At 36.1% G+C, this 72,089-nt stretch overlaps 3 protein-coding genes across 4 annotated transcripts; 1 reads left to right on the forward strand and 2 right to left on the reverse strand.

Annotated features, from left to right (window-relative positions):
* Positions 1-3,320: 3,320 nt before the first annotated feature.
* LOC121988381 (pentatricopeptide repeat-containing protein At2g41080-like) lies at positions 3,321-3,973 on the reverse strand. Of its 2 annotated transcripts, none has more exons than XM_042541807.1 (3): positions 3,566-3,973; positions 3,439-3,488; positions 3,321-3,359 (listed from the first exon to the last, which is right to left on the reverse strand). In XM_042541807.1, the coding sequence occupies exons 1-2, from the start codon at positions 3,965-3,967 to the stop codon at positions 3,453-3,455; spliced, it is 438 nt and encodes a 145-aa protein (XP_042397741.1). In that variant the 5' UTR covers positions 3,968-3,973; the 3' UTR covers positions 3,321-3,359; positions 3,439-3,452. The 2 variants fall into 2 exon arrangements, with proteins under 2 accessions (XP_042397741.1, XP_042397821.1); XM_042541887.1 differs by having other exon boundaries at positions 3,322-3,359; positions 3,575-3,973.
* A 33,999-nt stretch (positions 3,974-37,972) lies between these two features.
* Positions 37,973-38,872, forward strand: LOC121972896 (probable calcium-binding protein CML32). The gene has a single exon (XM_042524516.1). It carries the CDS (start codon positions 38,059-38,061, stop codon positions 38,728-38,730), a length of 672 nt encoding a protein of 223 aa, XP_042380450.1. The 5' UTR covers positions 37,973-38,058; the 3' UTR covers positions 38,731-38,872.
* Positions 38,873-45,114: 6,242 nt separating this feature from the next.
* LOC121972905 (probable indole-3-pyruvate monooxygenase YUCCA10) lies at positions 45,115-47,090 on the reverse strand. Its single transcript, XM_042524524.1, has 4 exons — positions 46,365-47,090; positions 45,718-45,951; positions 45,507-45,629; positions 45,115-45,420 (listed from the first exon to the last, which is right to left on the reverse strand). The coding sequence occupies exons 1-4, from the start codon at positions 47,016-47,018 to the stop codon at positions 45,241-45,243; spliced, it is 1,191 nt and encodes a 396-aa protein (XP_042380458.1). The 5' UTR covers positions 47,019-47,090; the 3' UTR covers positions 45,115-45,240.
* Between the last annotated feature and the right edge of the window lie 24,999 nt (positions 47,091-72,089).

Here is a 72,089-nt window from a genome sequence, read left to right on the forward strand (position 1 = left end):
ACCGGACGATATTTCACTTAGATCTCCATATGCCCGTCATATATTTGAGCGACCCTAAGAACCAGACGGTATTTTACTCAGATCTCCAGACATGCATCATATATTCGAGCGGCCCTAAGAACCGAACGGTATTCCACTCAGATCTCCAGACACCCAGCATGTATTCGAGCAACCCCAATAATAGGATGGTATTTTATTCAGATCTCCAGCATTACCATACATATACACTACAACAAAAACTGCAAACGACAACGGATATTATCCGTTGTCGTAGGGTGAAAAAACCGTTGTAACTGAGGGTGTTGTAGAATGTATGGCCCTACGACAACGGTTTTGAATCCGTTGTCTTTGTAGACATTTGACAACGGTTTTTATCCGTTGTTGTATATATGCTCAAAATTTGGCTACGAAGGATACAACAACGTTTTAAAACCGTTGTGGTAGATAATTTCAACAACAGAAATAAGCCGTTGTGGTAGACTTTTTTTACAACAGATATAAACGGTTGTGGTAGATAATATTTGACATATTTTGTTTTTTTTACAACAGTTTTAATATATTTTACAACGGATAAAACCGTTGTCTTTTATCACTTTTTACAAAAAAAATTTCGTTGTGGTTTACCTTGTTTTTACAACATTTTTAACTGTTGTCTTTAATGTTCATTAATACCAAACAACCAATCTTATTTTAGTATAAGCAAACCACCAATACAAAACTAAATATTTACTACATTAAATCCAAAATAAACATCCATATATAATTCATCTTGTAGCCACATATACAAAAATATACAAAATGAGTTGTTACTCATCAAAATACACATGTTTTCCATTATTGTTCTCCATATACATTAAATCACATGTTTTTCATTTGTTGTTCTCCATATGGCTTTTAATTTACAAATTAGCAAGGCAAGCTACATCCTAACAAAGTTCACTTCTTGCATCAAAAAAACTCAAGCCTCACACATTGCCCGACCTGCAAGAGAAAAATTTAACAAAACTTATCAAATTCCAGAATTCCAAAAGGAGAATGTAATTAACCAATCTGTAGTGCATAGAAGGCAAAAACAAACCAAATGAAGGAAACAAAAAGAGGTGTTTATTAGAGAATAACAGTACATGGAATCTACTAGGAGCACTGATACCTAGCTTAGCATAGTTTACTAAATAATTAGCACTGCATGCAGCTAACATTATTTAAGTGAACTATGATCCAAGATCAATAGAATCCATGCAAAGTGCATTACATCCATTAACATCTTGAAACAATATATTCATGTAATTTTCTGTGTCATTTTCCAACCTGCATTACCTTTGAGAATTTGGTATGCACAATATGCTTTTCCATTTTGCAAGTAACAAGTTGCCAGGAGCTGCAAATTGATCTGCAATAAACAGACCCATGACAAAAGCCGCATAAGTGAAAGTAAAAAACATAGGTTCAAAATCTTCCAATTAAAACTTGAACAAAAAGAATTGGATCATCATGATGAGTTATGGTAGGGTGAATTGTTTGTAGAGCTAAAACAATTCCATAAATTCCTCAAAATAGAAATCACATACGCACAACTTTAATAATTACATAGGACACCTAAAAGAACCAAAGTGTCAATCAAATAAGTGTAGATTAAGAGCTATAACATTCACTACATTCTAGCTGGAAAAATAGATTTTTCATTCCATTTCATCAATACAAAGAGAAAATCTAACAAATTTAGCTGCAATGCACCTGCAATTCACGGGTAATTTGCACTGCTCATCCAAGCAAAAGTATATAGAGCAAACTATTAAGAAATCAAACTGCAGTATATAGATGTTTTGTATATCAATATACTATGGATCATACACAAAATGCCTTTACAAGCTCTTCATTTCATTATTCTCAAGCAATCACTAACATGCATATAGATTAAATGAGTGATGCGAAAACTTACCACATGTACTGGAAGTGTTTGTGGATCCACAAATCTGAACTTATCAACCTTTTTTTCTTTTTTCATCTTTTTGAAGAGAAACCTTCCATTCAAGCAAAAAAAAATGTTAGTATGCTAATACAAATAAAATGAAAAAAATGAGTGATGCGAAAACTTACCACATATAAGCAACCAGACAATTAGCAGATATTAACTCCAACTCATAAAAAGGTGTGATATCTTCAATGTTCACTAGCAATTTGTACCTAATATGCCAAGATGAATAAGTACAATCATATGGCACAATTCAACAGCAAGAGCAGCAAATGAATAAGTCTATCAAATCTTTCTTGCAACGTAGTTACCTTTGCTACAACTGTAAGTGTAACACATGCCTGACCCTTTATCTCCAGCTCTTGGATCTGCTTCCAAGACTCTACCAATAGGCCCTGCTGCAGCACTAAGACCAGCACCTAGAGAAAAATCCATCCGGCTGCAAAATGTCTTAACTGCTTTGGAACCATGAAGTATGATGATGTAGTCCATCAACTCCCCTCCAATCTAGTGTTGTTAAAAAAACAAAAATGATCAGATGAGGCAATCACTTAACCTTAAAGTTAGTTTGCTGAATAGTCGTACTCCAGGAAAGTTAAGAACTAAAGGCAATTTATAATTTTCAAATTGCTAAAAAAAACTGATAATTTCCAGTGTGAATCTTTGCCATAAGTTCATTTCATATTTCAGAAAATGTCAATTGTAATGTAAAAACAACCAGAAATTTGTGATGGTATTTAAATATTATTGGAAATAGTCATACACAAAGTTCAATGGAGAAATAAGATCAAAGTAGCCACGGCTTGAAATCTCATGTTGTGCTAGACTGGTCAACATGACATGTACCATTCCGATCAATTTAGAATCCAATATTGATCAACACAGATAACCTATCATGTGCCACTTGTGTAGTTCATGTCAATGAGTGTGTTGTGTTGACCCTTGACGTGCTTCGGCATGCTTCAACACACATCAAGCAGATTTTTTAAAAGTTTTTTAACTTGTTTTCCAAAATTATAATTCAATTGATTGTCAAATTATTATAATCTTATTTTAAAACTATACAAATTAAGTAGAAGAAAATTATACGAGTAAAACTTAATATGAATTTTTCTCAACATGCACTGAAGTAAAAAAGGAAAAAAAAAAATCATCTCTACTTTAACTATCTAAATTGATATAGTTTATTAAAAGTACAAAAAAAACTCAATGAGAAAGAATTAAATGAGTAAAACCTATCTCAATTCATCTTGGCATATTAAACACGTGTCAACTCGTATGGGGTTTCAAGATTGTACGTAATCTCGAATTGTAATGGGAGAAGTCAGGACCTTCCTGTTGCTGTTGTTCTTCTAATTTCCTGGATTCAGAGGCATAAAAATAGCAACTGTAACAGTGATTTAATATGAACAAGCAGCATAGATAGCCATAAGATTCGAAAAGAACTGGTAAGAAGAGTATCATACCTTCGCTTTCGGTGTCAAAGATTGTATATTAACTTCTCCATTAAAGAAATCTGATTAAAGATTGACAAAATGTGAAAAAGAAAACATGAAAATTGTAAAAGAGAACAGAGGATGAAATGGTGCTAACAAAGGTTACATGGTCTGGCAACAATCCGACATTCTTCATGAGGATGAAATGGTGGAAGGCCCCTTCAGGGTCCCCATTTTGTGCTCTTCCTGCAATCACAGTATGGCAAGAGACCACATTGAGGAAAGGCAATCCTCTCAGAACCCTTTCTCCTTCTTCAAGATGACCACTTCTCATGTACATGTGAGCTAGAGAGCTCCCAACACACATGTCCTGCTCAAACCCATTGATAACCACGAAGGCATGGATTTGGCGACCAGAACCTGCATCCTTCAATCCGGCGCAGCATCGCAAGGTGCTCCCCAAACCAAACTCATCGGGACGCAGGCCCTCCCTCCTCGACCTCAGGAAGCACTCGAGTCCCTCCTCGTCGAGCTCGAAGTGAGCCAGCCCGGCAATCATGGCATTCCAGGTAGCGAGGTTCCTCTCTGGCATTTCATCGAACAGCTTGCGGGCAGCGTTGATGTCCCCGTTGTGGATGAGGCCGCCGATGAGGATGTTGAAGGACATCACGTTTCGACACGCCATTGCGTCAAACACGACGCGGGCGGCGGGGACTCGGCCAAGTTTGAGGTACATGTGGAAAAGGTGGTTTCCAGTGAAGCGGTGGAAAGAGGCAGCACCGACGATGGCTATGATTGCGTGGAGCTGAAGGCCTAGGCGGAGGGAGCGCGGCGAAGGGAGTAGGCAGCAGGCGTTCAGGAGGTGAGAGAAGAGGTTGGGGTCGGACCATAGCTGGGGTCAGATCGCCATCTTTCGGAGCACGATGAGAGGAAAACGATGGAGGCTGGGAGAGGGGGAGATGGTCGTGGCTGTGGGAATGGGAATGCGACAAAAAATACGGAGGGGGAAGGGATTTGAGAGATATCGAGAAGCTTCTGTTACAAAAAGGCGATTGGAGCTATGGACAGTGTTGGGGTCGTGGAGGAAGAAGGGAGGTAGGGAGCGGAGGCCGGAGTCGCCTCCCACCAGTTCATTGATTCCATCGCGAAGAAGGAGAAAGTAAAGTGGCTAGGTTCGGGAGCACGAAGGGAAAAACACGGCGCCGAAAAGAAAGCAGCGAGGGAAAGGAAAACAGCGAGCGGGAAAATGACCAAATTTAATTACAACAGTTTTTTCAAAACTGTTGTCGTAGTCGCTAAAAACGCGGATAAAGACAACGATTTATAAAACCGTTGTAAAAAGTGTTGTCGTTTTAAAAAAAACGCTCAATGACAATAGTTTTGCCAAAACCGTTGTCTTTTATATTTAATAGGGAGTTCAAAGACAACGGTTTTGACAAAAACCGTTGTCTTTGAGCAAATACGCAATGCTTTCTCTTAAAACCGTTGTCGTAGGGGTGTTGTCGTTTGCAGTTTTTGTTGTTGTGATATATCAGAGCAGTGCAGAGTGCAAGCCAACCTTATCAGACTCAAGGTTCCATCTATTATTCACCCTGTCAAGTCAACGCCCAGCCGAGATATACTCAGGGAACAGCATTGTCAGAGAATCCTAACAACTTGTGAGAGAATAAGAATCGTCTTTCAGAAAATATTCTTCTAGGATGATGCAAGTCCAGGGAACCTTCTTCGGAGGCGATTATCCTTCCCTTAGCCGACACATTGTGACAGCATATTCATTCAACCGTCTTCTTAATGGCGTCAGTTACAAAAAAGATGCACACGGATAGCGTAAGATTCCTCAAACTGGTTATACGCCTTCCAGGATGCATATGATCCGTTGCTCAACAACTTCTGATACTCAATATTCTCTGTCATGTCATAATTACGAAGGTTACAGAGGTGATATATAAACAGGGGTCATCTTTGATGGTGAGGGACACGCACTTTATTACACTAAGCGCGCATCTTGTTGTTCATTACTATTGTTCTACTTCCTGCCCGGGCATACACTGACTTGAGTGTCGGAGGATCTTCGCCAAGGACCCCTTTCCTAGTTTTTGACGCTGACATTCTGTTCGCTCGTTTGAGTGTATGTAGGGAGCTCAGCGCACCAATCAAGTATCTTCAATCCCATCCAGAGATCTTCATCCGATCAATATTATAGTCATCTACTCAACGTACCATCTCTAACTTTTAGATAGGATCCGTAACTAAAATCCTTTTGTGGTCTACAACCTGAATGGCTTTCCTCCCAATGTAAGGTTTGTGAATTGTAAGTCATTCAGTTTTTTTTTTTTTTCAAATTTTCGTTCATGCTTGACTTTTGTGCCCTTTTTCCTTGTCTAAGCTGATCGCATCGAGGCCGAGGTTTTTTAACTCGATTTTGATTCATGTACAGATCTCTCCAGATTGGAAACAAGCCGAACCGACGAAGAAGGTGGCGGTAGATCCATTTGCTAAAGGTAATTAAAAGTTGCAACCGGATTTCACAGTCCTTATTTTGAATCCTCTCCTCAAAACTTGAAAATTGATCTCTTGTTCGTCCGCAGCAGGTGGTGTGTGGCTGGCTGGTGGCCTGGAAGAAACAAAGGCCAGTACCTTTTTTCCCTTTGACGTTGTTCCCTTCCTTCCTTACATAATGAATCCAAGGCTTTTGTCGTCATACCAATTCCATCGAAACCAATAATTAGAGAAAAGTTATCCCACCCTTTGTTTTTTATCCTGTTTTTATGATATGATTAATTTTAAAGGTGATCAGTATGCTCTTATGAATCTATTTTCAGTTGTGAAATTTATGAGTTATTTCTATGGCAAAAATCTCACAATATATCTATCAATTCATCCTTAAATTAATATAAAAAAGATAAGTTATAAATAATTATTAATTATTAGGACAGATGACAAGAATATAGAGGAGACGTGCTCAGAATTCTACGAGCCATGGCCCATTCGGCATCACGAATAGTCAGTACCAAGGACATTTGATATGTCCTGCGACTGGGGCCCGCACCCAGGCACACACCTATGAAATTATTGAATGTCTTGTCGTGAGAGTGGGAACTGCCATCGACCAAGCTTGAGGATGACACGAGATGATTACAAGATATATATCTTTTTTTCTAGTGAATTTTCCTCCAATCAATAATTTCTGAAAACAATTTGTTATGTTTATACAGTCCGATACCAGCTAAAAGAATTTATCCTAGGACGCCTTTATGTGAAGATTCTGGATAGCATTGGCTGAGAAAGATTTTCACAAAAACTGGTATGACAATTTCAACTGGGCATTGATATATTTGGTAAAAAAAATTACGTAATAGATAACTGAAATTATATTTAATTGATTAATTGGACAGTTACTGGTTCAGGCGCAAGATATACATAGGGATTTAAAAAACGCATAAAAATGAAAAGCATCTTTAAAAAAAAAGTTTGAAATATGTTCTTTTTGACCATTCAAGTAGAGATGTTTTTAATTTTTATTTATTTGAAAATACATATACTATAAAATTATTTTTTTAAGTAGAATATTTCTTTTAAATATTTAATAAATTTAGATAGGCCTTTTTTATTAGTTACAGTAGTTTTTTATGGTAATTCTTGTAGAACTTGAGCCACACGAATTCCAGAGAGTCTGAAATAAAAATTCAAATAGAAAAAACTAAAAATAAAAAATCTAATGTTAACATAAAATAAAATATAATATAACATAAGAAATTAAATAAGAAATATAATTAAAGAGTCATTTCTTATCCTTAGCGTTGTCGACTTGATCTATATGGAAGAAGATACAGTGAAAAAGGTCTTTCAAAAGACTTAGGGGATGACGATACCAAAAAATTCTAGGTTAATAGAGAATCAAAAACTCTGTCCTAGAACGTTGTGCAACTCACGCTCATTTACCATCAAAAGGACCCCGAGTGGGTGCATCATAGCAACACCAAGAGCCCTGAATCCATGTAATCTAGCATGTGGAGATCGAACAGGCAAGATTTCCTGAGTCCTAATAGTGGACCCCGCTATTCTGCTCCTACCACCGCTTGACAACTCACAACACGAAAGACTGTTACCTGTTACTATTTAACCCAAGCGAGGATTCCGTCATTGATCTTCGTCTCCCGAGTGCCACCATCACCACCGGTCGGGTAGGCAACACGATCAAGACAATGCACCTACTAAGCAGCACCTACCACTGTCCCAACATAGATATAATCAGATGTCTACCCGAGCATCTGCCGAGCGGCCATGCCCGTTAGCCCGCGAGGAAGAAATCGCAACAACGCCACCTGGGGTGACATCGAGATGATAGCAGGAGCCCCGACCGACAGTGACTCCAATCGGGCTCGAAAGTCACATGTCAGACGGTTGGAGATTTATACAGTCGAGTTCAACGAGAAAAAAGCACAAGGATCATAAATCAATTTCGGTCCTTGAGATTTAAAGGGAGTGGAGATCCCTCATGATGACGCCTTAATTATCAAGGTTATGATCGCCAACTATAACATCCACTGGACCTTTGTTGACACGGGCAGATTGGTCAACATTATATTCAAGAAGGCATTTGATTAACTCCAGATAGACTGCAGTGAACTCCATCCCATGACAACTCCATTATATGGCTTTACGGGCAACGAGGTGTTGTTGATTGCCAAGTTCAGTTGGCCATCTTGGGGAGGAGCAGCTCATGAGGACATGTCGGACGAACTTCATCGTGGTGGACGTGTCTTCTACGTACAACGTAATTCTCTAGTGTTGAATGAGTTTCAAGCCGTTGTATCGACGTTTTTCCAGAAGATCAAGTTTCCTGTTGACGATTCAGTCAGCGAAGTCAAAGGCTATCAACTGTGGCATGCAGATGCTACGTGGAGGTTGTAAGAGCCTAGTCTTGAGATATTCAGAAAGCTCAGCAACTGGAGGTTAACACAATTCGGGAAGCTCCCCAACTTTGGTTTATGAAGAAAAAGAAGAAGTACAAATACATCCCAGCTGACCGGATGCCACCACGTTCATTGCAATCGATCTAAGCCCTAAGAAGAAGTCTAAGTTAGTGGCTTGTTTAAAGCAGAGTCATGATGTATTTGCATGGATGACCCACAAGCTCTTGGTGATCTCCCTAGCAATAATGCAACATGAGTTGAACGTCCAAATGGACACTCGGCCGGTCAAACAGAAGAAAAGGGACTTCAGGGAGAAGCATAATCAAATTATCTTAGAGGAGGTGGAAAAGTTGCTCGAAGCTAGACATATTCGGGAAGTGCAGTTCCCGAGCTGGCTTGCCAAACTTGTATTAGTATCCAAGCTAGGAAACAAGTGGCATATTTGCATTGATTTTACATACCTAAACAAGACATGCTCAAAAGACTACTACCCTTTGCTGTGCAAATCAGGTGGTGGACTCTACCACTGGCTGTGAGTTGATATGTATGCTAGATGCATATCAAGGATATCATCAGGTCCCGCTCACCAAGGAGGACCATGAGAAAGTCAGCTTCCTCACGGTCGATGGGATTTACTGCTACAATGTCATGCCGTTCAGACTAAAGAATGTGGGGGTGACATATCAAAGACTTATGAACAAGGTGTTCCGGCGGTAGATCGACCGGAACATGGAGGTCTATATTGATGACATGCTTATAAAATTCCTCTAGGCTGCTAATCTTTGTGCAGATATCAAGGACTTGTGCCAAACCTTGAAGAAATACAGAGTTAAGTTGAACTATAACAAATGCTTATTAAGGGCCAAGAGCGGATGTTTCCTCAGTTACATAGTAATCAAGCGGGGAATTGAAGTCAATCCGAGCAAAGTAAAGGCACTCCAAGCAATGCCCCCTCCATGCAATCTGAAGGAAGCTGAACGTCAGACTGGATGAATTACAACCTTGTAAAGATTTATCTCCAATTTATCCGATCGAAGCTTGTCATTTTTCAAGATTCTGAGCCGAGCCACCAATTTTCAATGGGACACCAAATGTGATAAGGTACTAGAAGAGCTCAAAGTTTAATTATCTTCTTTACCTGTACTTACAAAGCTCACTGCTGGCGAGCTGCTCTGGATATATTTATCTTCCATAGAGCAAGCTATCGGGTCGGTAATAGAGCAACCTGACAGCCATGAACAATAGTCGGTGTATTCCTTGAGCTATTTATTAAAATATGCTAAATGTCACTACACCTATCTCGAGAAATTGGTGCACTGGTTTTAGCCGTTCGCCGGTTACATTCATATTTTCTCTCTTATCCCATAATCATATTAACTAATAGTACACTAGGCTGAGTTTTGTTCAAACCTGAGGTGTCTAGGCGGCTAATTAAATGGACAATAGAGTTAAGTGCGTTTGATATACAATACCAGCCCAGATCAGCCATCAAAGCACAAGCCTTAGCCGATTTTGTAACAGAAATCTAGAATCCTAAGCAAGAGGAAACATGGAGAGTCTATGTGGATGGATCTTCCACTCTCTTGTATAAGTATAAGTGATCCTGAGTTATAAGTGGTTCGATTCTGAAAACTCTCTTGTATAAGTGGTTCACATTAATAGTGGATCTTCCACTCTCTTGTATAAGTATAACTCAAGAGAGTCTATGCATCGGATCGGAGGATATTCAGTATATTCTACAGGAAGTGCAATAAAGTTCTTGCGGAAACCATCCGAGCGGACTTTTGTTGGCTCGAAAGATCTTATTGGCCGGATATTTTTAGCCAACCCTACAAATGGATGCAGCTTAAACATTAGCCACTTGCTTATCGTGTCAAAGATACCAGAACATACCACACTGACCTATGGAAGAGTTGAAGGCATTCATTATCTCTTACTCATTCGACCAGTGGGGCATGGATATTGCTGGACCTTTTCCCATAGCGACTGGTCAAAAAAAATTTCTCCTCGTAGTCGTGAACTACTTCTCTAAGTGGATGGAAGCTGAACCACTCGCTAAGATAACCAAGTAGATAATTATCAAATTCTTATGACAAAATATTATCTGCTAATTCGACATCCCTCACAAGCTTGTCTTTGACAATGGGAGGCAATTTCAAGGATGGAAGATTAAAGAGTGGTGTGTGAGCTATGAAATCATGCATGCCTTCACATCTATACCTTATCCTCAAAGCAATGGTCAGGTGAAATTCGCCAACAAAGAAATCATCAAAGGACTCCAAACTCGACTTAACCAGCTTGGAGGAAGCTGGGTCGATAAGCTACCGAGCGTGCTATGGGCTTATTGCACCATGCCTTGGGAAGCCACTGGCCTGACCCCCATTCCACTTAGTGTATGAATGAGAGGCTGTCATTCCAGTCGAGATATGCATTGCAACCAATCGGAGACAATTAAATTATGAAGAAAATTTTGAGCGATGTCTTATGGAGTTGGACTTAGTAGATGAAATCAGAGATAAAGTAACGGTTCAGCTAATGGCGTATCGACAAAGAATGAAGTAGAACTACATAGAAGGGTTACTCCAAGATCATTTTAGGTTAGTAATTTGGTATGGAAAAGAATCAAGCCGGTCGGTAAAGTCAGCAAACTAGAACCACAATGGTGGAGGTCATATAAAGTGACACAAAGGCTCAGCTTGGAATCTTATTATCTGCAAGATGAGAATGGGAGGAATTTGGACCGATTATGGACCATAAACCATCTACAACCCTTTCAGACTAGGTAGTAAGTTTGTATTAAATTTATGTAAATTGTAAAAATATTTATTCTATGAATGTAGAAAAATTTTAATGAAAAATTACTAAGTGTCCCAGACTCTCAAGTTGATTAACCGAGTTATAAATGAGCTTGCTCTCACGCTTCCAGACTCTCGAGTTGTTCGGTCGAGTTATAAGCGAGCTTGCTCTCACGCTAAGTGTCCCAGACTTTTACGTCAATTGGCTGAGTTATAAGTGAGCCTGCTCACGCGTTAAGTATACCAGACTCTCACGTCAATCGGTTGAGTTATAAGTGAGCTTAGTCTCATGCTTCCAGACTCTTGCGCCGATCGGCCAAGTTATAAGTGAGATTGCTCTCACGTTTCCAAACTCTCGAGTCATTCAACCGAGTTATAAGCAAGCTTACTCTCGCATTAAGTGTCCCAGACTCTCGTGCCGATTGGTCGAGTAATAAGTGAGCTTGCTCTCATGTTTACAGACTCTCATGTTGATCGACCGAGTTATAAGTGAGCTTACTCTCACGCTTCCAGACTCTCGCGTCATTCGACCGAGCTATAAGCTACTTACTCTCAAGCTAAGTGTCTCAGACTCTCATACCGATCGGCCGAGTTATAAGTGAGCCTACTTTTACGCTTTCAGACTCTCGAGTCATTCGGCTGAACTATAAGTAAGCTTGCTCTCGCGTTAAGTGTCCCAGACTCTCGCGCCTATCGGCCGAGTTATAAGTGAGCTTGCTCTCACGCTGCTAGACTCTCGCGCCAATTGATCGAGTTATAAGTGAGCTTGCTCTCACGCTTCTAAACTCTTGAGTCATTCAGCCGAGTTATAAGCAAGCTTACTCTCATGCTAAGTGTCCTAGACTCTCGTGCTGATCAACCGAATTATAAGTGAACTTGTTCTCACGCTTCCAGACTCTCGCACCGTTCGACCAAGTTATAAGAGAGCTTTCTCTCGCGCAAAGTGTTCCAGATTCTTGTACCAATTAGCTGAGTTATAAATAAACTTGCTCTCACACTTTCAGACTCTCAAGCTGTTTAGTCGAGTTATAAGCCAGTTTGCTTTCATGCTAAGTGTTCTAGACTTTCGCGTGGATCAGTCAAGTTATAAGTGAACTTGCTCTCACGCTTTTGGACTCTTGCACCGATCGGCCAAATTATAAATGAGTTTTCTCTCATTCTTCCAGACTCTCTAGTCGTTCAGTCGAGTTATAAAGGAGCTTGCTCTCACACAAACTATCCCAGAATCTCACATCAATCGACCGAGTTATAAGTGAGTTTGCTCTCACACTTTTAGACTCTTGCATCGATCGACTGAGTTATAAGTGAGGTTACTCTTATGCTTCCAAACTCTCGCGTCGTTTGACCGAGTTATAAGCTAGCTTGCTCTCGCGCTAAGTGTCCCAAACTCTCGTGCCAATCAGTTGAGTTATAAGTGAGTTTGTTCTCATGCTTCCAGATTCTCGAGCCGTTCGGCAAGTTATAAGCAAACTTGCTCTCTCACTAAGTGTCCCAGACTCCCGCGCCGATTGGTTGAGTTATAAGTGATCTTAATCTCATGCTTCCAGATGCTTGCACTGATCGAACGAGTTATAAGTGAGCTTGCTCTCACGCTTCTAAATTCTCGAGCCATTCGGTCGAGTTATAAGCGAGCTTGCTCTCATGCTAAGTGTCCCAGACTCTCACGCCAATCGGTCAAGCTATAAGTGAGTTTGCTCTCATGCTTTCAGACTCTAGCGCCGATCGACCGAGTTATAAGTGAGCTTGCTCTCATACTTCCAGACTCTCATGTCATTCAACCGAGTTATAAGCGAGCTTACTCTCTCACTAAGTGTCACAGATTCTCGTGTCGATTGACTGAGTTATAAGTGAGCTTGCTCTCACACTTCCAGACTCTCGAGTTGTTCAGCTGAGCTATAAGCGAGCTTGCTCTAATGCTAAGTGTCCCAGACTCTCACGTCGTTCGACCAAGTTATAAGCAAACTTGTTCTCATGCAAAGTATTCTAGACTCTCATGTCAATCGACCAAGTTATAAGTGAGCTTACTCTCACGCTTCCATACTCTTGAGTCGTTCGGTCAAGTTATAAGCGATCTTGCTCTCGTGCTAAGTGTCTCAGACTCTCGCGCCGATCAGCCAAGTTATAAGTGAGCTTGCTCTCACGCTTCTAGAGTCTCGCACCATTCGGCCGAATTATAAGTGAGCTTGCTCTCACGCAAAGTGTCCTAGACTCTCGCACCAATCGGCTGAATTATAAGTTAGCTTACTCTCACGCTTCCAGACTCTCGCGTCATTCGACTGAGTTATAAGCGAGCTTACTCTCACGCTAAGTGTCCCAGACTCTCGCGCCGATCGGTCTAGTTATAAGTGAGCTTGCTCTCACGCTTGCAGATTCTCAAGTTATTCGGCCAAGTTATAAGCGAGATTGCTCTCGCACTAAGTGTCCCAGACTCTTGCGTCGTTCAGTCGAGTTATAAACATGCTTAGCTCTCGCACTCTGTATTTCTCGAGTAGATCGAGAGAGCTAAATCTCAAAAATTAAAAGGAGAAGTTATAAGTTAGTGCATCCATAGAACGAAAACTCTGAGATGCAGAACGGGCATGCATTACATTAAACTTAGAAGAGTTTTACAAAGTTTCTTACAAAGAACTACCAATGAACTTAATGGATAACTATGCCAGGTCGGCTATAACATCATCGAGGAGCATCTTTTTTATAAAGGATGGATGAACCTCAATGTAGAGATAGTCACCCTCCTTTATCTTCTTGATAGTCCCAATGTCATAGCCAAACAGCTTGATGGTTTGATCAGTCAGCATCTGGTTGAAATCCCTTAAGCGGAGATATTCCACCCCGTGGGCTTTCAACAAGTCGGGCTCCTCCTCCTTATACTTAGTAAGTTCGGCCTTTAGTGATCACAGCTCTGCGTCTTTCTCGTCGATTTTTCTTTTGTGCTCGCCAAGCTGGAGTTCATGGCTCGCCTACTAGGTCGTGCGATCAACTTGACCTGCGGCCAAGGTAGCCTCCACCTCCTCCAACTTCTTCATCAAGCCCCAAATCTTGTTATTCTTGATGTCGAGGTCTTCTATGGACCTAAGCTTCTAAGCATTTGTTGAGCTGATATTCGCCTCAAAATTGTGAGCTTATTTCCTAAGCTTCTCTAGCTCGACGGCTTAGTCATGATTTTTGTCCTTCTCCATGGTCAAGGCCCGATCGAATCAAGAAGTTGCTTGGATTGCTTCTCCAAGTCTTTCTTTAATTGCGTCGTCTCTGCAGTTAGGCGTTCGACCAAAACTTGGGAAGTGCCCGAGTCTCTGCCCACTATTTGCACCTACTTGAGCTCGTGGTCCAACTGAGCTAGCCTTTGGCAGAGAGCCAAGCCATCCACCCAAAACTTTTACATAAATAAATTGGCGACATAAGGCCGAGTGGAAAGTATAAATTTAAAAATGATATACGAACTTACCCTAGTGGAGTTTTGGCTGAACTGATCAGTCAACTCATCTTGAGGGATGGTCATCGCCTTGGCTCTGGCGTCTGCCTAGGTCTAGGCTAGCGGACTGAATCCTTATTTTATATTCAGGTGCGCGTGGCTGCTCAAGATCTCAGGGTACCACCATTCGTCAATAGGCAATCTAAGGATGGTCGTCACATGCCTGTATGAACTAGAGCTGATCGGCTCTGAGCTAGCCTTACCCTTAGATTTAGACAATGGAGCAGAATAAATGGTGGAAAAAGGGGTTGTAAGGCCAGCCCACACCAATGCCAAATAAGAGAGAGGTTGGATGACAATCATGCCAAATGGCAGCTCAGAAAGGGAGCGCATCTGGTTGGAAGAGGGGGGAGTCGGCCCACCGGTTGCTCCCTCAGGAGCAATAGAAGTGGGAGCTCTCACCCCATTTGGTAGACGGTCGAGGTGCGGATGCAGCAGCAAAAGTCTGAGGAACGAAAGTAGCAGAGCAGGCAAGAGCCTCCATTTGAAGCTTCTTGAGGCGTTGGCGCTGGATCAATGGCTCTGTGAAAGTCGTCGACTCCGAAGGCACCGATATAGGCACCAAGGAGGGCCACTCGAGAGGCAACTCGCAGTGTTAGCAGCAGCATCACTCCCTGCTACTCGACTTACTTTTCCTTCGCCAGTCTACTCTTTCGAGGTCTTGATCAGCAGTAACACATGGCTCTCTAGCTCAACAACTCCGGGAGTCTCCAGCTCTTCAACAATCAACTTAGTTGAGTCACTAAGTAAAGCCCTTAACATCACTTTTGCTGTAAAAAAAAAAAAAGAAAAAACAATTAGACCCAAAAATAAGGGAAGGAAAAGCAGCTCACCAAAAGTGTAGGGCATCTAGGATCGGACGGGACTCAGCCTGAACATGTACAAGACTTCCTTCAGCAACAACTTATGTATGTGAAATTTTATGTCGGTCAGCTGCGCTACAACTTGGAGGTAGGTTGGCTCCCATCGATATTTGTCCAGTTCGAGAGGGCTTGGTAACTCCATCTACTAGCTTGGTCAAAAAAATGGGTCGGCCAGGGAGTTGAAAATAAAAGTAATGGGACTTCCAACCCTTATTAGATGGGGCATCTTATCAAAATAAACAACACCCACTCGAGCCTAAAAGAGAAAGACACCCGGCTCGAACTGTTTAAGATAATAAAAGTAATAGAAAATGTGAGGGTGAAGAGGAATCCTATACAATCGGAAAAGAACTACAACCCTGCACATTAATCTAAACGTGTTTGATACTAATTGTTGCAAAGGAATATAGAAATATCTACAAACCTCGGAGAAGAAGGGAGGTATTGGAAAGCGAAGACCAGCATACAACTAGTCCTTAAAGAAAGGGAGGAAGCCATCAGGAGGCATGTGGGGATGGTCATATGCAGAAGGGATATCGATTTGGTAATCAGAAGGAATATGATAAGTCATTTTCATTTGATCCACCTCGTTGCCATTGAAGTCTGACAAGGTGGATGTGTACCATAGTCCCGGGATAGCAGGAGGAGGAGAAGAAGAGCGCGCCATCAGAGATCGAAAGGAAAAAGAAAAAAGAACTTACTGGAAAAGAATATCAGACGATGAACAGAGAGTAAGGAGCAAGGAAGTGAAGGAGGACAAAGACGAAGGTGATACGACAAAGGGAGAAATAAAGGCTTTAAAAACTCTATCGACGATTATCCTGAGCTGTCTGATCAAGGGCTTGGAAAAACAAGATTTGATCAAGACCATCAAAATTCGAAAATGTAGCTATCACATCGAATCCCAACAGTCATCTATCATATCAAATAGTCGACGACAGAAGGTCGCGGCACATGGCGGTGAATCACAGGTGGCATTAATGAGGAATGGAAATGATAAGCAGAAGTATGATTAAAAAGCATGCTCGGCGTGCTTTTCATTAATGACAAAGGATTTGAACGATTTCCAAGAAATTAGGGTGACGTTAGCAGCAATTAAAAGGCACTACAAGTATGGGTGGCTGCTCAGGAAAGATATTAGAAAAGAGCTAATAAACGGCTAAGTGTCGTCCATGTCTGATTCGAGTGGTGTTAACTCGGAGTCTCCCAACCGGGAAGATATCAGCTTCCTTAGGAGTTGTAACAGTAGTTATAGTGCAAGCCGAGCGGCGACCCGGATAGCAAAACGTCCGGTCGAGAAGAAGAGTTGCAAAAAATACTAATTGTCCCGTCAGTCGGACTTACAGCATCCTTCGACTAGATTTGAGGGGAAGGTTTGTGATACAGTGATAAAGATGGACCCTCCAAAAGTGTGTCAAAGCAATGAAGATCGGCTAACGTAAAGATCAAAGTCAAACGGTTAAAGTTGTATGGTCGGGTGGACTACGAGATAGTGGATTGCGGATCAGGCAAGGTTGGCCGAGTGGGCCTTGAGAGTCGGTCGGACGGGAAAGGCTGACCAGACCATCTGAGCAACCGCCCTTCGCAATTGAGTTACCCAGTCCACCGCCTTTTTCGATCAGAGCTTAGGTCCGATCAGACACAAGGCGCCTTTCCGACAACAGTAAAGCCGAGTGAAGAACAGGTCGGTAGCTCCACTCTGCATAACTGAGTTGGTGACATTCCGGTTGAGTGGCCTCTGGTCGACCTACAACAGGATCCATATACAGGTCTTACCGTGCTCTTTTGGAAGTTTGTGCCTCCAACAACAGAGAATATTCAGCGGATAAATCGTACTTTAGATGCTTCTAGCCTATCACATCACAGAGATTTGCATGTTCGTTTCGAAAAATATGTCAGAGATACTTTTCGACTTATTTTTTTAGAAAACTTTGGAAAACATGTATATATTTTGGGATGCATGCTTAGGCACTACAATGACATATATTATAAAAGGGAGTCTCTATCTATAGACGGAAGTATGTGATGTCTGATTATTCCACATGCTCCCTACTATTATTTACTATTCTCTTTATTATAATTAAGTACTAACTTAAATGTTGGAGGATCAACATCGAAAATCCTTTTCCTAATTCGACACTAATACTCTCTGTATTATAAAATAACACGGAGTCTTTATTACATCAATAATAGAATCACATTCCGAGTTAAGTGTCTTCTCAACTTTCGGTAGATCCATTTGCTAAAGGTAATTAAAAGCTGCAACGAGATTTCACACTCAGTGCCTATTTTGAATCCTCTCCTCAAAAGTGGAAGATTGATATCTGGTTCGTCCACAACAGATGGCGTGTGGCTGGTGGCGGCCTGGAAGAAACAAACGCCAGTACCTTTTCCATTTGACGTTGTTCCCTTCCATACTTGCATACATAATGAATCCAAGGCTTTTGTCGTCATATGGCCATTCCATCGAAATCAATAATTATATAAAAGTTATCCCACCCTCTGTTTTTTAACTCGGCTATCCAACTTAATTTTATGATATGATTAATGGAAGATGGGCGGTCCGATCCTACATACATGTCACCAATTACATTGAAAAAAGCACATATGGATCATACAAGCGATTCAGCATCACGAATTATTCGAGTACCACGGACGTTTGACATGTCCTGCAACCGGGGACCACACCCGGGCACATACTTCTGAAATTACTGGATGTCTTGTAGTGGGAGAGGGAAATGCCATCGACCAAACTTGAGGATGACACGAGATGATTACAAGGTAAGATATAGAGATATATATTTTCTAGTGGATTTTCGTCCAATCAATAATTTCTGAAAACAATTCGTTATGTTTATACAGTCCGATACCAGCTAAAAGAATTTATCCTTATCTGTGGCAATGTAGCAAAAGGCAAAATCCTCGTCCTCAGGGCCCCCGCCTCACCCTCAGGGCCCCGCCAGAATTTATCCTTATCTGAATCAGCATCACAGAGAGAGAGAGAGAGGACGCCTTCGTGTGAAGATTCTGGATACCAACAATGAACATTTAATGGCTGATGCAGTCTTCGTCCTGCCCACAAAACACACACGTCTATTTCATTGGTTGCTGTGGAACTTATCTGGACGCGTCATGATTTTTTTCAGTTCAATCCGATCGATCCTGCCCGATTTTGACAAAAACTGGTACGACGAATTCAACTGGGCAGTGATATATTTGGTAAAAAAAATTATGTAATAGATAACTGAAATTATATTTAATTGATTAATTGGACAGAAACAGGTTCAGGCATACGATATACATAGGGTTTTAAAAGTGGATAAAAAATCAAAAGCATCTTTAAAAAAAGTTTGAAATATGTTCTTTTGACAATCAAATAGAGATGTTCTTTTAATTTTTTATTTACTTAAAAATGCATATACTATAAAATTAATTTTTTAGGTATAATATTTCATTTAAATATTTAATAAATTTAGGTAGGTCTGTATTAGTTACAGTAGTTTTTTTTTAATTCGCTTAAAACATAAGTTGCAGGAATTCTAAAGAATCGAAATAAGAATTTGAATAAAAAAAAAAAAAAATCTAATTCTAATGTAAAATAGGATATAACATAATATAAGAAAGCATAATAGACAAGGAACCTGATTGAAGAGTTATTCTTTATCTTTAGTGTCGTTGTTTTGATCCTTATGAAATAAAATTTAGCAGAAAAAAAAGTCTTCCAAGGGGCTTAGGGGATGATAGCGTCGAAAAGCTCTAGGTTAATGGGGAACCAATTACTCTGTCAAGATTACCCTAAACCCTTGGGGACCTTCCCTTTATATAGGAATCCAATCCGTTATCAGCTCATAGATAATAATAAATTGGGCTAAAAGATTCTTCTATACATTAAACCCACTTCTAACAATCTGAAACGCAATAACCTTAAGTTAGATCACTTAACAAGTTTCGATATCGTAAATTTCTTAAATCACATGTGAGTCAACCTTAAAAGATATTAAATATAACAATCTTCCATTTGGGATATATGTAATTATAGACAACACATGAATGTAACTTTTAATTGATATCATACTTTATGTGTACAAGAGATCCCTGTTAATAATTTGGTTCATTAACTTCATTAGTATATAACGAAAGAGGTAATTCCTATTGTATATGATAGTAACAAGCCCCAACAGTAATCACAATACAAATATCATTAATGACATATATCAAGATGTGGTTGTGTAAAATAGAAATTACATAAAATGTGATCAATACATGTCAATTTTCAAATTGTCCTAAGTGACCTAAAAGGGTCTAATCATATTTGCAAATATTGTATCCTAAACTAAAATGACAAATTATGATCTAAATCTTATAATTCCTAAATGAAATATATATCATATTTATAAACACCAAATACTAAACAACATCAATAAATCATGATATTGTATTTTAGAGTGTCCAATAAACAAATAAAATCCCATGAATATTTTAAACTTTAAGTATGTACAATAATCAAAATAAAATATTTTTCTTTATTATCAAATATAGAGTAATAAATAAATACAGACTTCTATTAGATGAATTCTTCTTCCATAAGAAGGACTCTCATATCCACAATATGTGTATAAAACACCTTAAGTATCAAGCCTTTGGTGAGTGAATCAGCCAACATGAAATCTATGCTCAAGTGCTCTATCACGACCTAACGACTTTGAACTCTTTCTTTAACCGCTAGAAACTTGATGTCGATGTTCTTGGACTTCGATGAACTATGGTTATTCTTGGCATAAAGTTTTACGGCTTTATTATCACAGTAGATCTTTAGTGTCCTGTCAATGCCATCAACGATCTACAATGTTGTGATGAAGTTTTGCAGCCAAATCTCGTGATTGAATGCTTCAAAGCATGCTACCAACTGTATCTCCATAGTAGAAGTGGCTACTGTTGGATCGTAGACGTTCGATAGAGGGGGGTGAATATCGAATAAAAATTCGTTCGAGTATAAACACAGCGGAAATAGAAAAACAATACTAACACAAACCAATTTTACTTGGTTCGGAGCCTGTGTCGACTCCTACTCCAAGGCCCGCGGTCGTTGACCGCTTTCGGTGGGCAATCACTAGCAATTCGAATTTTATTACAAACTAAGTACAGAAAAAGCTAATGAAAATGACAGCAATACCGACAATGGAATGAATCGAAAAGAGAAACGTGTGTTGTCGGAGCTTCGTTAGCGTCGTAGGAGCGCAGAGCAGCAGAGCAAGCAGTAGAAGATCTCTTTTTTTCAGTTGTATTTTGAAGCTCCCCTCTGACCCTCCTTTTATAGAATGCTCGGGGCGTCTGGATCCCTTCCGGGCGTCCTGGTGTGACGTAGCCCGCCCAACCAACGAGCTCCACGTGTCGACGCACGCCAGGGATAGAAATTGTCTCCCGGGCGCCCGAACCACTTTTTCTCCAGAAGGTCCTTTATCTGCAAGAAAGAGTTAGTCCGAGGCAAACAATATGTATATCCTGCAAAATAAGATGTTAGCACAGTTTATACTTTAATCAAAGAAGATTATGACTTAGATTCCATCTTTCCGAGACCGGAATCTAGTCATGATCTCGACTTAGATATCCGAAATGGATCTAAGCCGGATCGACGCCTAATGTTTCCTTCCCGGGAACGCGTTCTCACAGTCACTCCCTTCCAGTGACTTACCTTTATTCACCTGCCAGACGTCCGGTCAGCCCTTCGACCCGTCTGGACTTCTCGCCAGCTATCCGGTCAGCCTGTCGACCTAGCTGGACTTCTCGCCAAGCGTCCGGTCAGCCCGTCGACCCACTTGGACTTCTCGCCAGCTATCCGGTTAGCCCGTCGACCTAGCTGGACTTCTCGCCAAGCGCCCGGTCAGCCCGTCGATCCGCTTGGACTTCGTGCCAGACATCCGGTCAGCCCGTCGACCTGTCTGGACTTATCCTGCACACTCGATCAGAGTGTCAGATAACGACGAACCTAACTTAACCTGATTTATCATTCATCAAAACCTGAGTTAGACCGTTAGTGCTAACCGCACCAACAATCTCCCCCTTTTTGATGGAATGACAACCTGGTTAAGTTAGTGAAAAAAATCAAGCATGATTTTTGAGGTTTTTAAGGTTTTAAGTTAGTTTTTCAAGTTTGCATTTAGTTGCTCTAACTTAACCATCTTTCCCTCCTCCTTTGGCATTCATCAAAAAAGGATATATTTTAAGTATTCAAAAAATACAGAATACATAAAAAAATATGTAGGAAACGATGTCAAGTTAACTTGGGGGAGTTTAAACTTTCGAAGATTTGTTTAAAACATTAAATTAATTTTTAAGACTAAGTTTTTAAGGTAGCTCAAGCATGTAAAACAGTCTTTTGGAAAATAGCTAAGTTTTGAAAGAGTGGCTAAATATAAAGCATTTAAAGATTTATTTTTGCAAAAGTTAATTTTAAAAAAAATGACTTTGCAAATTCATATCGGATTTTCAAATCAGAAATTTGAAAAGCTAATTTTCTGATATAAGTATAAGTTTTAAATTTTAGGATCAATGTGAATTTTCAAAATATGTTTCAATTTTGAAGTATTTTTCAAACATAAGTTTTGACAATCAAGATTTTAAGGCTAAGTTTTCAAAGTTAAATTTTCCAAGCAACATTTTTCAAATTTGAAAAAATTTCAAAACTGAGTTTTAAAAGATATTTACTTTTCAAAACTGATTGAAACTAAGTTTGAAAAAAAATCTGAATCTAACTGAAGAATTTAATAAAATCTAGTTTTAAGAAAATATTTGAAAAATAAGATTTCAAAAACTAAGTTTGAAAAGCTTTTCTTTTCAAGACTTATTAAGTTTGTAAAAATTTTAAATTTGAAACCAAAGACCAATTTGAACACTGAAAAAAAAATATTAGAAAAAATATTTTGTTTAAGGTGGAGAAAATAATGTTGGTGTTAAGTGTTGATATAATCCTCCCCCTGAACCGGACATCTAAAGTAGCTGTCTAACCAATTAGGTACTTACTGACTATCAGAAGATAGCAGCTTTCACTTAGTTAGTCAAGTTAAGTTTGTTGTAATCAGTTAGTGGTTGACTTAACTGAGTAACTTAGCTTGATCAATGTATGTTTTGTACTTAACGCCCAGACCTATGTCGATGCACTGATATAAGCATCTTAAGTCCAGGCAATCGGCCTATACATCTCACCCCTTTCTATGTTTGTCAATCACAAGCAAGGTAATCCTAGGGTGTTGGTGAGATGCTCAAATGCTAGTCCTGGGGGTACATGATTTCTAAGGGGATTTTTTTAGTCTAAGGCTAAAGTTGTTTTGAAATTCTAAAAGTAGGAAGGTTTTAAAAAAATAAAACAATTTTAACCTAGAATTTTAAAACAGTCAATTTTAAAACAGTTTTGAATTTTGAAAAAGTCCTAGTCTATTAAGCACATTCCTAATTTTCTACGCAGATTGCTAAATTCACTTTTAGGGAGTGATTTTGTGAATATGTCAGCTAAATTGGATTTGGACTCAATGTATTTGAGTTCAATGTCCCCTTTAGTAACATGATCCCTGATAAAGTGATGTCTAATTTCAATATGTTTAGTTCTGGAATGATGCACTGGATTTTTTGTTAGGTTAATTGAGCTAATGTTATCAATTAAGACTTTGACATTTGTTAGGTTCAAGTTGAAATCTTTTAGGGTGTTCATCATCCATAATAATTGTGCAACACACTCTCCTATTGCTATATATTCTGACTCAGTTGTAGATAAGGCAACACAATGTTGTTTTCTACTAAACCAGCTGACAAGTGATGGGCCCAATAATTGACATCCGCCACTTGTGCTTTTGTGGTCTAATTTGCATCCAGCATAATCTGAGTCAGAATACCCTATTAATTCAAAATTATTTTTCCTAGGATACCAAATACCTACATTTGTTGTTCCTTTAAGGTATCTAAAAATTCTTTTGACTTGAGTCAAATGAGATTCTTTAGCACAGATTTGGTATCTGGCACACATACTGACTGCAAACAAGATATACGGTCGACTTGCAGTTAGGTATAGTAGGCTACCTATGGCACTCCTATAATGTTTTAGGTCAACTGGTTTTCCATTGGGATCATCATCTAGGATTGTGTTTACTGTCATAGGTGTTTTTATTTCTTTGATGTTTTCCATTCCAAATTTTTTAAGTAATTCCTTAGTATACTTTTGTTGATAAATGTAGTTACCTTCATTTGTCTGTTTGATTTGTAATCCTAAAAAATAGGTTAATTTACCTACTAGACTCATTTCAAACTTGTGTTCCATTAAGCTTGTAAATTCATCTAAGAATTTTGAATTTGTTGAACCAAAGATTATGTCATCTACGTAAATTTGTGCTATAAAAATATCTTCTTTTATTAATTTGACAAATAATGTTGGGTCAATTTATCCTTGGTTAAATCCTTTAGAGATTAGGTAAGATGTTAGTCTTTCATACCAAGCCCTAGGTGCTTGCTTAAGTCCATATAAGGCTTTCTTCAATTTATAGACATAATCAGGGTGTTCTAGACTCTCAAACCCAGGTGGTTGTCCTACGTAGACTTCTTTTTTTATTAGTCCATTTAGGAATGCTGACTTAACATCCATTTGGTATAGTCTAAACCCTTTGTGTGCTGCATAACTTAGTAACATCCTAATGGACTCTAGTCTAGCTACTGGGGCATATGTTTCATCGTAGTCAAGTCCTTCCACTTGACTGAACCCCTTAGCAACTAGCCTGGCCTTATTTCTATTAATTTCACCAGTTTCACTTAGTTTGTTTCTAAATACCCATTTTGTTTCTATTATTTTCTTATTCTTGGGTGGTGGTACCAGGTCCCAAACTTCATTACGCTCAAATTGAGCTAATTCTTCTTGCATAGCTATGACCCAGTCTGGGTCAAGTAGTGATTCGGCTATGGCTTTGGGTTCAATTTTTTAGATTAAGGATATTTGACTTAGATTTCTAAAGGAGGATCTAGTTTGAACCCTAAGATCTGGGTCACTAATTATTTGATTAGTTGGGTGATTTGGATTGACTCTTATTGTTCTAGGGGGTTGACTTTCCTGAGGTTGTTCTTCTTCTTCATGACTTAGGATTTGGTTGGTTCCTTCAGAGTTATTGTTTTCTCGAATAAATTCACTTGATTGATGTCGTGTTTGTTCTAGGTTTTGTTTGGATTCTTCAAATTTCACATTAGTGGTTTCTTCAATTCTTAAGGTAACCTTATTGTAAACCCTGTAGCCTCTACTATTTAGAGAGTATCCTAAGAAAATTCCATTTTCAACCTTGGAGGTGAATTTTCCTAAATGTTCTCTTGTGTTTAAGATGAAAGCTGGGCACCCAAACACTCTAAAGTATTTTATATTAGGTTGTTTATTGTAATAAACTTCAAAAAATGTTTTGTTATGGGTTTTGTTTAGTGTTGTTCTGTTTTGTACATAGCAAGCTGTACTAACAGCTTCTGCCCAAAAATACTTAGGTAATTTGTATTCATTTAACATCGTTCTAGAGGCCTGAAGCAATGTTCTATTTTTTTCTTTCTACAATCTCATTTTGTTGGGGGGTTTTAGGACACGAAAATTCGTGATGGTAGTCATTTTCAAGACAGAATTTATTAAAGTTATGATTTTTAAATTCTCCCCCATTATCACTTCTAATTCTTTTAATTTTAAGGTCCTTTTCATTTTCAACTTGTTTACAAAAGTTTGTAAAAATTTCAAAAGTTTCATCCTTATTTTTTAAAAATTTTACCCAAGTGAACCTAGAATAGTCATCTATTATAACTAGACAATATAGACTTCCATTTATTGATTTGACTCCATGGGAGTCAAATAAGTCTAAATGTAACAGTTCTAAGATTGAGTTGGTTTGTGATTCATTAGTTGGTTTGTGGGTAGATTTTGTTTGCTTACCTTGTTGACAAGCATTACATATGGTTGAGTCAAGGTTAGGTAATTTTGGTAGTCCTCTAACTAGTCTATTTAGTCTGCTTATATTTTTGAAGTTTGTATGTGACATTCTTCTATGCCATAACCATGTTTCTTCTTTTTGTGTTAAATAACACTTAATTGAAGAAGTGGTTAAGTTAATCGCATAGATGTTGTCTTTCCTAAACCCTTTTAGGCTTATGTTAGGGTTGTATAGGTGTTTGATTAAGCATTCTGTAGATAAAAACCTAACCTTATACCTAGTATCACACAGTTGACTGATACTCAAAAGATTATACTTGAAATTTTCAACAAGTAAAATATTTGTAATGATAAAGTCAATTTTTAGTTCGATGTTACCTATACCAAGTACCTTGAGTTTGTCGTTGTTCCCAAAGGCAACTGTTCATAGATTTTTGTAGGTGAGTTGAGTGAATTTTGTGTGATCTCTAGTCATATGTTTGGAGCAACCACTATCCAAAATCCACTTAGTTTCCTACAATAGGTAGGAGTTGGGGTTAGTCTAACTATTGGATCAAAAAGACTAAATTTTTAAATAAATTAAGTTTTAAGTTAAAAATTAAAATTTTAAGTTAAAATTTTTTTTAAGTTTTAATTTTTAAAATAAATTTTTAAGTTAAAAAAATTTAAGTTTTAATTTTAACATAAATTTTTAAGTAAAAGAAATTTAAGTTTTAATTTTTAAATTAAATTTTTAAGTTGCAAAAGATTTAAGTTTTAATTTTTAAAATAAATTTTTAAATTACAAAAATTTAAGTTTTAATTTTTAAAATAAAATTTTAAAATAAATTTTTAAGTTAAAAAAAAATTAAGTTTTAATTTTTAAAATAAATTTTTAAGTTACAAAAGATTTAAGTTTTAATTTTTAAAATAAAATTTTTAAAAAAATTTAAGTTTTAATTTTTAAAATAAATTTTTAAGTTAAAAAAATTTAAGTTTTAATTTTTAAAATAAATTTTTTAAGAAAAAAATTAAGTTTTAATTTTTTAAAAAAATTTAAGTTTTAATTTTTAAAATAAATTTTTAAGTTAAAAAAGTTTTAATTTTTAATTTTTAAAATAAATTTTTAAGTTGCAAAAGATTTAAGTTTTAATTTTTAAAAATAAACTTTTAAGTTAAAAAAAATTAAGTTTTAATTTTTAAAATAAATTTTTTAAGAAAAAAATTTAAGTTTTAATTTTTAAGTTAAAAAAAATTTAAGTTTTAATTTTTAAAATAAATTTTTAAGTTGCAAAATATTTAAGTTTTAATTTTTAAAATAAATTTTTAAGTTGCAAAAGATTTAAGTTTTAATTTTTAAAATAATTTTAGTTTAATTTTAATTTGATTTAAATTTATTTTACTTTAATTTAATTTTAATTTAATTTAATTTTAATTTAAATGTTCTTAGTTATCTCACCCGATCTATGTTTTCAATCAAGGAATCCTATAATTTTGTGAGATGAATTAGATTCAATTTTAGAGTTTGTTTTTAACTTGTGTTAGATTCAGGTTTAGCTTTGGGTTCAACAAATAGGCGTTCTCTGGATAAACTTCTGGGCTATGGTGAGTCACTCGGACATCATTAAAGTAACCATGCCTTCGAGGTTTTCCAAATAGTCTTATCCACTGGACTTAGTACAAAATCTTGGTCTAACTGGTTAGGATTCATAAAGGGTAGCTTCGGTTAGTTCCACTTAGCCAAATGCACCAGGTCGAAGTCATATCTTCCTAGACATGCATAGACTAAGCTTCCCTAACGTACTATCATCCAATATTTCACTAGTACCATTTTTCAAGTTAAACTTGAACCCTTTTTAACTAATCCTAATTACCCTGTCGGGTAGGTTGGTTTGGGTTACCTTGCCGGGTAGGTTAGTTTTGGAGGTGCCAGCTATTATGGAGCCTCCCCCTGAATTAATGGTCATTTAATTTAATTTTGTTCTTGGTTTATATCTATTTCTTTTGTAATTATATTTTACTTGGTGATAGTTTACATTTTGTTGAGTTTTACTATTTTTAGATTTTAAATTTTTTGGTTTAGGTTTGTATTTTGGTCTTTGACTTGATTTGTTCGAGTTTATATAAACTATTTTTTCTTTAGGTATGTAGTATTGATTAAGTCCTACTTGCGTGATTAAATACGCTTTCGGAACCCAAGCTTATTTTTTGGTTTGTGTTGGGTTATTAATGACTTGAATGTTTTATTTGAGCTTGACTTATAGCCAAGTCCGGTTTTATTATAAATTGATTTTTGATTATTTAATATTAAATCTAAGTTTTTGGATCTTATTGTGAATTTTTCTAACATTTCTTTTAAATTATTAATTTCTAATTTTAGACATGAATTCTCCTCCTCAAGTGTTAGATTTTGAGTTGGATTTGAATTTTTTATTTGTTCCTTGAGATTTTGATTTTCTTCAAAGAGCAACTCATTTTCTTTTTCTATTTTAACTAATTTATTGTTTAAGCAAGAAATAATTTTAAAAAAATTCCGGTTTAAGTTTAGGAATACCTCTTCGGAACCTTCGGAAACGAGTACAGACTCGTGGCTCGATTCGGGTTCGGACCCGTCTTCCGATTCTTCCTCCGATTCTTCTTCACGGGCCATCAGCGCGAGGTAACTCTTGTTCTTCTGTTCTTCGGCTTCCGATTCATCCGAGGAAGTGTCGTCCCACGTTGCTTTAAGGGCTTTCTTTTTGGTCATCCTTAGTTTCTCGTTTTTCAATTTTGGACACTCGTTCTTGTAGTGGCCCTTTTTGTTACATCCAAAGCATGTCACACTCCTCAGGTCGGTTGGAGAATTGATCCTCTGAAGGTCCTTTTTGCTGAAGCTCCTTTTCCTCCTGGTGAATATTTTCCTTACCAAGTTCACCAAGTGCTCTTCATCTTCAGAGTTCTGATCTGAGTCGTCTTCAGGTTCAGACTTATTCTTTATCTTCTCCTTGGAGGAACCTGCAAACAAAGCTACACCCTTCTCGGCCCGACGTTAGTTTGTTCGTGTAGTTCAAATTCACAAACAACTCGTCTAATTTAAGTTTAGATAAGTTTTTAGAAATTTTGTAGGCATCCACAATAGATGCCCACAAACTATTACGTGGAAACGCATTCAGTGCATACCTTATTAAGTCCTGGTTCTCCATTTGGTGGCCTATTGCGTGGAGCCCGTTGAGGATGTCCTTGATCCTCGCGTGCAGCTGACTTGCAGTTTCCCCTTCCTGTATTTTTATATTAAATATTTTATTTAAGAGTAAGTCCCTTTTTGTTACCGTAGCGTCGCTGGTTCATTCGTTCAGCTCGATCAGTTTGTCCCATAACTCTTTGGCGTTCTTATGTGGTCCGACCCGATTTAGTTCTTCTCTAGTCAATCCGCACTGTAGGGTGTTGATTGCCTTGTTCTCTGTTGATGCCTTCTTTTTTAGGTCTGATGTCCAATCTTCTGGATCCAGTAGATTCACAGAACTGTCTACTGGAATTTTGTAGGGTTTGGTGATGCTCATCCACTGGTCGAAGTCCGTTTTGAGATACACTTCCATTCGCTTCTTCCAGTACGGGAAATCGTCCCCGTTGAAAAGAGGAGGTCGTACTGTGCTAAAGCCTTCAAGCTGAGACATTTTAATCCCTGCACACAATCAAACAAATGGACAGGCAAATTCTCAAGACTTGGTCTTGGATTAGCAGTGCGAGAGGAATTAAAAGATAATAAAGGAACTAAATTGGTGTTGCGCCAATTTAGATTTAATTGCAACGAGAAAACTTTCCAAAAAGATAATAGTATCAGTTTGGAATTAAGCGTAAGACTGAAAGCGAAAGAGAAAAAAAAAATAAGAGAAAATTTCACCCCCTTGTCTGATTGGTGGTTGCACTAAATCAAAGCGGTACCTGCTCTGATACCACTTGTTGGATCGTAGACGTTCGATAGAGGGGGGGGTGAATATCGAATAAAAATTCATTCGAGTATAAACGCAGCGGAAATAGAAAAACAATGCTAACACAAACCAATTTTAATTGGTTCGGAGCCTGTGTCGACTCCTACACCAAGGCCCGCGGTCGTTGACCGCTTTCGGTGGGCAATCATTAGCAATTCGAATTTTATTACAAACTAAGTACAGAAAAAGCTAATGAAAATGACAGCAATACCGACAACGGAATGAATCGAAAAGAGAAACGTGTGTTGTCGGAGCTTCGTTAGCGTCGTAGGAGCGCAGAGCAGCAGAGCAAGCAGTAGACGATCTCTTTTTTCAGTTGTATTTTGAAGCTCTCCACTGACCCTCCTTTTATAGAATGCTCGGGGCGCCTGGATCCCTTCCAGGCGCCCTGGTGTGACGTAGCCCGCCCAACCAACGAGCTCCACGTGTCGACGCACGCCAGGGATAAAAATTGTCTCCCGGGCGCCCGGACCACTTTTTCTCCAGAAGCTCCTTTATCTGCAAGAAAGAGTTAGTCCGAGGCAAACAATATGTATATCCTGCAAAATAAGATGTTAGCACAGTTTATACTTTAATCAAAGATGATTATGACTTAGATTCCGTCTTTCCGAGACCGGAATCTAGTCATGATCTCGACTTAGATATCCGAAATGGATCTAAGCCAGATCGACGCCTAATGTTCCCTTCCCGGGAACGCGTCGTCACAATCACTCCCTTCCAGTGACTTACCTTTATTCACCTGCCAGACGTCCGGTCAGCCTTCGACCCGTCCGGACTTCTCGCCAGCTATCCGGTCAGCCTGTCGACCTAGCTGGACTTCTCGCCAAGCGTCCGGTCAGCCCGTCGACCCACTTGGACTTCTCGTCAGCTATCCGGTTAGCCCGTCGACCTAGCTGGACTTCTCGCCAAGCGCTCGGTCAGCCCGTCGACCCACTTGGACTTCGTGCCAGACATCCGGTCAGCCCGTCGACCTGTCTGGACTTATCCTGCACACTCGATCAGAGTGTTAGATAACGACGAACCTAACTTAACCTGATTTATCATTCATCAAAACCTGAGTTAGACCGTTAGTGCTAACCGCACCAACAGCTACTAGCATCTTTTTGACGCTCTTTCAAGATATAGCTCCTCCAGCAGACATGAAAATATAGCCTAAAGTAGACCTCCTACTATCCAAGCATCCAGCAAAATTGGAGTCTGAATATCCAATCACCTCCAGATGATTTGATCTCTGATACATGAGCATGTGTCCTTTAGTTCTTTACAAATACTGCATTACTCTCTTTACTTTTTTTCTAGTGTAACGTTCCTGGGCTATTAACATATCTACCTAACATTACCACTATAAATGTTATATCTGGTCAAGTACAAACTTGTGTATACATGAGACTTCTCATTGCTGACGCATATGAAAATTGTTTCATCTGTTTTTTTTCAAGTTCAACTCATGGACACTTCTACAAGCTAAACTTTGTCGGTGCAGAAAGTACCAAATGATTAAAACTAAGTTTTGATTATGGAAAAAGGTTCAAAGTTAAGGTTTCTTGTTGTCTAACAAGGTTGACTGAGCTTACAAGAAAGTCCTAAGTGATTTTAAGCAAAAGAAATTCCTATTTGATACTAGGCAGGCGGAAAGTCCTAACTACGGTTATGCAAGTGGAAAGTCCTAGCTATAATTAGTCAACAAAGTCCTGGTCCAGGGAACTAGGTGAAGTCTTGGCGAGTCGAGAATTTTGGATGAAATCCTAGAGTCGAAGACTCTAGGTGAAAATTCTGGGGGTCGCAGACACCAGGTGGAAGATTGGACGAGTTGTGGATCAGACGTTCAGCATGAAGTTTTGAAGTCTCGAACGCTGAGCAAACGTCTAGGGAGTCTAGAGGACTAGTCTGACAAAAGATAATTTCTCCTAAGAGGAGTAGATGAGGATGTGTTCCCTGTTAAGGGAACAGTAGGTGTCAGTTCGACCTAAGATTTTCGAGAAATCCGAATGTCAGAACCAGATAGTCCAAAAATTGTCAAGTAGCTTTATTAATCATATTTTATTGTGTCATCTTTATCTTACAGGGTATGTTTTATATTTTGGACTAACATAGCTTGTAGGGAGTTAAAAGCACAAAACAAGCTCAGATGTACAATGTTCAAGGCGCCTCTGGGGTGGTTAGAGGCGTCTCGAGTGGCTTGGCCAAGGCTTGTGTAGAGAGGCGCAAACACGCCTTCCATCGATACTGGATGGAAGGCACCTTCCATGACCTTGAAGATGCATTCGAAGGGATAAACTTCGCAGATTGCTGAGGTTTTCGTCTCCGATGCTATGGGGATAAGTTGCACCACCAGAGGCGCCTTCAATGGGGTTGAAGGCACCTTCGGCGGTCAATAAAAGAACTCCTTGAGCACAACAGTGAATAGAGCTTGATTTTGTGACTACTCTCTTACGCACTGCTCCAAAGACGATCCGATGAAGTCGTAACGCTACCCCGACAACCAAAAGCTCATAATTTCAACATTGTCGTTGTCGATATATTGTAGTTAAATTACTTCACTTGTAATTCTGCTATTTATAAAGATTTTCTGAAATTATAATAATTGTTTAACGAAAGCAATCAACAATCGTGGGTCTTGGAGTAGGAGTCGTCACAGTCTCCTAACCAAGTAAAAAACTAAGGTGTCAGCTTGGCTTTCTATTTTCCTTTCTTTATTTCTTTTTTGCTTCACTTACTCTTTATATGATTGTTTTTAAATGAATGCCAAAACCATGAGCGTTATTCACCCCCCTCTAGCATGTTTCGATCTTACAAACTTGTCACCTTAACACAAATGTGTCACCAGGTATACAATTCTACATACCATACCTTATAAGCACTTTTTCAATATAGGCATGTTGTAAAAGTCCAAGAAATCTCTTGAATGATCACGATAGATATGCCTAAAATAAAGGATGCTTCACTAAAATCTTTCATTTCAAAATTACTAAATAGAAATGATATGGTTTCATGCAACAAATCCTTATTATTGCTTGTAAGCAATATATCATCCATGTACAAAACAATTATAATAAATTTGCTTCTATTGAACTTGACATATATGTATTGATCAATGGGGTTCTCTTTAAAACCATACGAAATAACTACTTGATCAAATTTCTGGTACCATTGATGGGACGCTTGTTTCAAAGCATAAATGGACTTTTTTTTTAATCTATATACTAGGTGATTTGAGTCCTTAGACTCAAACTTCTATATATTATGTCATGATTACCCTCAGGGAGTCTTTCGTCGACACAGGTGAGAAAGTCTCCTTTAATCAATGTTTTCTTTTTGAGTGAATCTATGACAATAAGACAAGCCTTATACTTTTCACTATTGCCCCTTGAATCCCATTTGGTTTTAAATATCCATTTACAATCAATGGGCTTCTTACCTTCAAGCAATTTGATAAGTTCCTAAACGTCATAGTCTGCCATAGACTTCAACTCTTCTTGCATGACGTTAATTCACCTTTCAGGGTTAGAGCATTGTTTAACTTTTTAGAAAGATATAAGATTACTTTTCAACCCTATATTGAAATCATACTCTTAGAGATAAATATAATCACAAAAATTCATGGTTCTCCGATCTTGTGGATTGCCTTAAGGGCACTTGTGTTTAAGGTGGTTGAGGTACTTGCTCATCAATATGAGGTAATACTTCAATTTTAGTGGTAGGCTCCTCTAATTGCATTGGAGATATCATGGAATATCTTAGTTCACTACGCTCACTGGATGTGTTATACCCGTAATATACGATATGGTAAATACACCGCTATTGATTACACTAGTAGTGACACAGGAGGATTGCTAACGCATTCCTCAAAAGATACTTCCCTGATCTTATTACTCCCACTATCCTTAATGAATTTGGGGTTTCCCGTTTGGAAGAAGGATCTATTAGAGGGATCATAAAATTTATACTCTCTTGACTTTATAAAATAACCTATAAGATTATAGCTAACTATTTTTTAGTCAAGTTTCCTTTCATTAGGCCTGTAAGGCATAGCTTCAGCTAGACAACCCCAAAAGTGTAAATGCCTAATGTTAGGTTTCCTATCCATCCATATCTCAAATGAGATTTTAGTTACTACCTTACTTGGTACTGTATTGAATAGGTAAACTGGAGTCTTGAGTGATTCACCCCCATAAAGACTCTGGTAGAGAAGTGAAAGTCATTATACTTCTTACCATATCGTTTAGGGTATGATTGCGACGTTCAGCTACACCATTCTAACTGAGAGTACTAGGCATGGTATATTGAGGCACTATCCCACACTTAGCAAGGTAATTCCCAAAAGGTCTTGGACATTGTTCACCTGATCCATGGTCAAATCGAATGATTTTAATTTTCTTACCTAGTTGAAGTTCAACTTCAGATTTGAAAATTTTGAACATGTCCAAAGATTGTGACTTCTTATGAATAAGGTATAGATAGCCAAATTTGGAATAGTCTTCTATGAAGCTAATAAAATTTGTGTGTCCATTTCAAGATGCCTTAAGGGAATGGTCCACAAATGTTCATATGTATTAACTCCAAAACATCACTACAACGGTTAGCCCCCTTGTTCCTTTTGTTAGTGGTCTTTCCCTTAACACACTTTATGCAACATCAAAGTCTAACATGTCAAGGGAATCGAGAATTCCATGTGATATCAACCTTTCTAGGCATTGCTTGGATATATGTCCTAAATGGCTATGCCACAACATGAAAGAATTCTCGTCAATCAATTTATGTTTCGTACCTATAATATGCATTATTACGTTATCAACCATAGCAGTAAGGGCGTGTTTGGTTCAAAGTTATTGTAGATAACCTTGGTTATCCGTCTACGATTATCTATGATTATTGTGTTTGGTTTAAGATTTTTTTTCTTCCAAAATTTTTCTCAATTCCTACACGTCATCAATTTGGGCATCTGACCAAGAATCAGAAATTCTCTGTCTGCTTTGGTTTTTCTCGATTTTGAAGGTTAAGCAAAAAATAATTCCAAAATTAACCTTTGAATGAAGCACGATCAGAGTGAGCCAAGGCGTAGTCGTTGAGCTAGGCAATGCCGAATCGACAACAAGGTAGTGCTAGAGGTGGTAGCGAGGAGGAGCTAGAGGTGGCAACGAGGCGGTACCGAAGGTGGCAGCAGGCAGTATCGGAGGTTGCTGTGGAATCTTTGTGTGTGTGCGACAACGAAGCACAAAGGAGTGACGATCGGAGTGAGCCGAGGCGCGGTTGTCAAGCTAGGCTATGCCGGATTGACAACGAGGTGGTGGCGGAGGTGGTAGTGAGGCGGAGCCGGACGTGGTAGTGAGGCGGAGCCGGAGGTCACCGCCGAATCTTCGTGTGTGTGTGGCAACGAAGCGTAAAGGCATGACGACGGAGTTGGCAGCAGGGGGCGACGATAAGCTGCGGGAGCAAGCAGTGGGAGCAGGCAATGGGAGCAAGCTAAATCTGTGGAGGAAAATGACGACGAATTTTTTTTTTCTTTAACTTTGTTATTTTAATTAAACCTTGGTAAATTAAATCAATTAACTCCTAGCTATAGTTGGGATAAATTAAATAGATTTAATCTAAAATCTAATAAAATTATCTAAAAATTTTCTAAAATAATAATAAAAAATTAAAATGTTATCCAATTTTATTTATTTATATATATCACTATTAATAATAATATTATCATTATTAAACCAAGGATAATATGGTAAAATATCATACTAGGTTATGTACTAAAACGTCCAAACAAATAAGGTTTTATTGTATTACTTAAATTAAATCAAACAACATCAGGTTATGTTTCATTCTTCATAACCAAGGTTATGTGATTACTTGATAATCACATAACCAAGGTTATGCTTGATAACTTGAACCAAATACACTCTAAAGGTGTTAAATTTATAAAACTTATCAATTAAGGAACAATTACCAATCAACACTAAATTAAAGAAAATACTGAAAATTCTATTTCTAAATAAATAAGAATAATCTGATTTATCTAAACAAGAAATTAAAATTAAATTTTATAAAAAAAATGATATAAAAAATATATTTTCTAAATCTAGAAAGATATTAGTTCCTTAAAAAAATCTAAAAACACCAATTAATTTGACTTTAACTTTCTTTTCATTCCTTTTTTTATATGGTCTTTTTTCTCACAAAAGAAATAAAAAATCACATGAAACACTGTTTCATGCCTGCAACGGTAATCCTGTTTCACTAAAATCATTCAATCGATAATGAAACTTAATCGATTAAAAAATTATTAAAAATAAACTTAATAGATTAAAAATTTATCTATTAAGAAACCAACTCAATTTTAAGATTATTTAATTGATTGGATTTCGATCCTAATGGATTAAAGGTACCAATTGATTAATTAATTAATTTTAACCGAGTTTGTCTTAATTTTAATCTATTAATTGATTAGAAATTTTTTTTAATTGATTAACAATGAGAATATTGCGACTCAAGATTTTTAATCGATCTCAATCGATCAAAGAAGTTTTAATCAATTGATCGATCGATTTGGATGATTTTATTCATAATTTTAGATTTGGTATTCGATTCTTCCGTCGTTCTTCGTGTTCTTCAAAAAAAAAATAAGAAAAATTCAAAAAACAAAATTATTCTAGTTCTTTCTTACATATTTTTCGACGATCAAAAACTTATATTATAATAGAAAATTTTGATCTAGTATTAAAAAATAAATTAAGATAGATACAAAACTCAACATTTATTATCATGAAAAAAATGAAGAAACTGAATCTCTCTTTGATACTACATGTTAATTCTTATAAGAATTCGAATGGAAAGATAAAAATAAATATGACATAACCTAAGAAATCATAATCGATAAGAAACCTAATTGAAAATTTATTTCTTATATTTAGTATCGTCAGCTTGATTTCATCATTAGCTTGATCCCAGTGAAAGAAGATACATAGGAAAAAAAATATTTTACAAGAAACTTAGGAGATGACGTTGTCAAAAAATATTAATAAAAAATAAAAAATTCTATTAAAATTATCCTAAGTTCTTAGGACCTCTTTTATACATAAGAATCTAATCCATTATTAATACATAAATAATAATAAATTAGACTAAAAACTTTTTCTATACGTTAAACCATGTCCAATCATTAAAACTTAATAATCTCATTTAACATATTTTGATATCATAAATTTTTTAAATCACATGTCAATCCATCAAGAGGGATATTAAATTTAATATTTTATTTATTTAACGATCCGCAAATCCAAACTCCAGCCGTACTCCTCCAAACCCGCGAGCGCAGGCTGCTCCATGAAACAGCGGGCGCTCACGACAACAACGGTCTCTTCCACTTTCTCTTACTCATCCAAACCCATTAATATCTCTTCTTATTTTTTGTCCACGTCAAATATAATTTTAATAAATAAAAAACGAACGTCCTTTTATTTCAAAAATCATAATTCAGCGTCCCATTTTAATATTTTATACACGATTCAATCATGTCATCAAATAGAATTAATTTTAATTTTTTTAATCGGTCTAGTAATAGATATAAAATTATAATTACTATACATATTATAACATATACAGTTTGATAACTACTGCAGCCGCGTTATTCGATCAATAAATCAAATTCACTATTATAACGGTTATAATATGAATATTAAGTGACTAAATTGAATATGTATTATAAGAGGTACTATTTTAGATATATATTATAATATAATATTAGATGAATAAATTTAATCCATGTTATAATAACTATGAGTAATTATCATTTTAATAGATACTATAATGTGAAATCCTACTAATATTGAATAGTTTAAGTATATATTAAATTCTCTACCCCAACTAGCCTATTCCAATATTTTACTTTAAATTTTAGATATGGTAACTAAAAAAATACATCAACTATCTTATCTATTATCTAAATTTAGATTTGATTAATAGTGATTATCTAAATTTAGAAAATAAAAATTCTATCCTAAAAATAAAATAATATTTCTTTTCAATCTCTCTCCTTCTAATTTAATAAAGTGAGTTATTTACCCTAAATTTTAAATATAGAGATAGGAAAACTGATATAGATGCTCTAATATCTCTAAAATCTTAGTAACTATAGCATATATAATAACTATGAAATTATATCGTTATAATTCGTCCGACTAATTCAAGATTTATGTGAGAGATTTAGACGACAGATAACAATACTAAACATTATTATAAGATAATTGAATAATTATATACAATTGAATAATAGAGTAAGCCACACATTTCATAAATAATGAAAGTGGGACATCTTACCTTAAGTATAATCTTTAAGATTATTTTCAGAAATTAATGATTTAAAATTTATTCCACCGTATACTTAATAATTATATATTTATATATATATATTTTATATTCATCCATGGAATTGACACTATGAGAGTGCGGGACCTCCTTTTGTATGATTTTGAGAAGGAAAAATAATTGAAAAGATCATTCTAGATTTCAAAAAAGAAGAGAAACACCATTTTGAGTTTTGAATAATTTTAATTGCCTTTACAATAAAAAATTATTAAATAAAAATATATATATATTTATATGTGAAAAAATATATATAGCTTTCACATCCAGCTTCAATCAAGGATGGCAGGAAGCTTCCTGGAACCTCACCTTCCCCTTTCTCTTTTTAACTCCTACCTCGCTTCTCCTCTCCGTCCCAAGTAATCAACATGAAGATAATGGATTCCTTCCTCAGATCCTTCCAGTTCCAGAAGAAGAGCAGGAGCAAGAAGAAGCGTAGTACCCTTTCCGTCGCTTCCTCTTCTTTCTCTTCTTCCTCCTCCGACGAGTATTCCATCGTCTCCGGCGGCGATGGCGGCGGCGGGGGGTCGCAGAGCACTCCCCGATCCGTCCTCCCTGTCGCCGCCGCCGCCGGAGACTCCTCCTGCTCCTTCCTGCGCGACCTCTTTGCCCTCTTCGACCGCGACGGCGACGGCAAGATCACTCGCCTCGAGATCGAGTCCGTGCTGCGTCGCTTGGCCCCCGCCCACGACCCCCCCACCGCTGAAGAGGTTGCCTCCATGGTCGCCGAGGTCGACTGCGACGGCGACGGGTGCATCAGCTTCGACGAGTTCGCAGCCGTCGAGGCCGCGCTCGTCGCCGGCGCTGCCGGCGACGAGCAGGAGCTCATGAGGGAGGCCTTCGCGGTGTTCGACGCCGACGGCGACGGGAAGATCTCGGCGGAGGAGCTCCACGGGGTGTTCGATCTGTTGTTCCGCGACCGCGAGTGCACCGTCGAAGAGTGCCGGCGGATGATCCGCGGCGTCGACACCGACGGCGACGGGTTCGTGGGGTTCGACGAGTTCGTCTCGATGATGATGGACGGCGGGGAGGCGTTCTAGCGATGGGAGATGAACGGTTGGATGGATGTCGATAGTGTGAATCTAGAAGTTTCTTGATTTTGTTTGGGATAATTTCTCATAAAGATAATGATCGGTTGATAATTTACAATTAATTAACTTTTTAATCCTCTTATTATTTAAATTTATCCTGTAAATTAAAAGTGGAAAAATGGATTGAAAATTTAATGCGACTTATAAGACAAAAGAGACATAAAATGTGATAGACAATATGAACACTCTAAGGGCATGTTTGATTCGGGATTATCGCTGATAATTTTAGTTGGTTATCAATGATAATCTTATTTGGTTTAAGTAATGGGTGATTCCTGATAATGTAACATTTCCGTCATATCAGCAATTAAGAAATAGAATCAGGAATCAAAAATCCTTGGAAACCTTTGGTTTTCTACGATTCCGGGATTATCAATATTTTTTTTCAAAATTACCCTTCGAAGAGGAGATGAGTAGGGATGTCGATCGCGGCATCACTATGTCTTCTCTCCCCTCCGAGGTCTGTACCTGTTCATTCTTCGTGGAGATAACGCATCGGTTGCTTGCGGAGGAGGCAGCGCCGACGCCGGTTGCTTGCGGAGGAGGCAGTGCCGGTGCCGACAATGGCGGATGGCAGTCTTCAAAAGCGTCTGCATCTCGATTGCAAGTGTTCGCTACCGCTCGTGCTCGCGAGCGGCCCTACAAGCCTACAAATAATTCAATAGAGGTACCAAAGCCTTGTACCATACGAGGATCAGGACGAGGACGCTCAGACAAGCGATCCTAGGCGAGGTGATCTCAAAGCGAAGCCTCGGAGGGAGGAGCGACGACATCCCCCAAAAAAAAGAGAACTGAAAACAACAACTAGGGCAGTAAGGCGGCAATCTTTCGCGACCACCTCGAAACTGCACAAAATATACACATCATTCAACAACCAGTGCCTAGCCAGACGAGCCTCTACCGAAATATCCAAAAGAGATAGAACAGACTGCGAGCTTAGAAGCCTAATCTTCTGCTATAGCGTTTCCTCCTCAACCTTCATTCTACCTGAGAGTGCTCGACCTCTCGAAAAATCGCAGAGTCCGAGAACCCCCAAATCCCAATCCAGCAAGCCAACCAACGACAGCGAGAAGACCCCTAGAATCGCCCAATGCCTGAAGGAACCTTACGCAGGGAAGAAATCTCCGGCTGCATCAGAGCCGCAATCGGATTGAGACCTCGATGAAGCAAGCGATCGAGAGGGAGAGCTCTCTTGGGCAGTGCAGTCAAGAACAAGCAAAGCGAGGACGCGAATGGAAATGGAGATGAAGGGACGAGGAATGATGCAGTCGAGTTCGCTCACCAAGAAAACCCTAATTCTGGTTGGTCCGCGCCGATGGCTCTGAGAAGGGGAGCGAGGCCTACAGGCGAACGCGGAAGAAGAGTCGAGACATGAATGCTAAAAACTTTTTCCATGGGTTTGTTATCTCAATCTGTTTATTTCCCTATTCATTCATTATCCTTCACGGCGGAAAAGTACTTGCAAATACCTTAGTAAATGTTAAAGGGTAAATTAGTAAATGTAAAACTAAGTAATTGTATAATCTTAGTTGAACCAAACACCTAATAAGTTATGTTGTATTCCCCATAACCTTGGTTATGTGATTATATGGTAATCACATAACCAAGGTTATAAATGATGACTTGAACCAAACGCACCTTAAGGGTGCATTTAGAGTTATCTTTGATAATTTTGATTATTAATTTAAGGTTATAAATGAAAGTTTTATTTGGTTTAGGTAATCGTTGATTTTCGAATAATGTTTCATGTCCGACACGTTAGTAACAATCCGGAATTGGAAAATTTTAAAAAATTGAGAATTTTTTTATTCTGGGGTTAATGAAATTTTTTTTATCCAAAATATATTCGAATAAGAGAAAAATGTGATAAAAAAGGAAAATATAAAGAAAAAAATATAAAAAAAATGTAAAAGAAAATAAAAAATTTAAAAAATACAAAAAAAATAAAATAATTAAAAAATAATAAAGAAAGGAAAAAAAAATAAAAAACTAATAAAGAAAGGGGAAAAAATATAAAAAAATAGAAAAATAAAAAAATGTAAAAAATAATAAAAAAATAAAAAATATATATATGAAATTTTTTTTAAAAAATTTAAAAACATAAAAATAGAAAAATTAAAAAACATAAAAAATAAAAAAATTCTAAAAAAACTTTAAATTTTTTTAAAAAAAATGGGAAAAAACGAAAAGAAATAAAAAAACATATAAAAATAAAGAAAAATATGAAAAAGGAAAAATAAAAAAAAATGTAGAGTTTAATAATAATAATAAAAATAAAAATTGTGGTAAATAATAATAATAATAATAATAATATATATGATTAGTTTTGTAAGGATAATATAGTAAATTATTAAATTAAGTTATTCATTAAAATCTTCAAATAAATAAATTTTTATTGTATTACCTAGGTTAAATCAAACAATATTTAGTTATATTTTATTCTCTATAATCTTAGTTATGTGATTACTTAATAATCATATAATTAAGGTTATATATGGTAACTTGAATCAAACGTACTTTAGTGATAAAACATTTATAAGTGTGGCGAAAAAAAAAATGTGGAACCGCCACATCAGCGACCCCCCTAGAGCCGGTCCCACGGATATGGAGGGAGGTAAATGTAGGTACACAAGTGGAAAGTGCATGGCGGAAACGTTAACCCCAGACAGTGATACCCCGGGGATCGACCCCTGGACCTTTTAGCCACAGAACCATGCACTCCCCATCTGTACTACGCCCTGGGGATTATAAGTGGTGGCGAAAGATTGTATGAGTGATGATGAGAGAGATTAGAAATAATTTATTAAAATATCTTTAATATTTTAATCTTGTTATAATTATATTTTTACAGAATTTCAAAGGCGGAATGCGTCGATTATATCCTACAGAATTTCTTTAGACATCCTCTTTATCTTTGTAAATGTGTTTTAAATATATTATTTTTGTTACTTTTATTATTTATAATTAATAGAATGAACATAAGGTATTTATGTATGTCTTAATTTCCAAATTCCTTCTACTTGATTTCTTTGCAAGTTGCCGACTTTCCTCCGGTGACCGGTTGTGGGTTGCGACGATGTCGAGAGCTACGATGTCATTCAACAACTATGAGTGAACTATTTATTTTTATGTTGATTCCCATGATAGTGAATAAGTTGTAAAATTTACTAAATGTTTTAATTCTGATAATGAAAAATTCTCTTGGTGCTTGCTGCCATGTCACTGGTATTTTTATCGAACCACATATTTCAATGCTCATCTGCGAGATTGAGAGATGTTTTTTTTTTAATTTCAATGTTAAAACTTTTGTCAAACAACGAATAATTTGATTATTTAATTTGAGGGAATTGAATTTACTTTAATTTGGATTCAAATTCCTAACATTTTGTATGGTAAAGATAACAAATTATTTGTTATTTATTCTTGAAAATTCACTTTAGTATTTTTTTATTGTTATATTAAAAAGTGAAGCTACATTTCCATTGAGTTGGGATGGCTAAACGAAGTAAATGCTTTCTATAATTCACCTTAAACTATGGTATTTTTTTGTCCTATTTTAGTTATATATTGGTTGGTAGATGACACTCATACAATTTGTTTTTGTATATTTATTTTTTATTTACAGATTATCTGGGAGAATTTGAGGTTTTTAATTTTAAACACGGTCTAAAGGGCTAACAAACGGACTCATGTGAGAAGTACATGTTTAATTATAAATGACCAAGGTAATGGAAAAAATATATTTGAGATAAATTTAAAAAGGTATGGGATAGGTACAACCTTTAAAATTCTTTAGGAATATAATTAGAATATGGTTAAAACGTTAAGTATATTTTAATAGATTATCTGCCATTTTTGCTAAAGCATTTACTAACACCGATTGCTTTGTCCATAAGTATTTTAGCACTCAAAATCCTTCCAAACATATGAAAGTCATTCGCGAGTTCTAGTTCTCCGTACTCTTGCGGGATATGGTATATAAAGGTTAGGTATGGTAGGAGACAGAAGGAATGAAGGTTAGTGATAGGGAACCCTACGAGAGTACAAACACACGACACATGAAAGGTTCGTGATACGGTACATGTTTGTAGGGTCAGTAAGATGATGTGGTTAGGAGTCAAGATCACAGGATGATCAGAAGTCAAGCCTCCATGGCTGGTCAAAAGTCAAGCTTACGTGGAGGTCAGAAGTCAAGCTCCCATGGCTGGTCAGAAGTCAAGCTCCCGTGGAGGTCAGAAGTCAAGCTTACGTGGAAGTCAGAAGTCAAGTTTACGTGGAGGTCAGAAGTCCAGCCTCCGTGGCTGGTCAGAAGTCAAGCTTACATGGCCAGGGTTCAAGTCTCAACTGATGGGGCGGTCAAAGGATGGGAGTATAAGTCGAACAAGGGCCAGCCCTGATAGCAGTCAAGGACAGGGCCCACGGACCAGGTACAGTTAAGGACTGAGCCCACAAGCCAAGTAAAGGTAAAAGAAAGAAGGTTCTAGGCATAGAAAAAATAGATCTGGCGTACAGGTCGGGACATACAAACCATGGATAACAGTAGGCAGAAGCAGGTCGGGAAACAGACCTAGCGTACAGGTCGGAACATACAAGTCAAGGATAACAGTAAACAACAGGTCGGGATACAGACCTGACATACAGATCGGGACGTACAAGCCATGGATAACAGTAGGCAGAAGTAGGTCAGGAAACAGACCTAGCGTACAGGTCGGGACATACAAACCATGGATAACAGTAGGTAGAAGCAGGTCGGGAAACAGACCTAGCGTACAGGTCGGGGCATACAAGCAAGGATAACAATAAACAGAAATAGGTCGGGAAATAGACCTGGCGTACAGGTCGGTACATACAAGTCATGGATAATAGTAGACAGAAGCAGGTCGGAACATAGCTATAGCGTACAAGTCGGTACATACAAACCATGGATAACAGTAGGCAGAAGCAGGTCGGGAAACAGACCTAACGTATAGGTCGGGACATACAATCCATGGATAACGGTAAATAGGTCGGGACATAGACCTAGCGTACAGGTCATGACGTATCAACCATGGATAACAATAAACAGAAGCAGGTCGAGACACAGCTCTAGTGTACAGGTCGAGACGTACAGGCCATGGATAACAGATGACAAAGACAGATCGGGACATACGAGTCACGGATAATAGTATATAGAAGAAGGTCGGGGTACAGATCTCGGAATACAGACTCAGCGTCCAGACACTACAGGACAAACAAGCCAAGGAATCGTAACCACTTGTCAGAAAGTGTCAGAGAACAATTAATGTGTCAGGGAATATGCTAACAATCGAGACTCACTACGCCTTTGATTTTGCCGCCAGCCTATCAGAAAGAGCCACGTGTCAATCACCGCCAGACAAAGCCTGACAGCCGACATTCCCTGACACTCGCCAGGTCCCAGAAACATCCGTTGCAGTATAAAAAGGGATGCTTTGTCCCTTATGCAGGTACGCTCACTCGTCATTTCTCACTAGTCTATACTTTTCGTCCTTTCTCTGTGTTTTCTGGGGAAAAAGTATCTGACTTGAGCGTCGGAGCCTGACCCGGGGACTTTTTCCCTGGTTTCTGGTTTTTAACGACTCGTGGGCTCGTCTGAGTGTGCGCAGGACAGCAGTGTCATCGTCCTGGTCATCTTCCTTCGTCAGCCGCTCGTGCAAACCTTTCAGGGGGTGCCAGGTAGATCCGACGCTTCGGCGACTTCCCGTTAACTTCCAGTCCATCAAGACTCGCCTCCATCCGACTCAGTTTCCGGACAGGATCAGTTCGTTAAAAGGATAACCATGATGCATATAACGATTAACGACAAAGATTGAACCATTGAAACCTTACTCTCTGTTGCGAACCACAAACACTCATGAGCTAATCAAACAGAAGTTGAAATCAAATATGCCAGAGAAATTAGAGTTCAGTTTTGAAGTTGATCGTTTAGGGTTTCACTCAACTAGCTGTCATGATAACCCCATTCACTGAGCTGATAACTTGGAGTATGATTCAAGAAAGGAGGATTGTTAAAGAACTCAAGTGGCACCATCCGGCATTGATGCTATGAATTCTTATCTTCTAAGTCAATTAACTTGTAAAAGGAAGCTTTTTCATTGCAAATTTGATCTTTGTTTACTCACACGAAGACATTGAAGAATGCTTACTCAACGATTGTGGTCTGTCAAGTCACAAGGCAACAACTAAGGTTGTATCACTAGTTGGTACAACAGTGGGATTGAGGTGGATCAAGCGAATCGAGAAGGTGATTCAGGACTTTCATCTCATTCAGGCAACTTAAACAAACAAAATGAGCGAAACATAACTCGATAATACTTAGATAAAGCATACTAGCTCATTCGGATTGGAATACTCTAAAACCTTTTCACAGTTCACTACCTCCACTTTGAGGAACATGAGAGAAATATAGATAAGCTTCGAAATAATTAGGATTCGCAAGACTTAATGATGATAATGATGATAGTCGCAAGCGATATCATTAGCAATGCTCTGAGCATCCTCTCCAGACCCATAAATCCCTCTTCTCGCAAGTCCAGCACAGTAAAGTCTGTTATCCCCCTTCCAATTGTTGGGGAACATTCGTTTCACCATTCCATCTTCTCCGACTAGGGAGTCGTCGCTCTGCAAAAGCCAATTTTTTCACTCAAAAGTTTAATCTCCGACGGCAGAGGAGAAGAAGGATCAAAGTTTTATCGCAACACAATCACCTTGAGCCATTTTTTCACAGTGCTCCTATAGCCCGTAGCTAGAATTATCGCGTCGTAGCTTTGAATTCTTCCATTCGAGAAAGTAACATAGTTACCCTTGATGCTCTTTATCGACGGCATGACCTGTGATTTCTCATCGTAGCCCTTTGTTAAGGTAGTTGCCTCTAGCTAGTATACACTCGAAAAAGTTTGAATACACGAAGTAGTATACCTGAATTTCTCCGGATTTAATTTTCTTCACGGTGCCGGAATCGACAACCGGATACTTTGGGGTGTATTTTTTCAAATACAATGGCCCTTTCGATGGTCTATGTATGCCATACTTTGATAGATCGCCAAACTTTAAGTAACACAAGAGGAGAATTAAGGCATCTAGTAGACCCAATGGCAAAAACCTCATAATCAACATGGCAAACCACCATATCTCCCTTGATACAACATGAAGCTGCATGATCAATAAGTACATAAATAACTAAATCATTAACATATAAATCAGTGAAGGAAAGATTTCACTAAAATGTTTACACTCACAAATTAGTAAATTACTATCTGCCCCTATTTTTTACTGTAATTATTCATTTTGCCCCATTGTTTAGTGAATGTACTAGTCAGCCCCCTATAGTTTTTGTAAACCACACTATCTTCTTCCTCTCTCATTAACTTCATCATGGTCCCTCAAAATTTGTTATCTTGTAAACTTGGAGGAAATGTTTGCATTGAAATCTTGGATCAGTCTCTTTTTTTTTTTAAAAAAAAAGAAATCGAAAATATGTGGGGTAGAATATGATTCGTTAAAGTTTATAAATAAATTAGAACAATTTTGAAAAGTTGGAGGGGCAGAAAGTGAAATATGGTTACCCGGCTCCGGACGACGATGGTGGTGGATCGGGCTCCACAGTCGGCCACGTCGAGCGCCACCTCCATGCCGGAGTTGCCGGCGCCCACCACCAGCACCGCCTTCCCCTCGTACTCCCTCCCGTTCCGGTACCGGCTCGAGTGCACCACCGGCCCCGGAAAGCTCTCCATCCCCAGAATGCTCCCCGGCACCACCGCCTCGTCGTTCTCCCCGCTCGCCACCACCAGGTACCTCGCCCAGTAGCACTCCTCTTCCTCCTCCTCCTCCTCCGCCGCCGCCGCTCCTCCTCCGCCGTTTCCCCTTCTCCTGACCTCGATCCGCCAGCGCCCCTCCGCGGGGTCGTACTCAGCGGCGACGACCTCGCGGCGGAGGGCGACGCGGAGGCCGAAACGGGCGGCGTAGTCGTCGAGGTAGCGGAGGTAGAGGGGCTTGGGAAGGAAATTCGGGGCGGAGTCCGGGAGCGGTGCGTGGGGTAGCTGCGAGAAGCGCTTGGCGAGGTGGAGCGTCACGCGCTCGTAGGAGCGGCGGCGCCACAGGGAGGCCACGCAGTCGTCGCGCTCCAGGATGAGGCAGGGGACGGAAAGCGCCGTCAAGCACGCCGCCGTCGCCAGCCCGGACTGCCCGGCCCCCACGATCACCACCACCTCCTCCCTCATTCTCCGATCTCTCTGTCTCCGTCTCTCTCTCACTCTCGATCTCTCGATTTGGGGGTGGGGGAGGGGATGCAGACTGATATAGTCCCTGAGACCGACTATTTGAGGTAAATCTCATCAATCAAATATTTTATTTCTAAAATATACTAAATTTTACAAATCAAATATTTATATATCATCTACTTCCTAAATTTCATTATAATTTTATATCTCTTTTATAATATTTCTTTATAGAGATATTTAAAATAAAATATATTTAGAAAAATATCTCATCTAAATATCCTTAATATTAATGCCCTAATAAAATAGAGAAAAAGAACAGCCATTTTTTCCTTTTACACCTTTCTCTTTATTTAATTCCATTTCAGTCCTCACAATTTATTCTTATTAACTTTTATAAACTATAAGAGTTTGAAAACTACTTTAATGGTTTATAAATTTCAATAGGTATTGAAAATGATCAAAACTTAGAGTAATGAGTCTTGAATTATATATTTTTAATTAAAATATTTTTTTAAAAATATATTATTTAGAAAACAACAAATTGTCTTTAGAATTTAGTGAGTAGTTAAAATGTTCAATTACTAACTAAAGTTGTACGATAATTTAATTATTTCTCCATTATTTATAATATAATTTTCACTTCATAATTATTTTTTTACAAATAAATTATCTATAACTTTACTAGTATATTTTTACTATTTTGTTAAGAATTGAATTTAGACTCTTCACTGATTAATTTTAGTAAAATGTAAAATTAAATTATGTTAATTATTTTATTTAGTTTCATATATTAGGATTGATAACATGGAAAAATTTTCAATAAATATTTTGAGTCAATGATATTATAAAGCATATATTTCTTAATCTTTTAGCTAAGATCAAATATAATATCTATTTTTATCCATTTAATACTTATAAAAATTAAATTAATTTTTATGAGGAATATTAATTTTTTATATTCATGTATTATATTATCTATGTAATACGTGTGTGATAGCTAACTGCTAAGTGTAATTTAAGCCATGTCCTAAAGATATAAAAAAAAAATTATTGAAAAGTGTCAAAATATTTAATGATAAATATTAAGCTCTATTATTATTTTTTTAGTTTCAAAATTTTGTTTGATTAAAAATAGGAACGATATTTATAATAGCACAAAATTTGGAAGCACCCGCGGAGTTTTCTTATGGGACAGGCAACTTGGTCCTCGTGTTACAGTTGAACTTCCAAGCGAAGTAGCAGTGGTCCCCGCCTGTCCGCCTGACCGCCTGTGCGTGCATAATTTATAATTGGAAATTTTACTAAATCACCCTCTTCATTTCATTATCTACCAACTCATGTTTTTTTTTCCAACTTTTCCTAGATCGACCTTCTCAAATTACAAATAAATTGAGTTGTATTTTGTAAGAGGTGAGTCTCATATTCACCTTCGTTTAGCTAATTCCACTATCATTAACAGGTATGAGTATGGGGAATTCAAAAGAACTTTGAGGGTGGAAATATAATTTTTTCTAAAAAATATAACAATAAACAAGGAGACATGGAACAATAATTTGGTTCCCGAAAGAAGAAACAAAACACATGCTAAAAAACCAAGTGAACTTCATAGCTACTCCATGTGATCACATGAACTAATCTTCTTCTTCTTCATCTTGTTTTTTTCTTTTCCCAATATATTCCCGATCGAGTCGCCTGCAAGCCGATCCATCAGAATGAACTCAATGCCGAAAGGTTCTCTAAGTTTTCTCCATCTTTCTGTACCTGAGTGTGCATCTCTAACTCTCTCTGTTGTGGAAGTTAATAAGAGAACATCCTTCACTTTGTTTAGACTGCAGCCGCGGATCGTCTACGGCGGGGGCCCACGAGTTTCGACCCGAGATCGGAGACGGCCGGATCTAACCCAGCCACGGAAGTAACCGCCGAAGTACCCACCTTGTGTACCAAATCAAGTGCGGCAGCGGTTGGTCAGGTAAGTGACTGGGTATCTGAAGGGGGGCTTGTAGACCGCCGCAAATCCTAACGAACACGTGCCTAGATAAGAAATGGGTAACATTTAGGAAATATATTAAAATTAGCACAGCAGTCAGGACGGATTTAAAAATTGAGGAAAAAAAATTACACGGGAAGTTCCGTGCGAAGACACTGCACGATTGGCCCAGCGTGGTCGCCTGGGAGGCGGTGCCGTGGGACCGCCTCATGCAAGGTGGCACCAGAGGGCGGCGTCCACCTCACGTGATTTCGCCGTGTTTTTTTTATTCTTTACGTTATTTTTATTCATTTATCTCGCTACAATTTACCAACGGACGCATGTGAAAATCTGAATTTATCAAAAGACGTACATTACTTTTATATTTATCAAAGAGCGCATTTTTTTTAAAAGCATTTCCTATTTTACCTTCCTGATAATTTGACTTTTTTTACTGTTTTTTTTTTTCATTATATTTCTCTCACTTCTCTCTCTACTCTGTCGACAGAATATAAGAATAACATTAGTCAATTTTTAATCACATTTTAATACATTTGAAGCCGCCAAAATAAATAATGGACATCATATTTGGACTCATTGTAATTTTAGAAATCCACAGGAACTGAAATAGGTACAATCGGAGCTTTCTAGGTCGATTAGTGGGTTTCAGTCAAAACCCACTGATGGACCTAGAGAGCTCCGATTGCATTCATTTCAGTTTCTATGGATTTCTAAAATTACAAGGAGTTCAAATATGGTGCACATTATTTATTTTGTCTTATTATAGATGTTAACAAGCAAAATCAAAGAATCGGCATAAAAGTCCACGTTGGGCCTGATATGGAATCATATTAGGCCCAACGTGGGCCTGATATCATTCAAAACCGAAGTTTTTTTTTTTCATTCTGTTAACATATAATAAAGTCGAAAATAATAATGGACACTATATTTGAACTCCTTGCGATTTTAGAAATCCAGTAACTAAAATGGTACTAATCTGATGTCTTCTAATCGATCTAGAAAGCTCCGATTGCCCCATTTCAGTTTCTATGAATTTCTAAAATTACAAGGAGTAAATATGATGTCCATTATTATTTTTGACTTCCAGTAGTGGACCAGAGTTTTTTTTTTTTCCTTTTTTTTTAGGCTTGATATGAAGAGATATCATGCCCACGTTGGGCCTAATATCTCCCATATCAGGCCCAATGTGGGCCTGATATGAGAGATATCAGGCGTAGTAACAATAAAAAATAAAAAAATAAGAAAAACCTCTGGTCTACCATTAGGAGTGCCAAAAATAATAATGGACACTATATTTTAACTCCTTGTAATTTTAGAAATTCATAGAAACTGAAATGAGTGCAATCGGAGCTTTCTAGGTCGATTAGTGGGTTTCTGTCAAAACCCACTGATGGACCTAAAGAGCTCCGATTGCACCCATTTCAGTTTCTATGGATTTCTAAAATTGCAAGAAGTTCAAATATGGTGTCCATTATTTATTTTGGAATTTTATAGATGTTAACAAGTAAAATCAAAGAATCGACAAAAAAGTCCACATTGGGCCTGATATGGACTCAAATCAGGCCCAACGTAGGCCTAATATGGAATGATATCATGCCCAACGTGGGCTTTTATGCCAATTCTTTGATTTTGCTTGTTAACATCTATAAAAAGCCAAAATAAATAATGGACACCATATTTGAACTCCTTGCAATTTTAGAAATCCATTGAAACTGAAATGGGTGCAATCGGAGCTCTCTAGGTCCATCAGTGAGTTTTAACCGAAACTCACTGATCGACCTAGAAAGTTCCGATTGTATCCATTTCAGTTTCTATGAATTTCTAAAATTACAAGGAGTTAAAATATGGTGTCCATTCTTATTTTTGGCACTTCTGGTGGACTAGAGGTTTTGAAAACCTTAAATCTCTTTTTTTTTTTTTATTTTTTTTATTTTTTTATTTTTTGTTATTACTAGGCCTGATATCTCTCATATCATGCCCACATTGGGCCTGATATGGGGAGATATCAGACCCACATTGGGCCTGATATGAAGAGATATCAGGCCCAACGTGGGCATGATATCTCTTCATATCAAGCCTAAACAAAAAAAAAGAAAAAAAAAAGAAAGAGAGATTTAGAGTTTTTCAAAACCTCTGGTCCACCACTAGGAGTGCCAAAAATAATAATGGACACCATATTTTCACTCCTTGTAATTTTAGAAATTCATAGAAACTGAAATGGGTGCAATCGGAGCTTTCTAGATCGATCAGTGGGTTTCGGTCAAACCCACTGATTTAATTAGAAAATCGCTAAAATTCTCCAGTTGACCTGATATGTATCATATCAGGTTAACATGGGAATAATATGAAATCATATCAGACCAACGTTGGGCTGATATGGACTCAAATCAGGCCCAACGTGGGCCTGATATGGAATGATATCAGGCCCACGTTGGGCCTGATATTGAATGATATCAGGCCCACATTGGGCCTGATATGATTCCATATCAGTCCCAACGTGGGCTTTTATGCCGATTCTTTGATTTTGCTTGTTAACATCTATAAAAAGCCAAAATAAATAATGTACACCATATTTGAACTCCTTGTAATTTTAGAAATCCATAGAAACTGAAATGAGTGCAATCGGAGCACTCTAGGTCCATCAGTGGGTTTTGACCGAAACCCACTGATCGACCTAGAAAACTCTGATTGTACCCATTTCAGTTTCTATGAATTTCTAAAATTACAAGGAGTTAAAATATGGTGTCCATTATTATTTTTGACACTCCTAGTGGTGGACCAGAGGTTTTGAAAACCCTAAATCTCTCTTTATTTATTATTTATTATTATTTTTTTTTTGTTACTAGGCCTGATATAGATATCAGGCCCAACGTGGGCATGATATCTCTTCATATCAGGCCTAAATAAAAAAAAAGGAAAAAAAAAAGAAAGAGAGATTTAGAGTTTTTCAAAACCTCTGGTCCACCACTAGGAGTGTCAAAAATAATAATGGACACCATATTTTCACTCCTTGTAATTTTATAAATTCATAGAAACTGAAATGAGTGCAATCGGAGCTTTCTAGATCGATCAGTGAGTTTCAGTCAAAACCCACTGATGGACCTAGAGAGCTCCGATTGCACCCATTTAAGTTTCTATGGATTTCTAAAATTGCAAGGAGTTTAAATATGGTATCCATTATTTATTTTGACTTTTTATAGATGTTAATAAGTAAAATCAAAGAATCGGCAAAAAAACCCACATTGGACATGATATGGACTCAAATCAGGCCCAACGTAGGCTTGATATGGAATGATATCAGACCCACGTTGGGCCTAATATTGAATGATATCAGGCCCACGTTGGGCCTGATATGATTCCATATCAGGCCCAACGTGGACTTTTATGCCGATTCTTTGATTTTGCTTGTTAACATCTATAAAAAGTCAAAATAAATAATGTAAACCATATTTGAACTCCTTGTAATTTTAGAAATCCATAGAAACTGAAATGAGTGCAATCGGAGCTCTCTAGATCCATCAGTGAGTTTCGATCGAAACCCACTGATCCACCTAAAAAACTCCGATTGCACCCATTTCAGTTCTTGTGGATTTCTAAAATTACAAGGAGTCCAAATATGGTGTCCATTATTTATTTTGGCTTCTTCAAATGTATTAAAATGTGATTAAAAATTGACTAATGTTATTCTTATATTCTGCCGACAGAGGAGAGAGAGAAGTGAGAGAAATATAATGAACAAAAGAAAAACAGTAGAAAAAGTCAAATTATCAGGAGGGTAAAATAGGAAATGCTTTTAAAAAAGTGCGCTCTTTGATAAATACCAAAGTAGTGTACGTCTTTTGATAAATTCAGATTTTCAAGTATACCCTTTGGTAAATTACCGTTTATCTCGTCTTCCTGGGATAATTTTCTTTCCTCTTCTTTCTCTTTTTATTTTCACTTCTTTCTCATTCCTTTCTATTTTATTTTCTCTACATTCATAGGAACTATGAATGAGTTTTTTTTTATCTTTCGGTATTATTTTCGGTCCTTGTCAATCCGCACAAAGAGGGAAACATAAATTTCAACTTTTGTATGTTTCTTTATTTATTTATTTTTATTTTTTGATAGTTTGAGAGATCCAACAAATTCTAAAGATAAACCTTCGGTGTCACAAATTGCCCATAAGTCTAGATGGATCCTGATAATTTGAACTCTGCTTTTAATGTGTTTTAGTGTTTTGTAACAAGTTATAGATAATCAAACTCAAGAAATAAAAAGAAAATTAGTCGTAGTATTTTGACATCAATGTTGCATTAGCAAATTTATTATTTGTTAACACTAGGTTAAGAAATAATAAAATGAGTAAAGTAATTAAAGAATATATATTTAAAGTTTGTGTTAATTGTTTTTCTATAGTTTGTTTTTGGATTGGAAAAATATCGGTATTATTATTATTATTATTATTATTATTATTATTATTATTATTATTTAATTATCTAATTTACATCGAATAATCTTGGGTGACCAGTTCAACGAAAGTTTCTTGCTAACAAAATAAATTAAAAAAAAATACTCGTAACATATAACTCATCAGTTCAACATTTTTAGGTCAATCATCCATTAAGAAAAATTTAACCGTTAATTCATCGAAATTAGGATTCGATTTTTAGGCGTATGAAAAACTGAGAAGGTACCTTGCTACTGTAGTATTATCCAGGAGACATATATCGCACATACTATACCGATATATATCGTTCATATCGAAAATTTCGATATATCAAAAATTTCGGTACAGTTTTATATTATATCAAATTTTTTAAATAAGATTTGTTATTTTTAGATATTTTGGTATATACTAAAATACTGAATAAATTATCTATTTTTTAATTAAGATTTACAAATTCATTATAAATCAAATGGTGTTTGGATTTCTAAAACTAGTTAGCATGACAGTTTAGAATCAGAGGAAATATTTTTTAAATATTTAAGATTGTTATTGATAATTTCCAGATTTGCTAATAAAGATGTAGCAAATCCTCTTAAATAATATAGTTGAATTTTTGCGTTTTGTAGACTAGATGAATATGACTAGGTAATATTTTTAGAGTCTATAGGATAATGTTACTTAGAATTCATGGAAAAATTTTATAGGTGCGCCGAGTAATAACTCTATATTCTACAGAACAATCGTACAAGAGGTGCGCCGAGTAATAACTCTATATTCTACAGAACAATCGTACAAGGGTTCATCGAGCAATATCCTCAGAGCCTGCAGGGCAATGTTATTTAGAATTCGCGGAAGGATCTTGTGGATGCATCGAACAATAATTTTGCATTATGCAGAGCAATATTACAAGGGTTCACCAAGTAATATCTTCAAAGTCTACAGAGTAATAATTCTTTGTTCCATAAAGCCATCTCACAAAGGATCATCGGATAATAACTTTGCGGTCCACATAATAGCAGAGCCAGGAATTTATTTCAACCCGGGCTAGAAAAATTTAATCAAAAATAACAATAAGAGCTGAAGCCTTTAACATTGAGACACCTAGCAGAATGACCTCTAATAATTCTCTAATACTTTTGACATGAACAAACTTGGTTTCTCTATATACTTATAAGGTTTTATAACTATTTATTGATATCAAACATAAGGTATGATGATATACTGATATCATATTATTTTATTTGTCCTCAAAATAAATTAATAGAAAAGGAGAAAAACACGATCCACTTTTAGTCTCCAATTTCTAGGTTTGATAATTCAGAAATATAAGGTACAGATGATGAAAAGTGATGCTATTTTCTAACAAAATTAAATAAATGACATAAGAAAATCATAGAACAAATTAACAAAAAAACATGATGAGGAATTCACAAAACATTCTCAAAAGAAAAGAAGAATGAATTGATAAGCTTGTAATAGCTATGGTGATATTTAATATGCTAAAGAAGAAATTTTAAAGTTATTTGAGAAGCATAGAGAAACCTATAGTTAAATTCTCAAAAGCACTTTTAAAACGTTGCAGTAGAAATCATATTTCATTTTCCTCACCTCCGTAAAAAGCAATTGACTCAGCATTTTCACGAACTCTCATGAGTCCATATTGGAAATCTGTTCTTTCTTCTCTTGTATGAAATTCAAAGTGACTATGCTCTAAGTAGAAATGGCAGTGTGTGTTACGAGAACATAGTGTATACAATAAAAGTGCAAAGTGTCAAAGCAAACATAGGAAGCAACCGAGAAAATTTACCTTACCAAGAACACTTAAAAGTTGTACTGCCAAGAGAGTAAACAATAAGTACACCAAATAATGGTGGATAAATTCCATATAGAATGTTGTTGAATGATATGAGGTCAATGGTTGCATTGAACGGAGTCAAAGAAAATGAAAGAGCAGTCCCAGCAAAAGAACTTAGAGCATCCACAATCGTTGGATCTCGTGGAGAGCTCTTTCGTTGCTACATCCGCGCCACATTAAAAGTAAAAAACTTCACATATCTTTCCACTATAAAAAAATCTTTCAATAACTCTTTCATGGGCCTACATTTTTTAAACCTCCACACCATATATATCTCTTTCCTAATTAAAAAAATATTTCTAATATTATATTTAAATTAAAAAAACATTTCTAATATTATATTTAAATTAAAAAACTTATTTTAATTATTTTTTTTTTTAAAAAGTGAAAGAGCGGCTCCATAGGTATGGAGCCGCTCCTTCCCAAATGAGGAAAAAGCTCCCTCCCACTATGGAAGGGAGCTTCTTCTTACTGCCACATCTGCAGTGAAAGCTCCGAAGGAGCTCCCACTGTGGATGCCCTTAGATCATCTACAATATGTTGGTTTGAATTATAAATAATTGATTGAGATTGGATCTTGTAGAATGTCTGGTTATTAAAATAGTGTTGCATGTAATAACTTGTCATCCAAAATCTCCATCTCAAAGAAAGGGTTTCTCTCGCATACTCTCTTACAACAAAAAAACTACAACATACCAAAGAAATGCGTAAAAAAATCCTCATAATCAAGAGTATGGAACATAATTTTACATTAGCAACATAGAAAAATTATACAAATTTACTTGAATGCATAATAAGATAGTTTGAGAAGCCTTACTCATGCAAAGAGAACATCTTAAATAACTAAAGTTAATAACGAGTGAGTGAATTATCTTGAAACCAGAAAATTACACAAGCATCATCAAATATTTATGATGATCTTACTACAAAATTCATACTAGGCATTAGGGAAAAAAAATTAATAAATTCATCTTAATTTAAAAATTACATTAATCATGATACAATGGCAAAATCTTATTTGCAGCTGAGAGTCACAAATTATGCATTTAATAGATCCAAAGTAGAACTAAGTATAAAAAGTTCTACTATCTTATCACTCAATCTAGAGTTTAACTCTATCAACTGAAGATCTATTACAACATTAAATCTAAATTTCTGCTACACATTAATTGCATATGTGTTGTTGCTTTCTCCAAACCAATGCATTTAATTAAATAAGTTTGACAATATTCTTATTAAGTGGTATCATGAAGACTTGCAATCCTCTTGAATTACAAGTGATATGTTTCCCTCTTAATTGTTTGCTTTTATCTTGTTGTGGCTCAAAAGCTAAATTGATTTATTGTGACATTTAGGCATTCAGCATGTAGGCCATTAAGTTGATCAAAAACTCACGGACTAAAATTTCTTCAATCCAATTTATTGTATAGAAAAGGCTAATGAGAACCTAAACAATATCTAGACGATATAACTTGCAGATATATGCAGAAAGCCAAGCTATTTATTTTGTTGATAAAATAGACAGTAGGGCACCAGATGTAAATATAATAAACAGATCAAAGAACAAAAAGAGCTACCTTGAAAATGTCAAACCAAAATGTGTGCTTAACTGGATACAATATCCTAAGTCCAGAAAGGACACTCTGTAGAACAACAACCCTTAACTTCTGAAGATTGGAAGCCAAATCAAGAGTTGACCGTAAGCCGTTGGCTTAGCTCAGAGAATTAATTTGGTTAAGTCGATCCGCAGGAGGACTGGAGGAGGACGAGGAAAAAGAGGTCTTCCGAAGGTTGCGACTAGAGGTGGGTAGCTCCAAAACTTGATGTTCGGTGTTCAAGTCCTGTCAGGCAGGGGACGACAGATAGGGATAGCTCTTTCAGTCCCCGGGCTAAGTATTAAAAAATAATGGACCCTGGGCTACGATTTAAAAGAGCTAATAGAGTTTTGGCCAAATGGACCCCGGGCTACAACCCGGATAAGGTTAAACGTGGCTCTGCCCTTGGGTCCACAGAGCAATCTCATGAGACGCACCAAACAATAACTCTGCGTTTCACAGAGTAACCTTATGAAATATCACCAAGCAATAGTGCTAAGAGTGCATAGGGAAGTAATATGAAGGTCTGCATAACAATATCGTCAAGCAAGTCCTTCATCATCAGGCTCTTGATTGACAATACGTGGCAATAATCGAATAGAGGGAGATATAAGGTGTTTCCTTTAAGCCCTTCATATCTTTCATGGTAACTAATGATTGGGAGACATGTGCTGGAGGTTAGAGGTGATTTCCTTGATATCTTCTTCATAATATGTGGTAATTAACGAATGGTCGATGAACATTGATTATCATAGACGATTTCCTCAGAACCCCCTCCCCCCCTTCACTCTATGTGGAAGTCAGGAATTGGGTGCATAGTAACAAATCATCAGAACTGTATCCTCTAACTTAGGTGGGAAGAAGTGGAAAGGTGCGAAGATGGGTGACGTGGAAATTCCTTTTCTGACACTTATATAAACATCTCGAATGGTAACTCTTAAGTACGATGGTCTTCTTCTTCTAACTAGAAGAGACAACTTCTTTTTTCTTCAAGTTCTTTTTCCTTCACTATTTTCTCTCATTCCCTTTTTCAATCGATTACTGACCTGAGCGTCGGAGGGGTCGTGCCAAAGGAGCCAACCTAGCTCTAACATGTGTTATCATCTCAGATCCATTCATCCATACGATAGAGGACGACATGTGAAAAAGGAGGAGCCTAAGCGAACAGAAAAAGGAGTCATCAAATTGACATCATCTGTGGGAACTCTTACAAAAAACCACTATGACTCAATCCAGTAAAGCAGCAATAGGAGATCAGCCAAAATACTCGGTTGAATCTTTTCAACCTTCCTTGCGTAACCCCAATGAAGGCAGTCAGGATTCTAAACTACATAAGAAGATCTCCTGATAGACAACAATTTTAGAAGAGGTTCGACAATCAGATGAGGATCTTTGCCCATCTGAAGGAAGAGAAGCGCTACTTGCTGAAAGACCGCTGGTGATGACTCCTATCTCTCATAGTTCTAAAGGGAATACTTCTAAACATCAACTTGATAAGTGGTCGATTGTCGATGCACCTGCTGTTCCATCATTGATGGTGCATCATTCGAAAGATAATTTGCCAGAGGAAGATCATGTTCGTGTTTCCTCCTATAAAAGTAGGGGTGTAATCGAGCCAAGCCGTGTCAAACTCTTGAATATTTGAGTTTGACTCGTTTATAATCGAGCTGAGCTCGAGCTTTATTTAATGAATATATTCATGGTTCACGAGCTTATTTAAACTTTTATCGAGCCTAAACGAGCTTAATAAGTATAAATTATAAATTTAAATATTCATTAAAAACTAAATTATATATTCAGAGAAAATTATAATATTCTTATTATAATTTATAGCTTTATTCTAATAAATAAATTTAATATATTTGTCTATATGTTTCATAAGTAGAGTGTAAAATCTATAAATTTAATATCAAAACTATTATTTTTTTATTTAGAAGTTGATTCATGAGCTTAACGAACATGTTCATGAGCTAATGAGCCGAACTTGTGAAGCTTGAGCTTGGTTTGTTTATCTTAATGAGCCTCATTAAATGAGCTCAAGCGAGCTTTTATCGAATCGAGTTTCGAATAGCTCATGAGCGGTTTGGTTCATTTACACCCCTATATAAAAGAATGATTGCTCAGAATATCCCTTTCTCTGAGAAGAACTTACAAGATGACTTACCATGTTATTTTTGCACATCTCATGTTGTAGAATATAATGGTTCTTCATATTCGAAGGATCTGTTGGATCGATGAATTCGTTAGGGGGGGGGGGGGGGGGAATAACGATTAAAAAATATCGTAAAAATCGAGTCGAGTGCACAGCGGAAGAATAAAATGATCAATGTTAACAAGAGTCATTTTTGTAACGCCCGCCCTCCCTGCTAACCCTAAGGGACGGGGCTACGATACTCTACGTACATACTACAGCGGAAGACTTAAAAATAATTTTTTTTCTTAGATTAATAAAACCGAACTACACTAATATGGTTTCCATAACATGATAACAAGATAAATAAAAACATAACATCAAGTCACCCATATAGTACTACAATTTACGAAACCAAAGCGTAATTCTTAAAAGGTTCTTAAAGCAGATTCTTATTTGGTTGCCTAGCCACCGCCACACACATCTCCTTGCCTCTCCTGCTGCTCCTTTAGCTCATCCAGCTTTTTCCTTTATCTGCGGTACAAGGAAAGTAAGCTGTGAGCACTCATGGCTCAGTAAGTTCCTTTCCTACTCACTAAAACCAAAAATCATTACATAATCAAAGAATATATCAACATAACATGATCTCAACTAGTCATGGCATAACATATCATACTCTTTAATCATATCATGCAACATAACAAAATCATAATTAGTCATGGCATATCATCTCTTAAAGCATAGCATGAAATATAACATAATCATATCTAATCATGGCATCTCATCCCTTAAAGCATAGCATGGCACATATCATAGTCATATCTAATCATGACATATCATAAATCATAGCATTATCACAACATGATCATAAAGTATATGCAATATGATTTTGAAAACATGTATCCGAAAAACATGTATATGTCTCATGATCTTTAAAACCATTTCTTCTTACATATATATACTTGAACATAATATCAACATATTCAGGGCCCCGGCTTGTACCATACATACATAACATAAATGCGCGCGTCCTAAGTATATCCAAGGTAGCAAGTCTTGAATCATACTAGGAACTAGGTCAAGATCACAAAGCATGGCCTAGGGGCATACTTAAAGAGTCCATCCCTTATCAGCCTAGATCACAAAGCAAGGCCTAGGGACGTACTAAGGAGCCCATCCCTTATTAGCATAGATCACAAAGCAAGGCTTAGGGGCGTACTAAGGAGCCCATCCCTTATTAGCCTAGATCACAAAGCAAGACCTATAGACTGATTAGGAGTCCACCCTTGGTACAAGCCTTACAAAGTAAAGTAGCATGTATAAAAATACATCATTTAGTCACATAGCATAGCATAAAAGTATGCATCACTTAGGCATACATTATGTCATAAAAGTATGCATCACTTAGGCATACATCATATCATAAAAAGTATGCATCACTTAGGCATATATCATGTCTTAAGAAAGTATGCATCACTTAGGCATACATCATATCATAAAAAGTATGCATCACTTAGGCATACATCATATCATAAAAAGTATGCATCACTTAGGCATACATCATGTCTTAAGAAAGTATGCATCACTTAGGCATACATCATATCATAAAAAGTATGCATCACTTAGGCATACATCATGTCTTAAGAAAGTATGCATCACTTAGGCATACATCATATCATGCATCACTTAAACACGTAGTATATCATTAAAGCATGCATATTTCTATCCACATAGCATATCATAAAAACATTCATATTCTAAGCACATAGCATATCATTAAAGCATGCATATTTCTACTCCCATAGCATATCATAAAAGTATGCATATTCTAAGCACATAGCATATCATTAAAGCATGCATATTTCTAAGCACATAACATATCATTAAAACATGCATATTTCTAAGCACATAACATATCATTAAAATATGCATATCTCTATCCACATATCATATCATAAAAAGGTATAAATCACAAGCATACATGGTTAAGCATAAGGGTGTATCATGTGATTATACTATCATAAGAAACATGGTAACATAGTTAACTTGGGTTCTAAGCTTCCTAAACCCTTGGGTTCCTATCATGGCCGAACCCCCTTAGGTCTCAATTTAGGTAAAAACAACCTCCAAGCATGTGAAACCTAAATTATCATTACATGAATTTCATAGGAAGCATTATAAGTATGATTTACTTGGTTTCTAAGTTCTCCAAGACCTTAAACTCATGTGGCCGAACCCTATCAGTATATAAACAAGGTCCCAAATGTCATGAAAGCATGGAAACCTTAACCCATATTTATAGCATTTTTTTCCAAGTAACATAGTAAGCATATTGAGCTAGTTCCTAAGTCCTTCAAGCCCTTAATCATATGTCATGGTCAAACTTTTAACAAGTGATCATGAGGGCTAAAAACAAACATACAAGCATGTGAACTTGAACTAAAATCATGTATAAATTCATAACAAAACATTATACAACATGTATGGCCGAAACTTACCCTAGCCTCAATTAGGTCATTAAACAACATATAGCATGGGAACTTTGTCTTTCTACTTATCATATTCCATGTAAAGTGACATAATCATATTTAATTCTTGTTCTAGGGTTTCTAGGGCATCTATTCCTTCATGGCCGAAACATACAATGGTCCATTTAGGTCATGGAAAAATTATACAAGCATGTGACACAATCAACACATTATCCTATTTTCATAAGAAGCACTTTTAACACATTTGGTTTCATTTATAAGGCCTCTAGGTCTTTTAAACCCTACTTGGCCGAAACTCAACAGTATGTAAACTTGCTTCAAATAGTCTAAAAGCATAAGAAATCATACAAGTTTCATAGCATGTATAAAGACAAGCATAATAAACATACATGTGAATTGTGTCTTAGGCTTCCTAGGTTTCTTTCCCTTTATCTTTTATTTTTCCTCATGGCCGAAACCTACTAATCTTTAAACTAGGTTTTAAGTGGCCTAAAGCATGGAAAACCTAAGTAAGTTTCATGACAAAAATTACTAAGAACATCATATACAAAGTTGGTCCATAAACAAGCTAGGACCCTTGTGCTCTTACATGTCATATATCATGTAACTAATTTTCTATACTCAATTTAAACATAAGAGCATTAAACAACTTTCATATCATAATATCACAGAGGTCTTGAGCACATTAGAATTTTGTTTAAGCTTTTCTAAACTATCCATCTTATCATAGCCGAAAATCTCACATAAGAGTTCATGAATTTCTAGCAATGTTCAACATGCAATTCTTTACGAGAACTCTATATTCTATCTTACAAACATGGTTACTTAAATTTAAAGGTCTACCTAACCCAAAACCCTTTTCTTGGCCGAAATATATGAATGGATTTTCCTTTGGTTCCAAGTAACTTTCAAGCAAGAAAACCAATAAAAGACCCTTAGTTATTCATAGAGGAAATCTTGTACTAGTTTGGTTAAACAATGTTTTCTCTAACCTCTTTAAAATATATTTGGCCGAAATTCTAGGGTTAGGTACTTCTCTGATCAAGCATCATTTAGGTATAAAAATATGAAGAAAATCCTTCCTACATAGCATAGAAAACATATCATGAAATAAGGACTTGTTTAAACCTTCCTAGATTTGAAAACCCTTTCTTTAGCCGAATTTTCTTAAATTCTTTCTTAGGTTTTCTAATCCTTATAAAATCTGAAAATCACATAAAAAGCCTTGTACCACAGGTGAGGGGAAGCTTACATCCTTTTCGCTTGTGGATCTAAGGTATAGTGATGGAAGAAGTAGCCTCTTCTTCTAGTTCCTTTCCCTTGATTCCCTTGCTAAGTCCTCCTTGTATCTTTAGCTTTCTTAGGAGAAAACCCTTAGCTTTGGGGCCGAAGATGGAGGAGAGGGAGTGGGTGTTCTCGGTGAGGAAGAGGGAGGATGAGGAAATGAGAGAAAAAATAACTTTCTCTTTTCTTGCTCCCTTTTATGTTAAGGGGGAAGAGGTAGCAAAATTGATTTTTGCTTTCCTTCTCCCTTAACCCATTTTCTATTTTTCTTTTATTTATTTTATTTCCTAATTTATTCTCACCATTCATGATGAAATAAGGGGGAATGAATCCTCTTAATTCCCTCTTTAAATTTTCGGCAAAATGAAGAGAGAAAGAGGGAGAGAAAGAAGGAAGGCAAGTTGCCCTTCTCTTGCTCTTTTCTTATTTTCTTTTGGTTAGCTTTTATTCTTACCTTTATCATGAGTTTCCCTCCTTTGCTATCAACATCTTCTCTCTATCCCAATTGGTTTCTACTAATTAATTCTATGAAATATAATATAAGAGGTTCATGGTTCAATCCTTGACTTCCTCTTCTTATTATTTCATTTTATTTCTTTTTGCTTCAACTCACTTCCTATTATTTTTCTAAGGAAAAATCTCACATTCATATATTTATCTTACAAGCTTAGTAGGTATTACAATTTTACTTGATTCAGAGTCTTTGTCGACTCGTACTCCAAGGTCCACACTCGTTGAGTGCTTTCGTTGGACAATTTACTAGCAATTCGAAAAGATGATTACACAGTTTAAATTACAGAAATGCTAATAAATAAACAATACCGACAATAATAAGGAAAAGAAAAACAACACTTGTTAGAGAAGCCTCGCAGCGTCGCAGGAGCACAACACAGAAGAGCAAGCGTTGGAAGATCTCGTTCTAAGTTATACTTTGCTCCAGGGTGCATCCTCCATATATAGGAGGCTCCGGGTGCCCGGATCCCTTCCGGGCGCCTGGAGTGTGACGTAGCCCGTCCAACTAGAGTGCTCCACGTGGCGTCGTGCGTCGGAGATAGAATTTGCATTCCGGGTGCCCGGATCCCTTTCGAGCGCCTGGACCTTTGTTTTCTAGCGGCTCAACTCTCTGCAAGAAAACATTAGTCTGAAGCACAAATACAAATTATATTACCCTGCAAAACAAAGTGTTAGCACACTTATAATTAATAATCAGAGTATTAATTAGATTTCGTCTCTTCGAGATCGGAATCTAATAACGATCTCAACTTAGATTTCCGAAATGGATCTAAGTTGGATCGACGCCTAATGTTCCCTTCCTGGGAACGCGTCCTCACAGTCACTCCCCTCTAGTGACTTACCCGTCTGGACTTCGTGCCAGCTATCAGGTCAGTCCATCGGCCTAGTTGGACTTCGTGCCAGACATCTGGTCAATCCGTCGACCAGTCTGGACTTCGTGCCAGCTATCAGGTCGACCCGTTGACCTAGTGGACTTTGTGCCAGACATCCGGTCAGCCCGTCGATCAGTCTGAACTTCGTGCCTGTTGGTTGCTACTCGGAAAGCCTAGAGGTTCCACTGTACAAAAATTTTGTACAAAGGTCTGAACCTTTTCCTAGCTACCATGTGTTCTTTTAAATTAAATTTTGGATCGCCTGCGGAACTTAACACGTTTGATCCAAAACTTAATCTATTTGTTCTTTTAGGTTTTGACTTGGATCTCCTGCGGAACTTAACACGTTCGACCCAAATCACCTTAAGTTATTAATTCCATTAAATATTAATTTCCATAATTGGTTCCCAGTACTGACGTGGCGAGGCACATGACCTTCTTGGATATGGGAGCAACCACCACCGACTAGACAAAACATTTTATAGAAATCTAATATTTAATTTCCTAAAATAACTTTAGGTTAACCGAAAAGAACAATCAAATCACAAGGAAAAATAAAACAAAAGAACACAACTCGAAAACATATTTGAAATACTAGAATCGTAAGCCTCTTGGATTTGGTACTATTTCCAAAAATAACTAGTATGATGCGGAAAGAAAAATACTAGTTATACCTTTTAGAAAGACCTCTTGATCTTCTACCGTATTCCTCTTCTAACCTCGGACGTTGTGTGGGCAACGATCCTCCGAGATGAGAATCCACCAAGCACCTTCTTCTCCTTCTTGCAAGTTTCGGCCACATCAAAAGCTTCACCAAAGATGAAGATCTTTTCCACCAACCAAGCTCCAAGGGATACAAGCTTTCTCTCCTTCTTCTTCTTCTTCTCCAAGTAGTATCCGCCACCACAAGAGCTCCAAGCAAATAGAGGAGGGTCGGCCACCACCAAGAGGAAGAGAGGAAGAGAGGGTGGCCGGCCACAACACCAAGGAAAAGAGGGAGAGAAATAATAGAGGTTGTTCACCATGAAGCCTTCTCTACCCCCTCTTTTATAATCCTTGGTCTTGGCAAATAAGGAAATTTAATTAAAACTTCCTTAATTCTTTTGCCATGAAAAGGAAAAATTTATTTAATTAAAAACAATTTTCCTTTTCTCAATTTACATGGCCGGCCACACCAAAGCTACAAACAAGGAGAGTTTTAATTAATTAAAACTTCCTAATTTGTCTCCAGAAATTTATAAAATTTCTCCAATAATTTAATCCCTTCATGATTGGTTTATAAAAAGGAAATTTAATAAATTAAAATCTTTCTTTTAAACATGTGGATAAAAAGAAAGTTATCTCTAAAAATTAAAATCTCTTTTAATCTACAAATAAGGAAAGATATCAAATCTTTTCTCAATCTTTTGTAGAAACTAATAAAAGAGAATTATTAATTTTTTAAACTTTTCTTTTAAATCATGAACATGGTTAAAAAGGAAAGTTTTCTTAAAATTTAAAATCCTCCTTTAATCAACAAATAAGGAAAGATATCAAATTTTAAACTCTCTTTTATACATGTAGATGATTTACAAATAAGGAAAGTTTTTACCAAAAATTAAAACCATCCTTTTAAACTACAAATAAGGAAAGAGATTAATCTCTTCTCTTAATCTTTTGTAGAAAACTATAAAAGGAAATTTTTAATTTTTAAACTCTCTTTTAAAATCATGATATCCACATAAGAAATAATTTTAATAAAAATCCTTTTAATATTCTAGTGGCCGGCCACCTAAGCTTGGGACCCAAGCTTTGGCCGGCCACCTACATGGCTCATCCACTTGATCTTGGCCGGCCCTAGCTTGGGTTCCAAGCTAGCTTGGCCGACCCCATTGGATGGGTAAGATGGTGGGTATACAGTGGGTATAAATCTCTATATACTAGAGGCTACGATAGGGACCGAGAGGAGGAATTGGTTTTGGTCTCCCGATGAAATTAAGCATCCCGTGTTCGCCCAACACACAACTTAATTTCATCAATAATAATTCATTCCACTAAAGAACTATTATTGAACTACGCACCAATCCCAAATTACATTTTGGGCTCCTTCTTATTATGAGCGTGTTAGTCTCCCTGTGTTTAAGATATCGAATGTCCACTAATTAAGTGAGTTACTGACAACTCATTTAATTAATATCTAAGTCCAAGAGTAATACCACTCAACCTTATTATCATGTCGGACTAAGTCCACCTGCAGGGTTTAACATGACAATCCTTATGAGCTCCTCTTGAGGACATTATCAACCTAGTATCTCTAGGACACAGTTTCCTTCTATAATCAACAACACACACTATAAGTGATACCATTTCCCAACTTATCGGGTTTATTGATTTATCGAACTAAATCTCACCCATTGATAAATTAAAGAAATAAATATCAAATATATGTGCTTGTTATTATATTAGGATTAAGAGCACACACTTCCATAATAACTGAGGTCTTTATTCTTTTATAAAGTCAGTATAAAAGGAACGACCTCAAATGGTCCTACTCAATACACTCTAAGTGTACTAGTGTAATCATATAGTTAAGATAAACTAATACCTAATTACACTACGACCTTCCAATGGTTTGTTCCTTTCCATCTTGGTCGTGAGCTACTGTTTATAATTTATAAGGAACCGATAACATGATCTTCTGTATGTGACACCACACACCATGTTATCTACAATATAAATTAATTGAGCAACTACATTTATCATAAATGTAGACATTTGACCAATGCGATTCTTATTTCTAGATTAATGTTTATACCAAAAGCTAGGCTTTTAGTATACACTCTAACAGTGCCAACTATCAGGTCGACCCGTTGACCTAGCTGGACTTCTCCTGCACACTTCGTTAAAGTGTTAGATCAATATGAAACTAACTTAACCTACTTTGTCATTCATCAAAACTTCAGTTAGACCGTTAGCGCTAACCACACCAATAATCTCACCTTTTTTGATGCAATGACAACCTGGGTTAAGTTAGTGAAAAAGATACAAGTAAAACAAACAATTATAAGGTTATTTTAAAGTTGGTTTATATTTTGTATTTCGTTGTTTTGTTTTAACTAACTTAAACCACACCTAACCCTCCCCCTTTGACATTCATCAAAAATAAGACAGAACATATATAAAAATAAGTGATTAAAGAAGTAAAAAACAGTGCAATAGAAAATTTGAATTAAGGTCAGATCGACTTGGTGGAGTCTAACATAGAAAAGTTTTGAAAATTTTGCTTTAAAAAATTCTTCAAAATAGCTAAGTTTAGAAAGATAATTTAGAAAGATAACTTTGTAAACTTTAGAGTAATTTTAAAGATAAACTTTACAAAATTAACCTGATTTTGCAAAATAAGCTTTGCAAATTTAAAACACTTTTTAAACATAAATACTAATTTTCAAGTATACTAACTTTACAAAAAGCAAGATTGTGAAAGCCAAGTTTACAAAATCCAAATTTTAACACTAAGTAGATAAACTTAAGTTTGTAAAATCCTATTTTCAAAACTAACTTTGGAAAATCCAATTTCTAAAAGTTTGTAAAATCCAATTTTTAAATCCTAATTTTAAAAACCAAGTTAAACTTCAATTTTCAAAGCTAATAAGATTCAATTTTTAAACCTTAGTTAGTTAAAAATTTAAAATATATTTTTTAAGGAAAGTATTTTTCAAAAACTAATTTCAAAATAAGTATTAAAATAGTTAATCCTCCCCCTGAACCTGACATAATTTTAAAATAAACTTTTGAAAATATTTACCAGAAAAATATTTAAAGTAATATTTTCAAAAAAAATTGAGGTGAGATTTTAGAAAACCAATCTTTAAATAAACTTTAGGAGACAATTTGTTTTTAAAAAATGATTCTCTCTCTAAATTTGATATTCTCTTGAATTTATTACCCCCCTTAATTTATCTCTCCTCCTTAAGTTAACACTAAGGTTTGGATTAAACTTCAAAGTCTTAACACATTTTTCTACCTAAGTGTTTAAGAGATTCAGTGTTTGTAACACTTATGTTTATCGAGTATATTATTTACATAAGTATTTCTATATACTTGGTATAATTGTTTGATAAAAATAAGATTATTGAAATTAATCAATAATCAATTATTCTCAGTAATTTGTTACGAACTTTAATAATTGTTAATCATTATCAATAATTTATTAATTAACTTTTATTTTACTTGACTTATGTGATTAAATTTCGTATTAATTGACTTAATATCAATAGATTAAAAATAATAGTTATAATTTATATATTTTTTTTCATTTACTTAATCTTTAAGTTTTGATTAATAACTTAAGGCATGTTTAATTTGGGTTAACTAAGTTTAGAATTAGTATTAATTTATTAAGTTCAATTTGAATCAATCGTTAATTATGATTTAATTATAGTGAAGTTAAGATTTTGACTAACGTTAAAATTAAGATTGATTGAGTTAAATTAACGTTAAGTTTTAAGGTCAGGTCTTTATTTCAATTATTTACTAATTAATTATTTAATTTAGTTTAGAATTTTATGTTAATCAAATGTTAATAATTTCATTAGGAGTTTAACTTTAAGTTTACTTGAAATGCTTTTTAAGTTAAAATATTTTTTTAAACTAATTTTTTAAGTTAAAATAGTTTTTAATAAATTTTTAAGTTAATTTTCAAAATAATTTATAAAATATTTTTTTTAATTTTTTAAAAGGATTTTAAAATAAATAATATTTTTTAAAATAATTATTTAAAATATATTTTAAATAATTTTTAAAAGGATTTAAAATGATTTTTTAAATAAATTTTTAAAAGGATTTTTAAATAATTTTTAAAAGAATTTTTAAAAGGATTTTTAAATAATTTTTAAAATAATTTTTAAAAAGGTTTTTAAAATGATTTTTAAAAGAATTTTTAAAAGGTTTTAAAAATGATTTTAAAATTATTTTTAAAAGAATTTTTTAAATGATTTTTAAAAGGTTTTAAAAAATGATTTTAAAATATTTTTTATAAGAATTTTACACAACTTTTTAAGATGATTTTTAAAAAATTTTTAAAATGATTTTTTAAATAAATTTTTTTAAAAAAACTTAAATGATTTTTAAAATGATTTTTAAATTAATTTTTAAAATAATTTTTAAATGGATTTTTAAAATGATTTTAAAATAAATTTTAGAAGAATTTTTAAATAAATTTTTAAAAGATTTTTTAAAATAATTTTTTAAAAGAATCTTTAAAAATCATTTTAATTTTTTTTTTAAAAAATAATTTTTAAAATATTTTTCCAATTTTTTTAAAAATAATTTTTAAAAGTTAAAATAATGTTCAAAATAATTTTTATGTTAAAATTTGTTTTTAAGTTAATTTTTAAAATAATTTTTAAAGTATTTTTTTAACTTAATTTTTTTTAAATTTTAATTTAATTTATTTTAGTTTTTAATTTAATTTAATTCTAATTTAATTTAAGTTAATTTTAATTAAATTTACTTAAATTTTAGTTAGATTTAATTTAATTTTAATTAAACATACTTTAATTTTAGTTAGATTTAATTTAATTAGATTTTAATTTAAGTCCTTAGTCATCTCACCCGATCTAAATTTTCAATAAGGAAAACTTATAATTTTTGTGAGATGAAGTTATGTTCAATTTTTAGGGTTTGGTTTAACTTTGTGTTAGATTCAGGTTTAACTTTGGGCTCAACAAATAGACATACTTTGCATAAACTTTTGTGCTATGGTGAGTCACTTGGACATTATTAGAGTAACCATGCCTTTGAGGTTTTTCAAATAGCCCTATCCACTGAACTTAATACAAAACATTGGTCTAACTAGTTAGGATTCGTAAAGGGTAGCTTCGGTTAGTTCCACTAAGCCAAATGCACTAGGTCGAAGCCATATCTTTCTAGACATGCATAGATAGAGTTTTTCTAATGTACTATCATCCAAAACTTCACCAGTACCGTAGGTCAAGTTAAACTATTATCCCTTTGAACTAGTCTTAATTACCTTGCCGGGTAGGTTGGTTTTGATTATCCTGTCGAGTAGGTTTGTTTTGGAGGTGCCAGCTATTTTGGAGACTCCCCCTAAAATATTGATCCTATTTAGGTTTTAGTTTTGGTTAAGATTTAATGTTTAATTTGTAACTTTAAATTTAAGTTTTTAATTTTAAATTAATTGAATTGGTCAAATTGTCCTTCTTTAAAAGAGTGTATTTAATATTTAAGTTTTTATTAATTTTAAATTTTGAATTAATTGAATTGTTTGAATTATATCTCTTTAAAGGTTTATCTTTTAACCTTTTATTAATTGTTAATTTTGAATTTTCTAGTCTATCCTTGTTTAACATGTTATCTTTAACATTTAACTTTATTAAATTTAGTTTTGATTTTGTCAAAGTGTTTGATTTTATCCTTATATTTTCTTTGTTTTTAAGTTGATATGATTAGTTGAATTTATTAGATTAGTCTTGTCTTTAAAATTTAATTTTTTGTTAATTAAATTATCTTGGGTTTGGATAGGATTTTCTGGATTGATATTGTCTAGATTATTAAATAATTTATTAATTTTATCTAGCTCAATATTGACCTTGTCATCATTATCATTTGAATTTTCAGATTTATTTAAGTTTAAATTTGAATTTTTAATATTTAACTTTTCTGAATTTGTTAATTTATTAAAAATTTTGTGTACGATAATATTTTTAATATTATTAGTTGAATTTTTCTTAGAGGTAGAGTCATTCAAATTGATTTGGTGATCATTTGAATTTTTAGGGTTATTAATTATTTTCAGATTTTCTGAATTTTCTAAATTAATTAGATTTGTTTTATCAGATAATATCCTAGGGGTATTTTTGCATGTATTATCAAATATACTATTTTCACGTATATTTCAGAAATATTAACATGCAAATCTTTTAAACTACTACTAACAGGAGTATTTTGGTAAATATTACTAACCTTGAGCGCAACCCCTAATTCAATAGGCTTTTCGATTAGATTTGACTCAAGTCCAGATTTGATTTTTGTTAGAATGTATACTAAAAGTCTAGCTTTTTGTATAAACACTTAGTTTGAAATAAGAATCACATTGGTCAAAAATATGTATTTGTATTAAATGCAGTTGTCCATTTAATTTATATTGTAGATAACATGGTGTGAGGTGCCACACAGAAGATCATGTTATCAGGTCCTTATAAATTATAAATAGTAGCTGTCACGCCCCCAAAGGAATCCCTGCCAGACAAAAATCCGGCAACATCTCCCCTGTACCGGTGACAATATGAAGCATCACTACAAAACAAAATATACATCAGCCACATGCGGCTGGAATATTTATATACACAACCACGCAGTTATAATAACAGCCCACTCGGTTGGAATGAAACAATCACAACCACACAGTTATATATAAAACAGCCCACACGACTGTACTAAAACACAGCGGAAAAAAAAACGAAGGAAAGCCCACACAACACAAATAAATACAATGCATGCCGACACGGCTTAAACACAAATACAACACCAAAACCACAAGATAGCCACATGGCTACACATAAATACAATGCCAAAAATAATAAAAATATATATATAAAAGAAAACAAGCGCGGTCTTCGGATGTGACGTAGGACTCGGCAGACAGGATACTCCGAGCAACACCAACCATCTACAAGCTACCTGAAAACATAAATATATACATGCGGTGGTGAGTATAGGTAACTCAGCGGGTAATAGAAAAGATAGTGCATGGTCTATAAACAACATGGAGATCACAAGTATACAGTCTCAGTACAGAATAAAGAACATGATCATACTATCATAATCAATGCACCTAAACATAACAGACATAAAAACCTGACATATAAACTGTACAAACCACAACTAACATAATGACAGATACATACCCAATCTGA

This window comes from Zingiber officinale, chromosome 1B, assembly GCF_018446385.1.
Source record: "Zingiber officinale cultivar Zhangliang chromosome 1B, Zo_v1.1, whole genome shotgun sequence".
In the NCBI taxonomy this organism is placed as follows: Eukaryota; Viridiplantae; Streptophyta; class Magnoliopsida; order Zingiberales; family Zingiberaceae; genus Zingiber; species Zingiber officinale.

Excerpts from the sequence above, each read along its gene's own strand:
- LOC121988381 (XM_042541807.1), bottom strand. The coding sequence starts at position 3,967 with ATGATTGCCGGGCTGGCTCACTTCGAGCTCGACGAGGAGGGACTCGAG. Across the intron at positions 3,489-3,565 it reads TGCCAGACCATGTAACCTTT|ATTTCTTTAATGGAGAAGTT; the intron begins GTTAGCACCATT and ends ATCTTTAATCAG.
- LOC121972905 (XM_042524524.1), bottom strand. The coding sequence starts at position 47,018 with ATGAGGGAGGAGGTGGTGGTGATCGTGGGGGCCGGGCAGTCCGGGCTG. Across the intron at positions 45,952-46,364 it reads CCATCGTCGTCCGGAGCCGG|CTTCATGTTGTATCAAGGGA; the intron begins GTAACCATATTT and ends TTGATCATGCAG. Across the intron at positions 45,630-45,717 it reads TTAAATCCGGAGAAATTCAG|GTCATGCCGTCGATAAAGAG; the intron begins GTATACTACTTC and ends GAGAAATCACAG.
- LOC121972896 (XM_042524516.1), top strand. The coding sequence starts at position 38,059 with ATGAAGATAATGGATTCCTTCCTCAGATCCTTCCAGTTCCAGAAGAAG.